This window comes from Melitaea cinxia, chromosome 2 (genome assembly GCF_905220565.1).
Source record: "Melitaea cinxia chromosome 2, ilMelCinx1.1, whole genome shotgun sequence".
In the NCBI taxonomy this organism is placed as follows: Eukaryota; Metazoa; Arthropoda; class Insecta; order Lepidoptera; family Nymphalidae; genus Melitaea; species Melitaea cinxia.
Window position 1 is genome coordinate 9,308,689 of NC_059395.1, and position 72,089 is coordinate 9,380,777.

At 34.2% G+C, this 72,089-nt stretch overlaps 2 protein-coding genes and 1 non-coding gene across 3 annotated transcripts in view; all 3 read right to left on the reverse strand.

The window, feature by feature from the left end:
* Window positions 1-3,786: 3,786 nt before the first annotated feature.
* On the reverse strand, window positions 3,787-57,404 carry LOC123664398 (zinc finger protein 704). Its single transcript, XM_045598946.1, has 8 exons — window positions 56,674-57,404; window positions 42,698-42,864; window positions 33,223-33,350; window positions 31,198-31,355; window positions 7,347-7,444; window positions 6,286-6,438; window positions 6,012-6,099; window positions 3,787-5,772 (listed from the first exon to the last, which is right to left on the reverse strand). The coding sequence occupies exons 1-8, from the start codon at window positions 57,046-57,048 to the stop codon at window positions 5,611-5,613; spliced, it is 1,329 nt and encodes a 442-aa protein (XP_045454902.1). The 5' UTR covers window positions 57,049-57,404; the 3' UTR covers window positions 3,787-5,610.
* Window positions 57,405-64,949: 7,545 nt separating this feature from the next.
* Trnaa-agc lies at window positions 64,950-65,022 on the reverse strand. Its single transcript has one exon. It is a non-coding gene; the product is annotated as a tRNA-Ala (tRNA).
* Window positions 65,023-68,248: 3,226 nt separating this feature from the next.
* LOC123660323 (methylcrotonoyl-CoA carboxylase subunit alpha, mitochondrial) overlaps window positions 68,249-72,089 on the reverse strand; it is a 15,119-nt gene continuing 11,278 nt past the window's right edge. Inside the window, exon 14 of the mRNA XM_045595429.1 lies at window positions 68,249-68,884. Coding sequence (XP_045451385.1) covers window positions 68,726-68,884 — 159 coding nt within the window. The 3' untranslated portion in view covers window positions 68,249-68,725. The remainder of the gene's footprint in view (window positions 68,885-72,089) is intronic.

Here is a 72,089-nt window from a genome sequence, read left to right on the forward strand (position 1 = left end):
TTAACACTTTCTATTTATACAAGGTAAGTAAATTAACTATTCTAAAATGGCGAATTATATTGCTTTACTACTCCTGTCGTTATAAGGTACGTCAGAACACTGATAAGACAAGAAATATCAGCGTAACCGAAGGTATACAGTACACATAATATTTACATCAACAACTGAAACGTTAAACCATTTAAAAAACTTGAGATTATTGTAAAAATGGCAAAAAGTATTACATTTAAATTTGATTCATTGATTGATTGACTCTGCCTGTAATATCCCACTGTTGGATATAGGTATAGGTAGGCCTTTCTCTGTATAGAAGAAGGGTTACATGAAAACAAATATATTGGATTTTGAAAGCAAAAAAAAATATAATTAATCACGAATTGGTAATAATTTCATAGGAAGTATAAAAATTGATAATCGTTGCAAGCTTTAACAATACTATTGATGTATAATTAAATACGCAATACATAAAAAAGTTGTAAAAATAATCTTTTTGTACCTAATACAAAAGGTAATTAACTAAGTACAATTATGTATTGGGTTTACAATTGTAATAAAATAATAATTACCTATAACTTAAATTTACTTAGATGTTTAATGTAGACGGATGCAAAATCAAGCTATAATCATACTGCTCAGCACATCGTAAATAAAATTTAATTACTTAGAAATAAATTAAATACACTCTTTTATGTAATATATATTTATATTAGAGATGCCACGAATAGTAATTTTGCCGAATACCGAATGTTCGGCGACGCTCTTGGCTGAAGCGCCGCATATTCGGCCACACTCAGTACTTTTCGCGGGCGACAACACACAACTCGTCACCGTACGAATTTATCATCGCTGAAGTACCTAATACGTTTGGTAGGCGCGGGCGGTTTTGTTTCATATTTTCATTTGTGATTGTGATTAGGTCACGGTCGTGTCACAATCTGCTTTATTTGTTGATCGTTAGTGCATTGTATGTACAGTATACTAAAATATAACATTTAACGTGATTGATTACCATAAGAAATATCACCGTTTGTTCGAAAAAAGCAAAATGAATCAATTTAATAAGAAGTCACCTATTTGGAACTATTATGAAATTTATAGTGAAGAAGACAATAAACTGGCAGTTTGTTTGTTGTGTTTGTTTCATTTCCACTGGTAGATTTTAAATATTAATTTGTTAGTTCTTTTTTGGTTAAATAAATATCTTTGTGAGTAATATTTTGAGTTTTTTCATAATTTATTTGGTAATCCTTACTGTATTTTATCATAAATAAGGAAGTAAATCATGATTTCACGCCCAAACTGCTGAACCGATTAAAATGAAATTTGGTACACAGATACTCGAGAGCCTTAGAAAGGACATGGGCTATAATTTCCGCGAAGTCGCGGAAAAACAGTTTGTAAGTAATAAAAAAAATTGCTATTCGGTATTCGGCCAAATGGTTAACCATATTCGGCCGAATACCGAATAGCGAAAAAAAGAGGCCGAATAGCCGAATACCGAATAATTGCCGAATATTCGTGGCATCTCTAATATATATATTAACGCGATACCCAGATTAAAGCAAAAACATTACAACATATAGACTTAGATGGGACTAGGCCTTGTATTCCCAACACTGAAAAATACAGTGTAGGAGAATCTGAATGCCACTTTCTATTGTGTGATGTTTTTTTTTTTGTTTTTTTATTTCAAACTATTAATTTTTAATAAGATATTGGCTTATATCATAGTTTTATTCGAAAATGTCATTACTGTATGGTGTGATGAAACATTAAAATTTTGGTAATGAGTGATTATGCGTACTGTGTACTGATGTGGTAAAATATTTTTTTATTATTTTTTATTATGACTTTGGTGTTGTGTATACAATATTGAGCAAAATTTTGGCGAAATAAATTATTATATACGTAAAATATTTACACAGCTTAGAAAATAATAAAATTGTCTTTATAGAAAATAATTAAAAATACTTTTCTTATTCATGTAGAAAAAAAAATTAAACTATTATAAAATAGATATTGTATGTACATAATTCTAATAGCTTCAAAATAAGTTGAGATCTGCATTTTAAATAACCAAGCAGGTACATATGTCGAGCACCACTTGGTGTAAGGATTTTAAGTTGAGTTGATCATCAAATTAAGTTTTGAGAAGTCAAGATCGACTTATCTGCATTTTCATGAACATCCCTTAAGTATCTGTTAGTGTACGGTTTTTATTCTAGTAGCTTTTTTGTCAATTATGCAAATTTTATATAATTTGAATTCGAAACAGTGCAGGTAAGATTCTATTGAGTATGAGACGTGAAAAGCACATTATGTTATTCGGATATTTTATAAATATAGATTACTAAAATTATAATTAGCAAAAATAACATAAGAAACGAACGAAAAATGAAAATAAATAATGATCGAACAATGAAAAGAATAACAATTTGGTTAAACCTTTGATTTCACCATGTTAAAAATGTAGTATCAGTAAATGAATTAACCCATTTATAGGTAGGTAATACAATTTCATTGTACTTAAATTATTAAATACTACATTATGACTTCAACTTAAAATACCATTAATAACTATTTATTTTTACATCTAAAACACAATTACAGCTAAATCCTTACAATATGGCAGTTATCAAAACGCTAGCTGAGTTGTTGCCTTATTCTAGGGTGATCATTTGGTTTCGTGAGCGCGGAGTTTCGTTGCTTCAAATTAAATTTCTGATGTCATTGCTAACAACGAAATTAACATGATTTGTTATCACAACCATTATTGCAATGAAAAAATACAATTTTTTACATGTATTTGGTAATATATGCAGGTACACCTCGTTACTTAAAAGATATGTTAAAACGCAAGGAAAGCCAAAATAGTCAGTATATATAAAATGGATTAATATATATTTGATATAAGTAGTTTGGTAGTTAATAGTTTGGCAAGAAAATAGAGTTGATTTAATATTTTGCTCCAACATAATGAAACAAATTTTAAGATTCGTCACAATGTCTGATTGTTTGTAACGGTGGGCGTAATTGAGTGTTATATTATGACATAAAATTTGTTTAATTAGTACAAAGTTGTTGTTTTTATTGAATCAAAAAAGACGACAGTACGCTGATGTTCGCAAGTTCGAAATCAGATTGTGATAAATATTTCGACTTACAGGTGTTGCCCGATGTTGAAGATATTTATTTCAGTTATATTGCAATCCCGTATCTTCTGAGTTAACCGGTGCTTCTTAGGGATGTTATTAACATCATTTTTCACTTTTTTTTGTATCATCGTACATGATACAAATTAAAAGTTGCAATTATAAGTTTCATTTTTATCATAAAGAATTAGTACATTTTGTTATTATAAGGCGCAACGGCTTAGTTTGTGACTTTTTATTAATTCCTTGCAATCAAACTAAGATCTGAAGTTAAAAAGCAACGAGATACGTATGTTTTCTCCGAATGCTAAAGTTAATTTGTAGATCATCATAAAAAATAAAGATTTAATTTTAGTGGAACTAGTTTTTATCTGTACCAAAAAAAGCACCGAAGTAACCGTTATGATGAAAAAAAAAAGTTGTTTTAATACATGAACTTATAATGTTAGTTGGCACAGAATATTTATACTCTTAGATATTTATAATCTCAGATCTCGCAATGATGTTCGTTTTCACATCATCGAAGTTCGAGTTACTTATAATTCGAAATACCGCGCTATTTAAGTTAACGAGAAAAATATAAGTTGTACAGTAATCATAATCTGTTGAAAGTGATATTTTTACCATACAAAAATTTTAGTTTTACAATCACATTTATTAACAGTAAAAAGCAATAACACTTTATTTATGTACATATCCGAAAATTGCTTAAATTTATTTTAATAGAATATATTAAATATAATTCTCAATATAATTATCTATTTACAAATATAATCATTTAATAATTCTTAACAAATAATATTGCATCTCGCAATCGCCTTTACGTACTTGTCTTGTTTCTTTATTTTATCACAATTTTTGTCTTCTAGATGAAGCTCCGAGTGATTAATAATAAGACATCGACTTCAAAGCCATATTCGTCATTTTTATAAAATTCGCATTCAGGGCGTCATTGCTTATAGTTGGTACCTTAGCTTAGTTACAACATTTATACAACGTTGTATAGATATCACAACTTCTTGTTCAATATCGTTCACACTACTCTTGTTCAAAATTTCATCATTTGCCTAGGTAAAAACAAAGATGATTTTTAAACAATGATGTTACCTCCTCGTCATATCCATTTCATTTCCATCCACACCATAGTTTTGGCGTTTGGCGATGGCCCCATCTAGATTACGAGCTTTCACAAATCGCATCGTCGGCAGCGAGCATCAGCACAGGTGAGCTGCGGTCGTGCAGCTCTCAGGCCACACTGAGTATTGTCTCCTTGTTCAGATAGAGCCAATAATGTATACGATACAGATATGTTTATAAAATTTAATTCTAAATTTGTGTAGTCTTTTAGTCGAATCTGAGATAACTTACGGTACTAAGTCATATTACTTTATGTTTTATTCATTATTATCTATTAATTCAGTCGAAATCTATAATTAGTGATAATTATCACTGAAGTTTACTGCGACTGGAATGCTTTTTAACCGAGTCGACTTAGTATTGGCGCAAGGATGCGCAGTAAGAGCGAAGGCAGCGTGAAAACATTGTTACTCCAGAACTGCAGGGCCAAGGTACTGGACTAAACACATTTTGAAGACGTGGACGGATTCACTGACTTCTTTATGACACATGTTAACGAAGCCTTTACTAAATAATTATTTATCATTTTTCGTTTCTCATTTTGATGATCTGAATATAACACTCATTTAAAGTACATAGTTGTAAAATTGTAGTTACTATTTTTTCCTTCAAAGAAAGTGTCTCTATGAATCTATTTTAAGTTAAATAAGCATTTTTTTTTTGACATAGTAATAACTTCTTCATGGTATTACTTCTGTAAAGAACCTTTTGATAAATTTCAGTTATTATAAAATAATTGTATTAGCTGTTCTTATATTTTTTATATATCAAGACTCGGCAATATTCAATGACTGTTTTTAATCAAAAATAAAAAAGATAAGCGCATACGACTGATGATGATAACAATGGTTTTCACACTGCGACGCTTCGTTTCAGTCTAACCTTAACTCTATTCTTATCAATAATATTCACAGTCTCCGACCGAGAGCGACGCACATTTTTGTATGCGTGTCACTAAAGCAAAGGCAAACCTACCGCTCTACAAAAATACGTGGGCAATGTCCATTTATTTTGCAGTCATACACGAGTCACATTCTTTGAGAAAAAATATGTCTCCCTTAAACATTATAATTATAATATATTTACTCCGTATAAGTTTATATTAAATAAAAACTCATAATATACTTTCTCCGCTTAGCCTATATCATAACGTCCTGCACACGGAATAAACGCGGTCTCAACCGCGAGAAATACTTCATATATTCTCCCTATATTTAGAGTCCGAGGCAGTGAATGTTGATTACTCTGTAGCAAAACGTTCAAAACTGCACAAACATTAGTTTATCATAGCACGCGTAGAGGCGTGCGACCGGCGCATGCGCTAATCGCCAAAGCGTGTACACGCTTTCTTCCATTTGCATTGAGTACACCAGAGGTCACGTTGATCCATACCGTAAACCTTGCGGCACTTTTTGTTATCCGAGCGAGGACGTCTGCCAGGGCTGCCTGGTGAGCTGCTCACTCCGGAAATCTTTAAGTGCTTCTGAAATACAAATTATTCGATTATAATGGAGTTTTGATAAAAAAAACGTTAAATTATTCATATTAATCATTATTTCTGATAAAGGCAGTAGTAGTGAGTAGTAATAGTTAGTAATCCATAATTTGGAAATTTTCTTATCAAATTGTAGAAAAATTTATTAAGATTATCAAGTCGAGTTTGCTAATAAATATGAAGGGAAACTTTTAACAATATTACACAAATTAGAGTGTAACATTTACCGGTGAGTGTGAGCTTGACCAGGAATGCGTCACAGGAATACTTATAGGTCTTGCTGATCCGTTCTGCATTGTTGACAGCAGTCCTTGCCTGTAAAAATGATTTTAGTTATGGTTTTTACTTGTACAATCGATCCGCAATTTGGATGTTTGATCAACACTACATGCATTTGTATTCGAAGAATAGATAGCATTTCGTAACAAAAATTAGTAATTTGGTTTATATTGTAATTATGTTAGGTTAAAATTAGGTTAAGGTTTGATATAGTGGGCGTACCTGTATGATCCAACAAGCTGTCGCTGATAGTCGGGGTCTTCATGCGGCGGTCGGCACATGTCTCTGTGGGACAGCGTGGGCGGCGGTGCTCGAGCAGCTACTTCATTGTAATAGAACTCTTCTTCATGATCGCTCTCACCTTCTTTCTTTGGCCTAAAATAAACAACGATGGTAATATTTGCGTTAGATTATTATTCAATGTCAAATTTAAATTCCTTAAAATAATGGCTTTAATTTCACGTTTACGAAATCTTTACAGAACAAAATTCTTGCATATTTATCCCATAATCTTACATAATCATGTTTATCCCTTACGTTGTCTGATTAATTACTCAGCAAATCGGCCAGCTGGACAGAGATATGAAATACTAACACTGGTTTGTTTATAATTATTCTGCGGTGAAATTCTTATGTTATTTCTACGATATATATGGAATTAAACTACAAATAAGAACAGTAAAACCTGTATTAGATTGTAATAAAATAAACAAGAAAAAGGTAAGTAGGCATATGACTTGAAACACATTGACTCGATTACTTATGTATGTTGTCGATATTAAAACAGTAGCAATAGGGCAACGTTATGTAAGAAGGCGCGCAGTGACCTTGTGCGTAACAAGCTTGCGAGAGCTGGGCATGTAGGCAACCTTGTCGTGAAGCCTCGATGCTTCCGGGTCAGCAAGAGCCGGCCTTTCATATCAGTACATATATATATATACCTTTACTTTTGACATCAAAAGTAATCTTTGAATTTCTTCTTTCTCTTCTTTTTGACTTCTTTAAAATATATAGGTTAGTGAGACTTACTTTTATTTCAATTTTCCAGTGGCTAGCACACATAAAAAGTGCAATAAATTTACAGTCATTCTTTTCACATACTATAATAAAGAAAAATTCCATCAAATAATGTACGTTTAGTGCAAGCGCCGTTGCCAACTGCAAGCGCATGAAAGCGACGTAACTATAGTTACGTGAAGTGTAAAGTTCAAGGTTGTCACTGTGATACTGCATGTATGTGCAAAGAACAAACTAAATAAGTCACTGACAGAATAATTTCATACCCTAAATGGGTTTGTCTGATGTGCGCTTCGATGGAGGAACACGTATTAGTGGTATGACCGCAACCTCTCCATGTGCACTCGAATACGACGCTATTTATCTGAAACAAAAGGTTTATTTGTTAGATAAGTGTCAATTTAAAGTATACGCTTTATTCTAGATAATTTAACTATGATTAATTTACAGCTTATGGAAACTCAAGAATTGTAGGGTGTGTAGAGCCTTCCTATATTAGTTCCTAAAGCTGCTTGAAAGGTTTGAAATCTTAAAAAAGCTTATATAATATAAGGTCTGATTACGAAGTAATTTAATACAGCGAGAGTCAATGTGTTGAATTAAAGTTATAAAATAACGCGCGGAAACGACTCTAGGTCGCGGCCTTGTCGACGTCGCAACGCCTCACTCGGTCACTCCCTACAGTGTGCAGCGCTGGCGTTCGCGTCCACACCCGGCTGTACCGCAGCTAATGCAATATATTATACCATATTAGTAAACATACTATATTAGTTTTTTAATTAATATAAGTCGAGGAAAACAATTCTGTATCGAACATTTAGCTACTAAATGATAACAGCTATTTTTTTTTAATGAATATATTATATTTAGAAAAACACTACTAAAGACTAATTGAGCTGTACTTTTGTGCGTTACGTTGTTACCATAGTTGATGATGTGACATCATCAATGTCATGTTGTCTCATCATCACTATTGTTATTGAACACAAAATCTTACTAACAACTGTACCCTAGTGCTGTATGTTATGTATTTTTTTCCAATAAGGATAGTGCAACAAATGGTCGTAATAAAAAAAAACATAAATATAAGCCTGCTGTAAAACATTGACATTGGATTTCAATGTATGGCATTTATACTGCGACATTATGTGTTATGTCATCTCCAATACCGCCTACGAGAACCATACACTAATGCAAAGCGGAAACAATTACTCAGTGTAGGACTATAGGTACACGGGCCTTGCGATGCGAGGTGAGTAATAAATATAACTTATGATGGAATAGCTAAGAAGCTATTTATTGGTTGTGACACGAGGCGAGAGCGATACTAGTACACTCTGCCAAAGATTCTAGAGGCGACCTTCGATTCAATGCCACTTGCATTTTATCAAGTCAGGCTTGTTGCAATGCAGATATTGCAGATGCTTCTTTATAGAAAGTTTTACGTTTACGTTTACGTTTACGTGTACCAAAATGTACAATTTGTAGACGAAGAATAACTTAAAAGACTGTTGTTATAAGAACGTTAAAAGTTTGTGCTGCTTGTATCATATATAACTGCATTGGCTTTATTGATATTGCAAGAGATATCGTGGAAGTACCTGTCAGCGACGTGGAATTGGGGTGCTGTGCGAAGTGGCGTCGTCGCCCCACGCCGGGTAACTGAGGCTATATCAAGTGTAGTTAGAAATGGGTCAGGTCAGGGGAGGGCGGTCGCGGGGCCTCCATCTAGGTCGCAACACCACGGCCAAGGGTGTTCTATGAAGGTTGCCACTTCTTTGTTTTGATTGCAGTTCTTTTTTTTAATTTTAAAAAGATATTCAATGCAAGCAATTCATTTTTTTCGCGGATATTTAAAACCAAGAACACAATAATCTTATAAATAAACTTGTGTATAAAAATGGAAACATTTTATTGGTATATTTATGGCGGTCGATCTATCGACAATCATAAAAATGTATATTTTATTCTATTTTATCATTGTTCAGGCCTTGCACGAGTAAATGTCAAATAATATGAAGTATACCTTTTCGGAGACTTTCATACGATGAGACCTTCGATCACTTTATTTTGTAAAAAAAGAACTATTTTGCATTTAATATTTCACTGTTTTATGATACACCTTTGAATGTTTCACGAATATAAGCAAAATACAAGTATAGCCTAAAGTTTCGACTGAATGATTCATCTTTCCCTCGCAATAAGAGGGGCGGGAGTGTCGAGTGCCCATCCCTCGCTGCACCAGTGACCCAGTTTAGGCACTCGATATTACAGCTACGAGTAGCAACTATAGATCCCGCAAACCGATTTCACAAAACGATCTTAAACAGAGGCTCGTAATATGAAATAAGGCTTATTACCTTTCGATTTTTTTCGTATTCTGTAATTATTATCTAATGATAGGTACCGTTTTTAGAAATCATCATTTATTATTTATCATTCATCATTTATCATTTATTATTTTAAATAATTGAACCAATAATAATCTCTAGTTCCATTCTAGATCGTTTTAATCTACTTCAGCAATCTGCAGTCATGCACTTATAAATACTTTTATCTCATAATGGCGGTCCCTGAGCGGTGTGCTTGTGTGTCGTCATTACACGTTACACGTGCCGGTTTGCTTCGGTGTGTGCAGTGAAGTGCAGTTGGATATAGTACAGAAGCTATAATATGTTTATTTAGCGACGATATAGTGCATGTGGCAGTTGGCCGAGATGCAAACACAAGGCAAAGCGAGCTGTCATTTATCTTACCGCAATTAGAACGTCTATATAGGTTAACTCCTTTGTTTACTGTTTGTAATCACAATCAGTTTACTCCTTATTTATTACTACGATATACGAAATTTTATTATGCGGTTACTTATTTTGTTATATTTAAACATTTTTGAATATCATATCATTGTTATATTTATTTAGGCCGTCATTTCCAATGCAAAGTTAGTATGCGCTAAGAAGTAGTAGCGACCAGATTCACGTGCCAACGCGGAGGAGGGTGAAACGCCAGAAGGTCGGGGCCACAGGGTGGTTAGCAACAGACCTTACTATGTTGATTTTAAACTTTGTTGTATCTATCATTAAAATTAGGCAAGTAAATATTCAAATATTGTCATATTAATTTAATAAGATGTAGTAGGTACTTACATAGTACATACGTTACACATATCAATCGAAATTTATTTGTATTTACAACCTACATATTTACTTAGTGTTTCACAAAGTCAATCTGTTAATTTATTTATTGTTACTCAACAATTATTTTTTGTTCAAGTTAACAACGGGATCTTACATTGTCAAAATTATTGCGTTCTAGAACGTAGCTAATAAAGTGGTGTTAATCGAAATCATATTTTAGTGTTCTGTAAGAAGGTATACATTCGCGCACAGCGTACGTGCGATCCGGTATTAAATGCCGGTTTGTTATTGTGCCGTCTCTTTCTTCAGCGAAACGAGATGACTTATTGATTTGTTTTCATTGCATCTCTTTTTGACTCACTGATGCACATAAGTTGATTTCATTTCAGTGACCTTCTACTTATTTACTTCAACGCAACTCGGCTAGATAAGTTGTTTTGGTGCCATCCTACTTTAGTAATAATGTGTGAAAGAGACGTCAATGTTTTTCATAACTTGAATACTGCTAACTACCAACTTTTTTTAAATTATGTTTCTTAGGAACTACTTCTTGTCTGATGTTTGCACTTGTTTTTTTTTATAAAACAAATAAGAAATAGTTTGTAAATGGTATCATTAAGTAAATGGTAATATTGTACAAACTTTTTTTCTTTATCTAACCACTTGAATGTTTTACTCGAAGTTATTTAACTATAAAATTGTATATATTAATTAACAAAAGATTACAAGTTGAATAAACACGTTTTATAACAAAAGGTGAAACAACCCGCGTAAAAAATTTGGTCACGTCTCACGTGGCTAGACCGCGTCGCAAGTCAAAACACGCTTTGTCAACGAACTGAGCCTTCATGTTTACAAACAAACCTTTTATTCTTACATTTGCTTACGAAAATGAGAACGAGTTAATGAAGATACGGTACTACATAAATGAATGCAAATCGATTTTGAGATTTCATATATTCATAAATTTATGATATAGATATAAATGTGATAACAATATCAAGCATTTAATGTATTCTTGTCGATTAAAACGTACAGTAATTCGGTAAGTCTATTATAATTTTAATTCTGATTACATAAATTATTATAAAAACAATTGAAATCTAACAAGAATAAGATAACACTATACCAAATACTAAGCAATGAACGTCGAATACTCTTTTAAGTTCACCCCATGATGACAAGGGGGCTACGAGCGCTAGAGGTCACTGAACCGAGTTGTTACTATATAACTATTATAAGTAACCCTTATTTTACCACCGATATCCCTACTCAGACAATTTAAATATATATCAGTATGTAAACTAGTAATTAATGTCATTATTTTAATAAATTTAAAGATCAACAGCGTTCTAAAATAATTTTAAAGCGCCATTACGTTTTTTACTTAGTTTATTCGTAATTTATTCTCCGTAAACATTACATACATATTGCAGTAAGCCATAAACTGTTGTTTCATAGTGTTTCTAGCCGGCTAGTCATACACACAAGACCTACAGGTGGGGCGGAAGCATTGAACCCGGCCAAAACATTCCCCTCGCGCCCTTCGTTTCACCCTACTCGGTTTTTTACCCAATCCGAGCCATCACATACAAAGAACATATAAAAAATATACGGCGGCAAGAAACTATGCGTTCGTTTGCCTCATCAAGTTCTGAGAAATACCTTTTTATGAACTAACTATAGCGTTATATACCTACAGTAAGGTATTTTGTAATTCGTTTTGTTAAAGAAGATAAAATAAATAATTTAAGCAAATAGGTAAAACAAAACTAAATACTGTGTCGAGAGTCAAGCCCACAAAGTGAATTTAGAAAAATGACGACGGAAATGTGTAATTTAGATGCGTCATTTTTAATTTCCACTATTCATAAATATTGCTTTAAAAGATATAATTTATTTGTTTATTTATTACGTATATCGTAAACGCTAATATCAGGATACACCAAACCGTTTTGATATATTACTTTTGTAGTAGTAACTCCGTTTATCGATGAAGATAAGGTTGTAGGGTATAAATAATCATGCAAATCATTTGGAAGGCGCATCAGTTTTAAACGTCAACGAATTTTTGACATGTTGTAATTTATAAACATTTATGTCCTCAAGAATTATACATATTTACAATTTACAGGTAGTTTTAGTACAAAAAAGTCCGCGTGGAATTGTGTCAAGAATGCTCGCAGCATTTCCTCGTTGAATCGCTGTGCCGATTCTCTGGGCAATAATTGCACCAGCCCTCTTGTGTCCAGTGGAGGGAATAAGGCGAGGAATTATCTCATTAAAATTTTTTTAGCACTGCTACTTCAAGGTCCAAGTGATTCGACTACAAACGGCACAAAAATGTAATTTGGAATTAGTGACGAATATTTGTGCCGTTTAGTCGTTTCAGCTTTTTCCGCTGCGGCTCCCGCTTTTAAAGCTGTTTCCCTGACATGATACTGAGCAAGTGTGTCAACGCAGGTTGCGTCTCACAAAAGCGCCCGTCCCCTTTCCCAGGGAACCAACGTCAACACATCAGGTCTCTTGCCATCATCGCTATTAATTCTAGTAGGCTCGATAAGAGCAGGAACGTCGATGGTGGCAAGAGCTCTAATAATAAGTAATATTCAAATCGTGTTAAGGTAAAATGTTAACAAAGTAAATAAAAACGAACGCAAATATGATATTTAAATGTCTTAATGTTATTATACTACGCACAGATTAGGATAGTATTGCGTTGCAATTTAATGACGTTCTTTTGTTCACTGTTGTCAAAATACTAATTTAAAATTTTATAATCAATTTGATAAATAAAAATTGTAGGTATTATTATAAATATTATTTTAACAATATTTTATAACACAACATACTTTGTCAAGAAACATAAAAATACAGTTATGTGATCGAAATTCACTTAGCAAGTTATGAAAAACAAACGAGAAGTTATGAATTATGGTTTAAATATAGGGACAAAAGACAATATATTATGAGTCAGAGATCCTTGCGTCAGTCCGGTATGGTGGTGAGGACTAAGCAGTAATGATGAATCAGCCAGTAGGGCAGCCGCCAATCGTTGTGGAGACGCCTCGCTGGTCACCGACCTCGACTGGTTCTGACTTGTTACAATTTCACTTTTTCCTTTAACGACGCACGCAGAACCGCTTCTAACATCTCTGATGTACCTATCCGCATTTATCTTTTATCATACTTTGGTTGAATCGATCGTAACGCTCTTGATTTGCGCTACCAGTTAGTTAATAAGCTATTCTCGTATTGAGATTTACCAGATCAACAAGCATATAAAACAATACAATTTATAGGATACATTTAAAATTTCGGAAGCCGATGTTACAGATTTGATGTCGCATAAAGTTAGTTTCACTTGTAAAGTTTGTTGAACCCACAGGAACACTCATTATCACGTCTGATGAACTCGCCGCGCCATTGTTCCCGACTGCGCCCGTGATATTCGCCGCCGACCGCTGCATATAGGTAGCTACGCATTCACTAAATATTGTTTATAATTTAACAATCAATCATTACTAACACTATTGGGTCTCCGACTCTATAATAACGCAGAAAGAATGGAAGGAACGTAATCGATTAGAGCAGCAAAAATTACGCATTATCTTTACAGCGTTAGTTAAAATGTAAAGCAATTTCAAAATAACAAAGTAATACGGAACCGTTATTTCTGTCCCAATCAAAGGTATGTTAATGGTATGGAGAAAATCATCGTTCAAATTTTTAAAATGATGTCATTGTAACCGTAATCTCCGAAGCCTCACGGATCGGCCGAAATAAAGCATTCGCAACGGAGAAGTGAGTAGCGAGTGATCCTTCGAGATGTAAAGTGTAAACATTTGAACTGTCAAGAACGGGCAGTGCCCCGGCTTCGGAGTCAATGCCCCGTCGATGCCGGTTAAAAAAACGCATTGGCTCCACCTATCTACCGACATTGCCTCGAGACGTGCATTTATGTTAAGAAAAATAGAGCTGCCAATCTAATTTTACACTCAGATACATTTCATTTTATAGCAAATATCACTGTGATTGTGTGTATGCACTAAACTCTTACATTCAGTTAATTTGCTGTCTTTTACACTTTTTTACACAAATTAGATAAATTAAAATAAAAAATTATGAAGAAATTAAAAAATAAATAAAATTGTGAAGGTTATATGTTTCGAATACATATAATATGTGAAATTTATAATATTACAAAAGGATTATGAGCAATTGAGTCATTAATTATTTAATTACCCTCAATGTCGTGTCGCACGCAAGTTAAACACTTCCTCTGGTCTTATTAATTGTGCAAGTTACTATAAATAATTGGTTAATGTGATCAATGGCCATATAGTCAATGTGACCGAAACTTTAGAATCTTTTTTATCGTCCCCTGGTCAATGCCTCTAGATCGGTGTTTTTGACCGAACCAAGGTCGTTGGGTAGGGTTTGTGAACTTAATGACATTCGCACATAAAGTTACGCGCTTAAATATGTATATATTAGTTCTCTTTTGCTCGAAGTCATACGCACATGTAGCATCATTTACCACGAAAACGATAATGTATCAAGCTACCGATATGCACAGGGTTATTAGAACGAGGGAGTCGTGTGGTGTGTCGGGCGATGACCTGAAGAGTGAGACAGAACGACAACAAAACTGAAGTTCGCGCGCAATATAGCGGCACCATAAACTAGGAAAACGTTAATCAACCTTTTAAGACTTTTTGAACTGTGACAATGTTAATTTGATATATTTTAAAACATTAGTTAATCATCGCGTACCTTCTATAAACGTATTACGCATTTAAATATTTGCCCTTATTTAAATAGTATATCACCGCTCAGTTGCGCCGACACAAAGGACTAGCCTCTAATGCAATACTTGTAACTAGGCCGCTCGTATGGATGTAACCTATATTCGCTGTTGCACAACGTGATCCCACAGTACCTACTTGAATAAACTGTTACATTTGCTCATTTGATCAATAAATAATAGTTTATCGAAATTGTTCGCCATTAGAGTAACTGTTTTTTTTTACGCAAAGTAAAACTTGTTTACGCAAGCTTGACTTGGGGAGGATGCTGGTGAATACGTGACGAGAACGTTACGAAAAGTGTGATCAGGCGAGGCAAACTGAAGTTGAGAGGGATCTATAAGTTAGTGAAGATAGAAAGAGAGAGAAAGAGAGAGTTACGTTTCGTAAGTTTTACTTCAGTCGTGTGGTTTAAAGCACTCCTATTTTTAAATGACTTCAAAAAAAGGGGGAGGTTACTCAATTCGACCATATATATAATTATGATAATTTTTTTACGTATGTTCGGGGATAACTTCGTCGTTTATGAACCGATTTTGATAAAAAAAATTTTGTTGGAAAGAAGATATCTTCGGTGTTCGGTTTCTGATGAAGGGATCCCAGAGAAATCGAGGGAAACTCTCGAAAATCTGCATAACTTTTTACTGGGCGATTTTTAATTTAATCGAAAGCCGATGTTTATCATGTGGTCACATTTAAATTACATCAAGATCCGATTACAACTTTTGGAGTAATCTTTGATAATGCGTATTTACTTGACTATTTTTTCATCTACCTACGTTTTATTACTTGTCGATATAATTGAAGTCGGTTTTTTTCGTTTGCCTGCAAACACAATTATTATTTTAATTTGCAATTGTGTACCTTAATTGCTAAAAATACATAAGCAATACTTTTCTTTAAATTTGCACTGTTAGTGTGATTTACTATGAACTGATTCATGTTAATTGCGATATTGAGTTAAATGTTGAACTACTGAGGCACATCAAGTGTGCGACCTACAAAATTTGTCCTAGTTTGATACAGTATCGTTTGTCTCGTGTCCCTTTTATTGAGTTTAATAATTATTTTACTTTTTGTGTGAATGATAAGTTGCTTAAATAAATAAGACAGATATTTCAAGTCTTCGACGCGGACTTTATATTTACTTCTAAATTAAATTATTTATAAATAATTACATATTTTATAAACTTCACATACTAATTAAGGTCTTCAAGATTATTTCAATTAAACGAGTATTAATTTTATTTTAATTATATTATAAATTTTGCACAAAGATAATAAATTCGTTAAAAATGTTTATTTAAATTTAATACTTACTATATCAATACGTTAAGCCGTCGGTCCCGGTTGTTATCATGTACACCTGATAGCGATCGGAACTCATAGTAGAGAATATATCCGCCAACCCGCATTGGAGCAGCGTGGTGGATTAAGCTCTAATCCTTCTCCTACATGGGGAAAGAGGTCTATGCCCAGTAGTGGGATATTACAGGCTGAAGCTACTTACTATATTGTTTCGTAAGTTTCGTTTGAAAATATTACAATGAATAATTTTGCACAATACTCCTTATGCAAGCAATCGTAGAGGTAATTTTTCTACTAAAGAGGTCGAAAGGAAAGAAAAAAGGAAGAAACAGCAGTCATATTTCCTGTATAATAGAATCGAGATAACAAACTAGAGTTACCGAATTTTCGTCGTACGAAGGTAAATGTGTGTAACGGTATTATATTTATGTTAATTAGTCTAGTGGCGGAATTAAGAACGAGTGAGTTTTAGACCAAACGACTGAAGAAAAACTTCTTTAGCAATAGGCCTGCACAATAGGCCTGCACCGTGTCTTAGATATACGAAACGTAACTGGGTATGAGAGAAAGAGAGAAAGAAAACGTGTACTTGCACCTCTCTCTCGCTCCATTAGCCTCGCTCAATCACACTTTTCGTAACGCTCTCGTCACGCATTCACCGGCTTACTCCCCAAGTCAAGAGTGTGTAATGAAGTTTTACTTTAAAAAATTATTTTATTAAATGTGGGTATATTACGTTTGAACAGAGACAAATGTAGTTGAGAAATTAATAAAAGTCCTTTGGCTGTTAGACTCATGCTTAGAAATAATTTTACCATATTATGTGCTTTCCTAAAACACACAGCGTTGTATGAAGAAGCAGTGTGTGAATTTCCTTCTTTATACGGTAATAAATGTTGCCACTTACCAGAAACAGTGTAGATTTACCCTTATTCAACCACCAGTGTGCGTGCGGTCTTAAAACTTCGCGCGCTGACATTTGTTATCTGTTACCTCATAGCATTTGTGAATTTCATAGAGTTAACATCGAAATATCAATTTTCACATCGGTAATAATCACAAAATTCACAAAACATTCTGAATAATCACACAGCTCACCTGAATCTTACAAAATAGTGCTCGACGTAATATCTAACAGATTAAAAAGTTATATCCAACATGAAAACAACTGAAGAAAAGTATCATGACTCGAACGAATCCGCGGAGGACGACATTACAAACATATCTGCTGCTTCGGAGGAAGAGCAGAGACCGGAGCATTCCGGTACCGATACCCGCCCCAATTCTTCTTCCTCGGAGGATGAAGAAGGTATCACATCTCCCCCACCTCGCAAGCGAAGAAGGTGCACGAAAAAATTAGCACGTGCTCACGATAAGAACGACCCCAGAGTCGACGCATTGATACAACAAGTAAGTTATATATCTGAATATATAGAAAAATTACCACAATATATAGACAAATCAAAGCAAAATTTATTGAATAACAAAACTTGTTTAACAAATAATTCAAGACCCCAATATAATTTCATGGAAAAACCTTTTTCCCTAATTAACAACCTTGATTTGGGTAACATAAATACTAATCATGATGAAAACGCAATTGTACGCCCAGCTAACAAGGAAAGACTAGAGGAATTAACTAAACTACAACAATTTGACTCACCGGCTTGGAAAGGTATTAGATATAAAAAAGTATTGCAATCATTCTTGGCCTCTCCGGGATTTATAGGTTTAAAAATTAATGAGGAGTTATACTATCTAAACAGGAACAAAGACTTCCTAGCTACAACTGAGAATTTTCTAGCGGGTTTATCAAATGCAATACTAGATCAGAGACAGCAACTGAAAGCTGGTTTACAGAATATAGTAGACTGGGCCTCAACTGAACCTAACAACCTCACACCGAATACACTATTCGATAAAATGGTTAGCACTTTCGGAGCAGGAACACCTAGTTACAAAAATTTTGAAAATACCATGCAAGTAATTTGTGGAAAAAGAAGTGAATGCATTGAAATAAGGCGAAACAGAATACTTAAAGAAATTAATAACCAGAGTGTCAGAAATATAATAGAAAATATTCCCCCAAGTTCAGACTACTTATTCAATCGGGAGACTCTAGCACCGGTAATCCAATCCTTAAAAGGTACTATACCTATTTTTAACTCACCAAGAAAAATTAGAGACAAAAAACCTACATTCAATCGACAACAAGGATATAAAAGATATCCCAAATATTCATATAAAACGGCTAAAACAGAGAAGAATAGCAGAGAGATCACTAAAAGGAACCAGCCCTTTCGTAGAAACCAAGCCCAGAACTCAAATTCCTTTAAACAAAAATGACTACAAGCAGAGAAGGTTCATAGGAGGCTGCCTAAAGAATCATATAGACGAATGGAGAAATTTAGGTGCCAATACAACTATACTAAAACTCATAACAAAAAGCCGTATACCCTTCAGATCCAAGCCTCCACTCTGCTACCCATTCAGAAATATAAAACTAAAGTACAATACAAAACCATCTCAAAAGATGACAAAAATGATAGAAGAATTAAAAGACATACAAGTTTTAGTGAAGCCTCAAAAAATAAACACAGGTTATTATTCAAAGATATTCTTAAACAAAAAAACAGATGGTTCCTACCGCCCGATATTCGACCTGAGAGGACTGAATCAGTACGTAATAACGAAGCACTTCCAACTAATCTCCCACATAGATGTCACAAACTTTTTACAAGACCAAGACTGGATGGTAAAGATAGACCTACATCAAGCTTACTTTCACATACCTGTCTCGGAGACACACAGAAGGTTCCTTCGCATAGTATACAAACAAGAGATCCTAGAGCTAACAGCCCTCCCATTTGGCCTATGTTCGGCCCCTCGTATGTTTGCAACTGTCTCAAACTGGGTTGCGGAAACCCTAAGATCCCGAGGTATACGCGTGCTAGTATATCTAGACGATTACCTATTGGCGAATCAAGACCTCTCTTCCCTGGTTTCTCAGGTCACGGAGACACTGAGAATCCTGGAATATTTAGGCTGGCACATAAATTATCAGAAGTCAATTATAGAACCTACCCACTCCCTACAATATTTGGGGCTAGAGTGGAACACACAAGAAAACACCATTCAATTACCTCAAAACAAAACTTTAAGAATAAAGGAGTGTTTAACAGGGGCCTTAGAGAAAAAACACTTATCACTAAGAGTGACACAGCGTCTATTGGGAATGCTCAATTTTGCAAATATAACTGTACCAAAAGGCAGACTACACTGCAGAAAGCTACAAATATTCCTAAGAAAGTTCCACCAACAAAAACCATCACAAAGAAAAGTTCTACCGATCCCTGTACTGCAAGACCTCGATTGGTGGGCAAGAACAGTAAACCAAAACTCGGTGCCAATACACAAGAAAAAAATTACCCACTTCTTAACAACAGACGCAGCGGATGCGGGCTGGGGAGCACATCTAAACAACGACTATATGTCAGGCCAGTGGTCTCCCGAACAAGAAAGGTGGCACTCAAACCTAAAAGAGATGTATGCAGTATACGGGTCAATATGCAGGAAAAACAGAACATTACAAGGAGCTCACATCCTGGTCCAATCGGACAACAGAACGCTAGTGGCTTATCTGAGAAACGAAGGAGGTACACGTTCGATACCACTCCTGAATTTGACAACCAAACTATTAACCTTAGTGGACAAACTCAACATAACTCTATCAGCGTCATATCTCCCAGGACCACTGAATGGAATAGCAGACCGTCTCTCAAGGGGTCGACCAGTGCCAGAATGGCACTTGAGTCCAAAAGCAACACAGGAGATATTCAAACAGTGGGGAACTCCAATAATAGACCTATTTGCTTCAAAAAACACAAGAGTGGTAAACAAATATGTAACTATCGACTCAAGAGATATATTTGCAGAATTCTGGGACGCATTCAGTCGCACATGGGACTACCAACTAGCATGGGTATTCCCCCCTCCGAACCTAATGCCTCGTGTCCTGACTCACTTAAACACTGCCAAAGGAAAATATATAATTATAGCACCGGAGTGGAGTCAGTGCTTCTGGCTACCGGACCTTCGAGCAAGAGCTCTATCAAAACCACTACAGATAAAGGATCTACACAAGACACTAAAAGATTACTCAACGGGCAGGTGCCCAACACAAATGATGAAATTATCTCTAAAAGCTTGGATAGTTGGGGGTGGTCCGATAAAATCACACACTGGAGTCTAAAAGAGAAAGAACTACTACATAACAGCTGGCGTAGATCAACATTAAACACATATAAAGCTCCTATAAAAAGATGGTTAGATTGGTGCAGCGATAACAAAATCAACCCTAAATACCCAGAGGGTAATGACATAGCAAGATTCTTAGCAAATCTTTTTCTAAAAGAAAATCTAGCCTACCGAACAATACTAGTAAATAAATCGGCCATCTTAACATACTGCGGAAACACTAATGAAAATTATTCAAAAAATTTTTTTATCAACCAAATTCTCAAAGCCATAAGCCTAGCTAAACCTCCAAAACACAACCTTCCTATATGGGACACCAAAATACTATTTGAATGGCTTAAAATAGACCCAAAGCTAGATACATTTTTTGAGATCTCAAGAAGAACTGCACTTATTTTATTACTTGCCTCAGGCCGTAGAATACACGACTTGACATTACTAGAGTTTGCTGAAGACAAGTTTGAATCCAATGAGAAAAGTATAACGCTATGGCCGAACTTTGGCTCTAAGACAGATTCAGAAAAGAGCAGACAATCCGGTTGGAAACTGCTTAAACACCCTGACTACAGATTATGTCCAGTAGGACATATAAATCTACTAAGAGAATTTTCACAAAGCAGGCGAAGAGCAACTAATATACGCAGCTTATTTATAACAATAACGGGGACAGTTAAACCAGCATCAAGGAGAGTTATTGCCGGGTGGATAAGAACTATCTTTAAAGAATCAAAAATCAACGCCCCACCAGGTAGTATCAGATCTGCAGTTGCATCCAAAAGCTGGTTAGAAAATAGACCAGTGGAAGAAATCCTCAACAGAGGTAATTGGAGAAGTGCCCAGACATTCAAAAAATTCTACTGTAAAAAGGTAAGAATTAAAAATGGAAATGAAGATTTACTAAATAAAAACTTTTCAATTATTTGATTTGATTACATAAGTAAAAAAAAAAAAAAAAAAAAAAGTTATACATATATATGTATATACATAGATGTATATACTTATATAAATAAAGATCTCATTATAAAATATACTAATTATGCCACGTCAACATTGTTGGAATAAATAAGGTAAACAATTTTAAATTAAAAATTATGCTTAAAAGATCTCATGATAAGAGATACTAATGATGTTATATCTAATTTCTTTTAAATAGCATTGTTGATATAGATAAGGGAAAGCCAATTTCAATGCAAACTTATGTTTAAAAGATCTCATTGTTAAAAGTAATTGTTATTACATTAATGTTAAACCGATACAAGAGTCATTTCAAGTTGTGACAATTATTGATTTGTTTTTAAACTATTTAATTCTTGTTAAATGTTACTTAATTACTTTTATCCTTAAATTTTTATCTTAACTTCTAAGAAAGATTATACTATTAATGTTACTACCTAATACTACTTAGTATTTAATTAATCAACCTCAGATGATCCAAAATTACCTGTTAATCTGAAAAGAGGGACGTTATCATTTATAAATTCTTTATTATTTTAGAATGACTTTTCTTTCATATCATCCTTAGATCTGACTAATCACATAGCATTTGTACCAACCACCAGCAGATAACAAACAGGTCTTCATACAACGCTGTGTGTTTTAGGAAAGCACATAATATAATGTTTTGCATTCCAACAAAACAATTATTATGTGTTGAATAAAACACACAGCGTTGGAGTAAGGGACTTGCTGGTACCAGAACTACCAGAGAATGAAGACGCTATGAGGTAACAGATAACAAATGTCAGCGCGCGAAGTTTTAAGACCGCACGCACACTGGTGGTTGAATAAGGGTAAATCTACACTGTTTCTGGTAAGTGGCAACATTTATTACCGTATAAAGAAGGAAATTCACACACTGCTTCTTCATACAACGCTGTGTGTTTTATTCAACACATAATAATTGTTTTGTTGGAATGCAAAACATTATATTATGTCGTTTAAAATCTTTTAAATGTTACCCATTTAACCTTGCATTGCTTTTAAATATGAACTTTACGTAAGCGACCTAGCCAGTTACGATGGAGGTTGATAGTGCGTACGAAGGTCAAAACATAAGCAAAAATACGAGTAACCAAGGAGCGGTGATCGTACGTGAAGCCGCGAGATCGTTTATAGGTGCGCTCGCGCATGGCGACCAGTTTCGCGCCTGCCATTTACACTCCTAACTGTTTACTGAGCGGGGAATGATCTGCGCGCTTCTAGTACAGCAATGTCTTCCGCGTTGTAAATATAGACCGCGAAGGCCGTGGCTTTGTTGGCTTGTGTTGAAATAAACTAGCACCGCATATCTGTATGAACCTTGAAACTTTGATTTTAGAGAAAAAAAAAACGACATGAATCAGAGAATCAAAGGGAACAACAGTTACATATAACATTATTTATATTAATTTAAAGTTCTTCATCAGGTGATGGTGATATCTATCTTCTTCTATATATTAATACGTGAAGTAAAACGCTTGGACCCCTTTTTACAAAAAGTGTGCGGACGGAGGAGTACGAAATTTCGTACACTTTGGTACCCATAGTTTATATCAGAGAATGCTAATATTTTTTTAAAAGTATGCACAAAAAATACATTAAATCAATAAAAAAAAAAAAAACATTACACACACTACAATGTATTTGACAAACATGCATATACGTGTATACTCTTTTGTCTATACTTTTTAACCGACTTCCAAAAAAGGAGGAGGTTCTCAATTCGACTGTATTTTTTTTTTTTTTTATGTATGTTACATCAAAACTTTTGACCGGGTGGACCGATTTCGACAAATTTTGTTTTAATCGAAAGGTGGTGTGTGCCAATTGGTCCCATTTAAATTTATTTGAGATCTAACAACTAGTTTTCGAGTTATGTCTAATAATGCGTTTTTACTTGACGCTTTTTTCGTCGACCTACGTTGTATTATACCGCATAACTTTCTACTGAATGTACCGATTTTGATAATTCTTTTTTCGTTGGAAAGGGGATATCTCTGGTTTAGTAACATGATAAGGAAACCAGGATCTGATGATGGGATCCCAGAGGAATCGAGGGAAACTCTTGAAAATCCGCAATAACTTTTTACTGGGTGTATCGATTTTGATAATTTTTAATTTAATCGAAAGCTAATGTTTATCATGTGGTCACATATAAATTTTATCGAGATCTGATAACTACTTCTTGAGTAATCTTTGATAACGCGTAGTTACTGGACTATTTTTTCGTCGATCTACGTTGTATTAATCTTCGATGTAATTGTAGTCGGTTTTTTTTTCGTTTGCGAGCAAACATAATTATTGTTATTATAAGTATAGTTTTTGACAACAGAACCGTTATAATGTTCAAACTAATAATTTGTTAATTATGGTCGAATTTCGACCACAGAACGACCACTAGTGTAAACAATAATACAATCGTTGAAATACTGTTTTTTTATTTTAAATATAAAAGAACGAAAATAAAATTAAAATTTGATTGTAAGAATATACAGTGAACATAAACAAACAATTGTTTCGGATTTTTTACCGGAGTATCGTGTTTGAGGAACTTTGTTTCACGTGATATTTACTATATTACATATAATTAATGCCAAGTATTTAGCTCGGAAATTATAATATTAAAATTAATTTAAATTTATAACGTAGAATTTATCAAAAAAAAAAAATAATATAATATACAAATTATATATATATATAATTCCCTAACTGGCTCTACAAAATATAAATATAATTTAGTAACGTTTCAAAAGCCAGATTAAATTTTCTATTTTTTTATTGAAATTTATTATTTCCAGGAAATAGTAGTAAAAGTTAAGGCCTTTGTTGCGGTTGTCACTGTGTTTGCGTGCGGCGTCTCTTCTTACGTGAGTGTTAAACAACTAAATGTCCTTGCTTCCAACAGAAACCGTTTTATCTCGTGTTTATCATGAACTTACTTGTATCGCAGATATAGCACGTTGATACCGTTAATACATAGATATATTATGTAATACGTATAGGTACGTTTTAATACATAGTTTATATACTTCTTGACATAATGAAATGATGAGCTGGATAAATAGAATCGCTCATTAGCATATTATTAAAATTATTAACTTTTTAACGTTTTATACACGTTATGAAAATTTTATTATTAAGTTGAAAAAACTAAAGATTTTGAAGTTACTGTGGTTGGAGCGTGGATTCGTGTTTATATCTAATTATTATCACACGCGGTTCTGATATGGCCCTGAGTAAATGAGGAAGTTATTCGCGTCTCTATCGATAACAATGGGCTTTATTTTATCAACGTATGGCGATAATACGACCTTCAATGAAACCCAGCATTGACGATTTCATCGTCTGATTAATTTCACCTATCAATGTTTTTTAGAGAATATTATACGTAATTTGTGATTTTTCTATTCAACTTGATATACAGTAAAACCGTTAATTCAACTTTTAATCCGAAATTGTAGTACGAAATATCGTATCTTATCGATTTAATAAACTCTTTAAAAGGAATTATTTCTGCACTTAATCTTATAAATTGTTAATATTTACTTTATCTATTGCCAATAGTAATGAAAAATATGTTTGTAAATAATAATAATTATAATAAATAAAACATACATCTAATAGCGCCATACTTAATTTAGTATTAAAAAAAATCTTTAACTTGTAAAGTGGTTTTGAAATAAATAATTGTAAATAATTCTTTTACTGATTTACTTCTGTCAGAATAACATTTTTTCGACTAATATACCTACCTAAAAATATAAATGTATAAAACTTTTAGATAGATTGAAAAAATAATAAATTAAATATCAGATTAATTATATTACCATTATATGATCATATTATGTCAAGTAGTGACATAATGTGAGCCGATTTATTTACGTAGTAATAATCTTAATAGTTATACTAGTAATACTACACATCGTGTTAGTTTTATAATAACACTACCCATCTACTTATCTACATTTACTTCGTTGCGGCTGGCCAATTGAAATCAGCCTATGGGTTACCTTCAATCACAATATACTTTCCACGACTCCATTTAAAATGGTCTGTCTTCGTTGAGTTCTATTTACAATTGTTAGGAAGTCCAGGAACGTCATTTCAAGAAAGTGGAGCCCCAGCAAAAATCGGATCTTCGCACTGTTTACTTCACTAGTTTCCAATTTAGATTGAGCGACGCGTTGTTATGTTGGCTATTCTGGTTCTGTTCTGCGACTTTCTCATCTTTGTTACAATCGCATAGGGAGGGATACGCCGATCAGTGAATCCTCTAGTCAGAAACATTGGCAACAAGCACTATTCAAAGACTTTCGTGTTTGATTTCTTGATTGACGAGAACTGCGATATATCGACTTACCACATTTTATTACGCTTTTATATTTATATTATAAAGCGATAAGTTTGGTAATCGAGGAAATGATAAGATGTCGAAAAATTTAGCAACGTAGGTAGCGTAATTTATTAATTTTGAACCGCCTTGCAAGCTTTTAATATTGTATCCAATTAATATCTTTATATCTCTTAAGTATAAAAACGTTGTGAAATCTATTATACTGTTAATTTTAGCGTAATGCTTTATAATTATAATAATATGCTTTAAGACACGCGCCGGCGATAAACTTGCACTTTCTTCCATGTTAGCAGTAGGTACTTAACTATTTTTCATGGTTAGCCTCGCTGACATTTAGCCGATATGATATTTCCTTACGGACAATTACTTGCTTTTTTACAAGTGCATTACTTTTATAAGCTAAGGTCAACGATTTTGCGGAATTTCCTTAAATGTGGATGTTATTAATATAATATATCTTAGTTGAAATTTTGCTTGTAAGTACTTGCATATATTTTAAGTCAACTATTTTATTTTAAAGTGTTTAATATAGCTATATGTTGTTAAAATTTTTGAAAATATATAGAGATAGCCACTGCATCCATTATGCAACGAGAAGAGGTAAGCGTAGTGCGCGTGCGCTGATGCAACGCGCGCGGCTATTGTTGTGTTGGCAGGCGACGCCGACGTCAGCACCAGGGGCGGAGTTATCGTTGCTCGTGTCATCTACATAACTAGCTTTCCACGTGTCCGCTATAGCCAGTGAGTAGTAACTGAACTATAGTTCGTAGCCTATTAAACTAAAACGATCATTAATTCTTGCGCAGTAGCGGGCTTATAGCGTTGCCGATTGTGAAATAATAATGTTTATAGCTATCATTTATGCAAATGCTCTGACAGTGGGTAATAATAATAGCTTAGATATTTCACCAGCAACTCATTCTTGGAAAGGATAATAAAGAAGCAAGAAAAGGCGGCTCGCGTCACGATCTCGCGCAGAGCTCACTTGCAGTAATTTTGGGGTAGAGCGGTAGAGGCAAATGAAAATTTGGTAATTTATACGCATTACGAGTATATACGTAAAAATTACTAGCTAATTTTTTTTACAACTCAATAAATCTTATACATAAAATTCTCGTGTTAGTTACAATACTCCTCCGAAACGACTGGACCGATTTTTATGAAATTTTTTGTGCATATCGGGTAGGTCTGAGAATCGGCCAACATCTATTTTTCATACCCCTAAGTTATAGGTTCATAGCATGTTGGGGGTTCACAACGTTTTTGGGATCGGCTAGTAATAATATAAAAATACAGGTAGGACATATATAATACCTATATTACACATGTTTGGGTTACACGCAGAAAGCTTACAAGGCCTCGCTTGGTTATAATAGTTATGTTCTTACCCAAGGTCTGCCAGTTGGTGTCATTCGTTCACTCGTTTAAAATATTTTACACACTATTCATATATATCATAAATTTTATACACTTAATATTTTTAATGCGGTATAACGGTCAAATGATAATATAATATATAACTAGTATTTCGTGATATTGAAACAATCATGGCTGTTAATGAAAACATTTAAAGGTGAATGTTAAGTTCTGAACTTGTGACGTAGACACCTAGTTAGTTTTTTTTTTAGGATGATACGAAGGAGCTCGGTGGCCGTGTGGCGTAAGTTGTTCACGGGAACTGGTTCCGTCCACATGTGTCGGACAGCGGGCAGCGGGTCGCCGACCCTGAGGCCGATAATCCGAGTGCTGACATCGGGAAAGATTATACTAATTCTGCACAATAATCGGCGTTAGTCATTCGCAAAATGACGCCTTATTAAATTACAAACCCATATTTAATTAGATGCTAATGCTAATGCATCTCAATTTACATCTTTGTTATAATTTCGCTAATTTGTTTTAAAATTTTACAAAGCTGTTTTTGTCATTTTTGTCTACAAGTTGTGATTGTTTATTGTTTTTTTCGTACCAGTTGTCTGACGCATTTCTAAGTAATAAATCCGTTTGCAATTGGTAATCAAAGTGGTTGCCAAGTGTGCTCATGTGATCATTCCACTGGCGACACCAAGTCTAGGGCAAGCTATTGTTGCATAAATAATAGTCCGCTAGCACTGCTCGCCTATTTGCGTAGGAGTGTGTAGAATATATCTATAGAAATGCATTATTCGATTGTTTATTCCTTTGACATTAGCTCTATTGTTTTACCATCAGTCTGATTATTATTTTTTTGTAAAAAGTATCATATTGTTCCAAGTTCTTTGAGAGTTTTTTAGATTATGTAGAATAGCATCGTTGTATATCAGACTAAATTAGGTCTTGACTCACAATTGCTATAATATAACATATATTTTACAAAAACTACTGTTTTTACAAATTACATCTCGAAAACATTCATAAAATGTTGGCGCTAACTACAAGATGGAACTAGGAACAGTCTTAAAAACGTCGAACAAAAGATATATACACGTCGTAGTCTACATCGTATGAAAGACAAAGTTTGTGTAAGGTTTTATCATAGTCAGCGTTTTAGAGGCTAAGTAAAACATCCGTAATTCCGTACAAGGCACACGAAGTAATTGCTGTGTCTAATGCATTGGTTAGTCGTATTTAGTCATAAAATGCATATCTGTAACGGTAATAATAGGATACTGTAGTAATATACCTAAGTATAATATAGGCGCACTCATAAATGTTCTTTGTTCGACTAAGCCTTAGTGCGTCAGTAATGTGTAAGTATAATTTACGTAATCGTCAAAGAAAGGCAGTCGATAGTACGGACGACCTGCAACTCACTTCCCGCATCTATAAGAAGTATATATACATACTTGTACGTATATATTTGAACAGAAATAGTACAAAGACTGGTAGGCCATAGAAAGAATGAATTATGTTCAAAGGCCTTTTATAGTACAGTGTTTAATAAAAATGTTACACTGTTTGACGTTATACAATATAAAGTTAAGCATGGCATTGTTTTAAAGTTACATAATTTTAAAAGTGAATTATATTTACTCAAACAATATCACAAGTTTGTTTTTTTATTGAACACTTTAACAATTGCGCAATAATTATTAAATAAATATAAAATAACATTTTCTATAAGATAGTATTGTTTTGATTTGTATGAGTGTATTAAGTACATATAGGTATTATTCGCCACTTTATGTTAAGCTGCCTGTTTTGTCTCGTAAAAAATATATTAAATAAAAAAAAATTGTAGTACTTTTAGAATGCAGAGATCAAATGCATTTGTCGTTAATATAGTCGTAAAAATTTATGACAACTTACAATAGCATTACATAACGCGACCGCGGTACTGTGCCTTGACATTGTAGGATACACTGAACTGTGCACGTGTATTGTAAATCATAAAATATTATTGCAACTTGTAACTGATATATATTTAAACGCTTTCGCAGTAATCTGCGCTTGTAAATTATTATTTATGAAGACGTTAACCAACTAGCTGAGCTATTAAACGCAAGTCCATTGTTATTTTGCAATCCTGTTCAAGATATTCAAAAAAATGAAATGTAAAGAAAAAATATGAAAAACCTGAATAGAGATGAAAATCATAGCATTAATATATAATATATTATAGGCTGATACTAGCATATAATACAGAGTTGTTGTAAATTCTAATTAAAAATTTCAATGTAACTATTTGATAATCAACAATTTTATTTCGTTGCAAAGAAGGGAGCAAAACGTTTTTACTGTCTATAATCATGAAATATAATCTATTATATATTTAAAAAAAAAATTAACAGCACGAATGATTGTTCTTTATTATTATTTAACACTTTAAAGCATAATGAGAATTACAATATTGTAACTTAATAAAAAGTGTACGTAATTAAGGCAATCTTTTTACTAATAGGAATCTCTAACAGGCGACCTCCAAAAATAGAGAAAATATTCATAAAATCTATACAAGTAAATAATATTCGCGTCTGTTGGTAAAATAAAATATCCGCTTTTTACTAAATGCATGTGGATGTATACACGGTACATAATAACATTTTTTAGAATTTTTGTCTGTCTGTCTTTCTGTTTGTTCGGGCTAATCTCTGAAACGGCTGGACTGATTTTGGCGTGAATTTCACTGGCAGATAGCTAATGTAATAAGGAGTAACTTAGGCTACTTTTTTATTAAAAATTTATTTATTTTATAACTATGCGAACTGAAAAATAACTTTTTTGTTAAATTCCTTGCGGACAAAGTCGAGGGCACACCTAGTAATCAATAAAGTATGAAAATTAATTATTTAAACTACATATTATATACAATTGTTTGTTAAGTGGTTCTCGTTAAACGTAATAAAAATGTAAAAACCACACCCATGATGTACGTGTGTTTAACGACTGCGTGGTAGAAAATGGATACATAAATTTAAAAATAATTTCATTATAATCGTCTCATTTTATAAAACCAGGATTAGGACCTGGTTGTTATAATATAATGGTTTTTAACGACGTCAAACAGGTGTCTTCTGGTGAAAGTGATGGTGAATAGGTGCCGTGTAACACAAAATATGATTGATTTATAAATTGATTGGTTTGATGGCTTTCTGATCTGCCAGTGAAGCACGGTTTATTCCACCAATGTCACGTAAGTTGGAGTATACACACAAAATATGCTTTGTTAGGCTTAGGTACGTCACACGTAAACTATTATGACACATAAACGTTCTCGCCAGTAGACAAAAGGTCGACCTGCATCTGTAATCTTGAATCACGCGCTGTGCGTCACATAACGATTCCTTTATGTTGAATCCAATAAAAATTCTTGAGAAAAGAAAACTCTTTCATTTATGTGTTAATTTGCTCTATTTACAGCGCGACGCGTCGGATCTGCTTCATATATAACGTAATTTACTTAAGCACACATTTACTTGGTTATGATATGAAAGCGAGCATGATCTGTGTCACGGTCTAATTGAAGCCGGTGCACGGTGGCTGGACACGTTAAACAAGATGTGCGTGTAATTTTGTCTCAAAGGTTTGTCACTGCTCTATACGCACTTTTTAACGGTGCTCTTGCCTCATTTAAGCTCGTACAAATGTGTCATAAATAAAAAAGTAAAATTGTCTGTGCCTTTTATTACAGCTAGATAATCATGTCACACGTTCTTATACACAGCACGTTATAAAGTGATGGAGACACGTTATAAAGTGATCGAGTCCGTATATCTTTTTTCTTTACACAAAGTCACATATAGATATATTAATTAATACATACATTACATCTATACGTAACCACAAAACTACATACCCTCTTTTTGCGCGGATGTATGTCCTCGTAGTCCATGGCGATGCCTTCGTCGCTGAAGGATGAAGAGACAGGTGGAGGTGAAGGGGTGCCGGACCTCCATGATGAACCCGAGCTGCTGCTTGCTCCAGGAGATACTGATGACCTTCCACCCCATGCACCTATCACAAATATTACCATATATTTCACATATAATTTTTAATTTAATTATATATTTAGCTATTTATTGGAACATATAATAAAAGACCTTTTAAAGCATACAATATCGACAATAAGAATACTTTTTCTAAGAAAATAAGAAGTTTATTTTACAAAGCATAATAGTAGCTCATGAAAATAAAAATTAAAACGTTAAATTTAACGGTTACAAGTGCGTAGTTGCACAAATAAAATTATACGGTTATAAATTACGAAACGGAACTATAGCCGGCCACTTTCACTTGTAAGAACAGCTATTTTCTCGTGGCACATATATTGCCTGCCGCTGTTAGACCTGACTTGAAGATGTATCGTAAACTTTTATGAGAACGTAGTTTGCTAGTCTATATTGTATAATTTTAGCTTGTAATTATACACGTGCTCTAGTTTTAATTATAATCGTCATGCATGCGTTTCTTATTTCCCACTATTGTGGTATTGAATATACGGCTCATTACATTATATAAACATTTAATATAGACAACGATTGTTCAATTAAATGGCGTTTTATTTAAAAGTAATTTTAAAAAGTACTTAAAAACTTACTAACTAGTTTTAATTTGAAAATCATGATAACTATAAATTAATTAGTCATTCCTACGAGAAAAAATCGTTCGCGTGGGAAATTATAGCGCTATACGACAACTGAAATAATAAAAGAAGGTCGCGTTAATAAAATACTGGTGAAATATGCTTAACTCGTGTTACTAGATCTCATTTGGTTGGAGCTCATAACATGAGAGTGGAGTTACTCCGAATACCTGTCTAGACATTGTCTAGACTTCTGTCTAGACGTTATCAACATTTCGTAGATTATATACTAAACCTAAACTCTGAAATGGGTAAAACGTGTATTACAGAAAATAAGCTGCATAGTTTTGTTAAAGCTTGTGCTGTGTGGCTACGGCATTAAAAAACATAGCCGCTCTCTTTCCGAGAATTATGAGGTGATTAAGGGATAACACAGTTCCACTACCACCATGGAACTTATAAAGCCGACCGATGGCGGGATAACCATCCAACTGCTGGCTTTGAAATACACAGGCCGAAGACGGGCAGCAGCGTCTTCGGTGCGACAAAGCCAGCCCTGCGGTCACCAACCCGCCTACGCGCCTGCTCAGCGTGGTAACTATGGGCAACACACATGAGCTCGCGCTATTTTTGGCGCGAACTTGTGGAGGCCTATGTCCGGCAATGGACTGCAATAGGCTGAGATATTATAAGTTTTGTTAAAGCGCTTACAAGATCCCGATCTCGAAGCGACGTTTTGACGAGATGTGTTAGATACGAAAGGCGAAACTTAGCACAATACGCTACATTCTAGCCTCGCAGGTGGTATTCATTATGTAATTCTTTACCATCGCTCAACGTAACTACGCAGTCGGCGTAGCGTGATAACCATTACGTAACACTAAAATCATTTGATATAGGAGAATGTATACTAGTTATAATTTTATAATGAGTGAAAAAAAATCACACTTTCAATCTTTTATCAGTAACATACTATATAAGTAAGTAAGTTTTTATATCCTGCACTAACAATGAAACATAAAATTGAATTCGTTTGAAATGGTTGAAGATATCTTAAAACACCGTGTGCGTGAACATAAGAAAAAATAAAAGAGGTACTTAAATTTGTATGCTTTATTTACTGAAATTAAGATTTGACATTCAATTAGAAACTTTTTAAGTCACCTGCTTAAAGAAACGGAACGAATTCCAATCTAAACTATTAATGGAACCATTAGAACCGCAAGCCTCTACAAATATTTGAGTCAGGTGCTTATTCGAAGGGTAAAGCTTGTGTTAGAGTTAGAAGGTTGAACTTACTGGGTCGAGGTGAGTTTGGTGAGCAGCTGAGTGACATTAGGACGAGCGCTGCGTTGCACTCGTTCATCTGATCATCCCTCTCCCCATAGCCTAAATCGCAAGAACTACTGGGACCTCTTTTTCTTGACCTGCAAAGGAAAGACATATTAGTTTTATCTATTACGTACATTTTTAAAAATTATTTTGCACATTGTTTATAAAATACATACGTATATAAAGAGATAAAGGATCTAATCATTAAAATTCGTTCAACTCATCCATTAAGATTTCTTTCGTATATTGAACTGTAATTTTCGACTACTCCACATAACATGTCAACGATCTTATTAGCATATCTGAACGTACTCTTCGAGGAACGGCGGGGACATCCACAAAGACAGACATCCAAACCGGAAAGAAATATTTGTACAAATGCAAACATCCATTCCAAGCGGGAATCGAACCCGAATACCATTGGTGTTTTAGGCGCCTACGCGCATCACTACACCACAGCGATTGTTATAAAACATAGCTTTTTGGGTAAACTTAATGTAAATATAAATGAAACTTGCTACCTTTTTTGAATTGAATGAAACGTCATTTCATTACCGCTCTGTGTCAATAAAATTAGCATATTGATAACTTAATACAGTTTTGCTTAAAGTGTCAATAGAACATTAACCAGACATCGTTCTTTGAACTGGAGCGAAATTTTGCGAATGTCCGATGAACTTCTGTAACTTATGACCTATGTATGTATATATGTATGTATATTATAACTCATGATGATAATGTTTGTTAGTTTATATTCGTGTCTGGGCGAAGTATTACAGATACATTTGCAGGTAAATGTTTTGTAAGGGCTTCGATAGTTACACTGTCACTATTGAAAATAATATAGTATTAAAACTTTGTCGGTCTTATATATTGATACATTTTTTGATAGATTTATTTGAAAAAAGACAATTGAATTACAGACGACTTTCATTTATTTTTAGAGAATCTACGATAGTGGTTTAAGGACATAATACAACTGACTTAAAACCCCCAAGTTTACTACATAGTATATAAGTATTTTTCAAATATGACTGATAATGTATCCAATTTGTTCTTAATTAACCTTCACGATCGTTGATAACGTAAATGTTGTACCTATTTGTCTGATAAAAAAAAGAAAACGATGTTTTGTAATAAATGTTACGATTACGTAAATAATATGAATGTCAGTCTTGATAAGTTGTCTTGTCTATCTATTCATCAATACGTAACAACTTTTACATATTTTAGTTATTAAATGTTAACTTTAAGTTCAATATTGGCGTCATAATGTATAATAATGGACAAGGATTTTAAAGAATTTACTGTAATAGTACAATGAATAAGAGTAATTGTTAAGTTAAAGTGATAATATAGGTATATGATTAAAATACAAAAATTGTAATTGTTTTGCAAAAAATCACGCGTCGTACATATTCGTCTACGACACTTGCGTAGTTTTAAAAACCACATTGTAAATACCTAAAATGACGAATGTTCATCCAATATAAACGTATATAAACTTTATTTAATTATAAAATACGTCAACGAACCGGTAAATATATTTCAAGTAAATATGTATATAATGGAAATAATTTACAATGCAAAGTATAATTACGAGCTACAAATTGTTTATAGGGTCAACCGTCATCAAAAAAGTACTGACTTTTAAAAATAAGATATCTTTTTCTAAAGCTTAAAATAAAATGATTTGAAATAAATACGTTAAATTCTTAAAGAATATTTAAAACTAGGCAATGGCAGCTAACTATTCATTAAACTTAAAAAAAAATAATATATTTGTGTGAATGTTATAGCTTTGTCCCTTAAAATTGCAAAGGTTTAAAGTTCCAAAGACCAGAGATAGATGACCCGCAGGTTATTTATTTGTGTAGACGTCCTAGGAGCGAGCAACAGGCGGGCCACGAATTACGTACGTTGACTCGATTTTAGGATCGCTGACCTATACGTATCCACTTGTTGGCTATATTTTAATATCAAACTAGTTTTTTTAACAATCTTTTGATTTCAAACGAATGACCGAGATCATGAAATTAAATTTAAAATATTACTTATTAGTGTTAAGTGATGTCGCTATATGTCGTAATTTCATAAAACTTACTTTACGTTACTTTATACTTTCGTTACTTTATTGTTTAATATAACTACTAGATTTTAAGAGTATACTCCTATAAAATTCGAATTAAGTCAATAAAGTTATAAAACATTCTTGCGACCTAAGTACGTACTCTAGATACGGGTTACGATCTCAGGGTGTTCACCCTCACGTCTGTACGACTACGAACTCGGCAGGGTCGCTCTATCCTATTCAGAACAGATGATTGCAGGTCACCTTACAATAAATCTATATCGGATTATATACAACGACATTTTGCGATTCGAAATTCATTTACACATGTGCTAGAGTGTGGTTTTTACACGAGTTGTTTAATTACAGTATCTAATACTTCAGTACTTCAATAAAATTATCTTCATATCTTTATTTTTTAAAATGTCTATTTTATACTTTTCATGAAATATTAAGGACAGCCTTTAAATAAACTATTGTAAGATAAATATAAGAATTTGATAATGAGATGACTAAGAGTTGAAGTATGTAACTGCATACGATGTGTCGGTAGCACGTGATAATTTCAGACGATTGTTTGTAAAGCGTCAATGCCTCGGATTTAGCGCACTCTGCTTATTTGGTCGCAATAATCGGATCTCTTCGGCCGGCCGACGCGCGACCGCGTAAAAATAGCAGACACGTAATTTCCTCTAATACGATGACGTAACGTGAAACGTATCACCTCTCGCTCATCGAGTTGGATGTTTTCAAGGCGGTTCATTGGAATTTCGTTCTTATTTAAGTTTGATCTAATCATTGCAAACCATTAACAAGCTTTACGTTAGACACGACGCGGATGCGCGTTGTAATAAATGTTTTATATAAATCACACAAGTTTGGATACTTGTTCTACATTAACGACCGACAAATTCATTGACCAGTTTTTTCGTAGATGCACAGATGCTCTTAGATTTTTCTTTCTAGATTTAGATATTAAGATAACCAACAATAGCCGGTTGGCAGCCGCAGCCGGCCGGCATCTGTTCACACTCGCCTAGTTGCGAGCTCGTAGCATTGTCATAGTACACAGATTATAGTAGCTACGTAACATTGAAAACGACCTTGCCGCCTGTTGCCGCGCCACCAACTCGCTACTGCTACCAACATTTACAATGCTTAATATTTACTATACATATATGTGTTTTTATTTATATAAGCTTATAATGCACACATAGACAAGGTGTGGAGCTATTCAATTCAAATCATTTCCTGCTTCATTAGCGTTAGCCATAGAATTATCTTTACTTTTTAGGATCGATTTGTTGCTTGAGTATCAATATCAATCGTATATTTAAAAAATAAAAGACTTGGTTAATCATTAGTTTTAGCTTTTACAAAGTATCCAAAATTGCATTATGTATTTTTTTTTTTTAAATACAAACACGCTTGTTCTATGCTGTTCCTATGGTAAGCAACTTAATTTTTGTGTTATAAGTAACAGCCGACTGTTATATAGCTAAATATTTTTTTAAATGTACATAGAAATAATACATAAATATATATCTAAATGTCATCGGAATCGAACCCGCAACCCGCTGACCAAATGCAGGGCCTTAACAAACTGCGCTAAAGGGTTAGTCAAAATTAAATTTAAATTTATTACACTAACATTTATAAATTGTTAACACAACAAAAATGGTTCTACACTTTATAGTATAAGGTTACGGATGTTAAGAATTGTATTAGAACAAGCCATGTTTTGTAGGCGTGACAAGGTTTAATATTAATTAACATACTCACTTATTATACAATAATGGAAATTTGCATCAAGTGATCATTGGCTGCAATGTGTTAAATGTCTCATCGCAATCATTAATGCTATTTCAAGACGCAAACGATAAAAAAATGTCATAAGTGCTTTTGGGCAGAAAAAATTCACTTGTTCGGACGTTGGCATGCAAGTTGTGGTTGATGTAGGTCGTGAAGTGATTTTTTTACGGATATAAAAAAGTGTGATTGAGCTAGCGCAATGTCGGTAAGCTAAGGTAGCGGCATTCGGCAGCCCCACTCCGAGGCGAGGTGAGGTCATCGCTGTTCTCGCTTTGGCCAATCACTTTAGATATTGGGCAGGTTTGCTTAACAAAGCACGTTCTTTTTTGTTTTTATTCGATTTAACTGGCTGAAACTTCTATTTTTACAATAAAATCATTAAAATGTATTGAAATCGTTTTTAAGCATGTACCAATGTAATGTAACCAAAAAGTAAAATCAGATCCGACTTCTTTTATGAGTTAAATCATCGTACTATCGTTTATTATTTTAATTTAATCTGATTCGATTTCCTTTACAAAGTAGCATTTTATTACTCACATCCTTCATGCTCATACCTACTCAACATTGATTGTTCGCCTGAAAGAAAACGTCCTACGTAGTGTAATTTTTATAAAGTAACTATATAGAGAATACAAGGATGGTTTATTTTGGATGTTTATATTGCGAGAGTCACTGTTGATGTACTTACTACAAAAATGTTTCTGCGTAAATACAGCAAAATTAAATTTCAATTTACAAATCAGATTATACTTTCTGTACTATAGCATTCGTTTGTTGTATAAACAACATGTGTATAAACATAACCTATTATATTCTTTTTTTTTAATTTTTAAGAATTTAATAAAACTAAAGTCTATAAAATTTACCTTTGAATTCGATATGAGAGTTTGTCTCTATCTTACAATTCGATTTGCAATTTAAATCTTCAAGGCATAAAATTTCGAGGACTACATAATATAATAAAATGGATGTAATAATGTTTAAGACCAAAAAAAAAATCCACCACTAAATCATACAATTTCGAAGAATAATTACATGCCCTCCAGTTTTTGTTCCCACAAGCGGTGGAATAACCTGTAGGTAGGTCGATGGAAAGTCAGCGTGCAGTCAAATTATTTCGAATGACTAATCCTCAGACATATATCCTGTCTAAAAAAGAGCTATACGACCTTCGTAAATTACTGCATGAAATTTAATAAAAATATTATTATTCAAAGAGTTGATGTAGTAGAACCTTTATAAAGAGTCGTTTTGCATAATGTTGAATTTAAAATTTTGTAGCACTTTCTCTAGGAAAACGGATGCCGGCACCTGCCAAATGAGATAACGGACCTCAACACTAACGAAAGCAAACGCGCCGATCGAGAAAGTGCCTCCAGCGCCGACGGTTGCCCCTCCACCGCCTTCCTTCTTACTCGACGTTGCGCAAACGTATGCAAAACAGCCCTCCACATTATTTGTTTCTCAATGTGTACCGGTATCTCTGTAACATTCCTTACTATTTATTACTGCGCATATATTGTCGATACTTATCGATATAAAGGGCGATTCTAGTAATGAAAATAACTTACAACTAATAGGTATAGCTATATTAGATGAACTGTATTAATTACGAATCGTTTTCACTGAATGCAATAATTTTTATTTGTTTTCAATATAGTTATTTATCTTTACTAATTTGCTCAGTTTTAGTTCTTAAATTATTATGTAATAATTGTAATTAAGAAAATAGTAATGAGAGTTTTATACTAGCATATCTTGTAATATTCGTTGTAAACAAAATCTGTACTTAGAGTTAATTTTGAAAATTGAAGATGACCTATAAAAATTTCAATTTTAGAATTCAATCAAAATTTCAATACCACAAAAGAAACGTTAGTCAATTCAATTACTCTCGACTACAATGCCCCGGTTGACTGTTACACATTACTACTAATAGGCTGGTATGCATAGTTTGTCGCTAGTGTTACTCGCCCGTGACATTCAAATATCTTATTAACATACAAGACTGCGTCAATAAAGGGACTATCATATTCGACATTGAAAGTTTATCAAAAATTTTCCGTGATTAACTAATAGTTGCGAAAGTCGTGCGTGCTTATTTGTGAGATTAAGCTGATTTTTTTTAAATTATTCAATTGTACGTAAATAAATATAGGTACTTAGGGCGTGATAACTAGCAACCCGGTGCCTTGCGACATCAAAATGCGGGTTGTGCTGTTGTCCTACTGGCCGACTAAATACTTTAGTACCTGGCTGATTATGTGAGAGATAGAAAGGCTTGAATTCTGAAAAATTATCAAATATCAAAAAGTATACACGAAAATATAAATAGGTATTTACTCCTTCTATCTTTTTCATAAACATGGAAATAAATCCGAATATGGAATAAGAATAAATCTGAGTGCTCCAGTTTCCCTATCTGAGACCTATCGGTAATTTTGATAATATTAAGTTACGGATTTAAATGCATGTGGCACGATTCTAGTGTGCCGGTTTGCTCCATTTTCAAACTAGGTCACTATGTCATGGCGGCCGCGCCAAGTATCAAGCGAACTGGGCGCCATCTTCGAATTTTGTTGATTCATTTTAAATTCAATTCAGTCATCTCTAATTGTGGAATAGAAGGATACTCGTGTTATAATAAGTAGTGATGGTGTTTTTAAAAGTTGAGTTGTGTTAGTTATTGTAAAACGAAACTTCTTAAGCTTTCACTTTGCCATGGCCCAGTCCCGTGATCGCAAATTTGTTCCAATCACGAATGGAATGGCTACCAAACCAACTATCGATAAAATCAACAGAAGAGAAATTGCAAAAGATTAGATATAGAAGGTATTAAAAATTCAGTTTGATAATAATTCGCATCAACAATAGTTCCTCAGAATTCCTAAAATACTGTTAAAAGAAAATATTTTAACTTAAATTTATATTTTTAACATAGTTTAGAGACGCATAACGTTTTTCTAAAAGAAAGGAATAGTAGAAATAAATATAATAGCTGGTGCCGGCAACTTCGTTTGCGTAGCATTAGTAATTCGAGTAGCTTATTATCTTCTCAATATTTATCTTTATACCGAAATTCATTGAAATTGGATATAAAAATCAATATGTTACTACCAAAGGTGAATTAGAAATATATTATCAATTTTTGGAACGAAGTTCCTTACGGCAGGCTTGACATTTGGCTGGGCGACCGACCTGAAAAAAATGTGATACTAAAACCGTAAGAAAAATATATATCGGAAGTGACGTAATATCAGTCACAGGACTGTATAATATGACGTTTGTAAAACTAAAATATTACTAGTAAACTTTTTTTTTAAATTATTTGTGTAATTTTATACTGTCGACAAAAATAAATAAAGACAGGTTTTTTTATTTCACTTAATAGTTTGAATTATTATTATTATTATTTTGTTTGATTTATTTTACTTTACGGTATTTGTTATTTTCTAAAATACTATATTTCCTTAATACTTTTATGTACTTAATTAAATACCATTCAACAAATTAAAAAAAAATCAAGAACTAGTTGCTTCTATACTATCCGAAGGAACTTCGTTCTTACCTGGTGTCCAATGACACCGCATTATTTTATTGTACCTATTTAACTGGTTTGGATATAATGGCTTACTCATAAAAGATAGATATATGCTGTTGTGGACTTTTTTGTAGGAGTAATTAAGATAAACATTTCTCTCCTACATTATAATATATGCAAACTCTACTGTTTTTACAGCGTAGCGAATAGCTCATATATGGCAGATTTTTTCCGACTTACTTGACAATCATCGTTATATTTTGGACAATGCACACACTATGGGCTAGGAATTTATTTTTTACGCCGATCATTATCTATTACATCGACAGAACCTCTTATTTGAATTAACGTAGTTAGGAGTCGTACACCTGTATATATTTCAGTTATCCATACATTCTTTATAATTATTTAAAAAAGTCAGTCTCACGACGAATCACTCGAAAACTTTCGCTTTTTATAATTTTTGCCCGGATATGTTTAAATGTTTTGAAAGGTTTATTACGTAGTTATTTTATAGTATATATGATAAGTAAAATATCATACTATTTTATTTGCCATTCTCCAATAATAAAAAACAATATTATGTATTAATCTACCGCGTTCGAGTAATTTTACTGATTATTCCTTATGCGGTATTTTGGCTACTGTTGTGAAATGTGGACCAAACAGTGGTCCCACCTCTCACTAGCGTCATGATGAAAAGTGAAACTGCGGTGCCGGCGAGCGTCGCGTTGCTGCGGCATTTAATGCTGTTTGTTCCGGTTCCACAGAACTACATCATGAATTGCATTATTTAATATTTCACAATTTGCTGACGCTTCCAAGGCATTTAACTACTTTATTAAAATAGAACTTTCAAAAGAAACACGAATAATTTTAGTGTTACAATAGAAGCGAGCCGCTGGATTATTTAATGGTTCTCAATGTTGCATTGTCTGTCCCTATCTGCGGCTCGTCGGAGGTGTGGGGCGCGGGAGGCAGAATGTAGGCAAGTGTGACAAGGACACGCCCGTACTCCGCGCTAACACTTCCATCCAGTTTCTAATGTGCTCGCTAAGGATTTCGCAACATCGCCCTCGCAGCTCCACCTCACCGATGCACGATTGTAAACGATTACACCTACTGCCTGAGCTGCCACAATACGGGTACATACTGATACGTATGAAATAGCGTAACTTATAGCGAGGTCACCTTTTAGCACACTGACTTACTAATCATAACTTAATCGATTGTTTGCAGTGTTGTTTTGTGTATTCTTGTATTTTTCAAACCTTGCTTATTATTATTACGGAAATAGGAAGCGTGATTTACAACAATGAAAAGAATGTGCAAATTTGATAAGGGTACTACTGCAAGGTTAACTTATTTGCAATTGATACGGCCTTCCTCGTTGAAGACGAGGTGAACTGGTAATTCAAGGCAAAATAATACAGATATTAGTATTTTTAGTATTTTCTAGACCGATGAGGTATTTTGTTTTGAACGGAAATTTTAATAAATTTCATTAAAAATATGCAACTGACTAGTGAAATATTTATAAAACAATTCTAAAACGTCTATTTTATAGCCTGTTTAAGTCAAAATAGTCTTAACTAAATATTTGTATTTCGTAATAATTATGCGGTACACGAGAATTGGAATTGTGTAGAACACTGTAGATTATGGAGTTATTAAAATTTAATCGTTTATTTTTATTACATCACGTATAAAATCGAGTTATAATAATTATATATTAATAACAATTTGATCCAGGAGTTCCTGAGATTAGCGCGTTTAACAAACAAACAAACTCGTTAGCTTTATAATATTAGTATAGATAATGTTCTTTTGTCACGAAATTTTTCATTTTCTTTTGATAAAGTTAGTTAATATCCTGGCAATACTTACAAAATATTCATACATTTTTGCTAAAATTAACGTATTGTAATAAATAGTTCAATAGAAGGAGCAGCAATTGCGTGTTAGCAAAATTGACTTAATTTTTCTTTTAACTTCAATGCAGAAATGTGACTTACCCTTGCATGTGATGTGCAGGCACTTCGATGATGGCAGAGGCTCGGCGTCGGTCACCGGCCATATCCGCTAGTCTAGCAAAATCTGTGTCTACATCAGCGAGTCTCGCTGATTTTCGTGACTCTAGCAATCGTATCTCTTCCAATCTCTTTCTAAGCTCAATAGGCACCTATAACAAAGACAAATTGTTATTATATAACTAAAGCATACAAGTATTAAACAATTACATGACATTAACTTTCGAATCTAATTAACTTAATTTAAAAGAGTGAAAACTAGCCTAGTTTATTTTTAGTAAGACGGAAAAGTTTGTTATGAGTCTTAATAATAAAACTGGTGTAGGCGTCATACATGCATATTATGTAAGACATTGGAACAAAAAGCGGTATGTATACGAGATCAATATGGCCGACCTTCGTGCAGTCCGTGTGTGGGTGACGTCATGACCTAGAGCAGTTTAAGTGAATCGAGATGCATTTCAACGTCATTAGCACTCTATATCTTATGACTTATGAAATATAATATAAAAGTTTATTTATTGAAATTGACAGTATGATTACGCATAACCATGAATTATTATAAAAATGCCTTTATTTTGTCCGAATACCATTAAAGGAAATTTAACTGAGTACAATCTATGATGGCATTACGTTATTGCTTCTATGATAATACCGTAATCTCCGTTATTGTTCAGTACATTATAGTATTTTAACAAAAATACTAGCAACAGTTGACATTGGTTGTGTTTTCGTCTGAGCTTCCTTCACGCACGTCGGCATGATTGATAAAATATATTTCGCATGCTCTTGCCAACTGGTTTAACGTTGCGTTTCTCTTGTACGTCAGTGAAACCAATCGAACGAGTGATTAGGTGGCTATTATTTAATACTTATGTTCATTTTCTAGTTGCATTATTCAAGTGTGAATTATTACTTTGCAAAATTGTATAAAAATTAATATAAATATTAATTAATTATGTAACCTAATGTAGAGTTACATAAATATTGTCTAGAATACAGTTTTCTAAAAATTTTATATATTAATTAAGAATGGCAATATTATTATCTTTACGATGTATTACTATGTGGTTGAATGGAATATTTTCAAAGAGAGATAGAACTACAGTATTAATGATACAGATCTTTAGCCTCAATTTCTACAATGACTCAACGTAACATATACTTAGCTCTGTAAAAAATAGTGTAATCGTCACTTTCGAAGGTAAACTAAAACTTTAAGATTTAGATATCAAAGCTTAAATTGCCAAACCGTAAGAGGCTTACAAGAATAGCATATAGTGATTTGAGTTTCACAGCGAATGTGAACGCTAAAACACTGATCACATCAAAGACTTTCACTTTTTGGTAAATTGGTGTTTGCGGACGTGGCTCAGAGACTTATCCCGCTCATACCGGAACAATGAAAGTTGTTTTAATGAATTGGATTATGTATGCAAGACAGTTTCCAACTTTTTACATATTAATGATTCTCCCCTTTGTTACCTCAAAACAGTTATTTGCTATGAAGATTTGGTGCCTGCAGTTTGAATGAATTGAAACAATAATATTGTATTAACCATTTTAGACATTAGACTCGTATAATTTGATCCTTGAGTAAATATTATTTTTAATGTATTATGAATAAAAGTAGAGCAGATCAATGCCAATCATTTAATAGCGTTGAGCGTGCGCCCGCGCAGCTTCAGTTCCGCTAATCGCGATCGCCTCCCCCTCCCCTCCTCTCCATCGATTCTCTCCCCCACTAGATGCGAACTCGACACGTTATGTAAAAAGTGACAACTGTTGCACAATTGCTCGATCCGATGGCGAAACTTGGCCGCCTATAAATGCCAGTGAAAGTCACCGAGTGACTTTGACATGATAACTGATAATAGGTACTTCGTCATTATTATTGTAATAGACATTTGTTGGTTAAATCAAACCGGTAAATTAACCTTTAATGAATAATAAATCATCAATTGACTTAATTAAATTTATGAATTTACATACTTAAGCAGGGAACGAAATCCGTATCAAAAAATAGAAAGGAAGAGCTAAATCATCATTCTTGTAAATGTGTTAGATTTTTTTAGTTAATAAGGTTGATATAAATCTAAATAAATAAATAATGTTTTAGTAATTCATTTCATCAGCGGTTTTATAGTTGACAATATTTATAACTCTATTCTGATAATTAATTTACCTGTACATAGTTACTCACCTTTACATTGCATAAATCACAAAATTTTATTTATCGCTTCATATGCATGTTTCGTCTCCAGATATTTACGCCTATTAGAAATTAAAGTTGCAAATACAGTATGCTGGACAGTCTTGGAATCTGGATTGCGACAGCTTAACCGGCTCTATTGCATGTCGATGTAGCTGCATTGCCAAATAGATTATGCATTCTTTTGACGAAGCGTTTTTACCTCCATTGCTTTATTTTCACTTAGGATCCTATTTATAACGTCATAAAACTACCATATTGTTACCAATTGTTAATTTTCGTACTTTTGTGTGAAATATTATGTTAAACAAAGCAAGTAGTTTTTGTTTTGTTCCCGGAATATACTTTGGAGTCAATCTCACTTAATTAAAAACAAAGAAAATAAAAAGTCGAAGATAATAGGTATAGAGATACAATAGTGTCGTATTTGAAGCGAAAGTTATCAGTGTGCAATGCAAGCAAGTGGCATTGACTGCAGGATAGCGCGAGTCATTGGCTGAACGCGTGTGACGCGCGCATTGCGCTGTCGTGCCTACTGACGACGTCGTTTTACGTATGCGTTGATTATTATTTATTGGGAACGTTTTGCGCTTTAATATATCTTTGTCTTGATATTTTATTGGTCACTCATATTCATCGAAACTGTAATATTATATTCAATTTCATGTTCTTATTATTTTACATATTATTTACTTTTTCTTAAAATAATATCATTAAAATTAATCAAATAAAAACAAAAGCAGTATATCTAATAGAAATAACCACTATTAGCTGAATAAAAATACATAATTAAAATAAAAACTTTTTCTAAAAGAACTTTCATTTCAATTTAAGCAACATGTCGACATAAGTAACGTGCCGCTATGTACAAGAGAGAAATTTAAATACTTCGACGCGAGTACAGTTCAAATGAATATAGAAACTATCCATTTCATTGCATTCATCAAAAAATAATGACTGTTGGCTATGTGTATATCAGCGAATGCAGTTAAAATTTATTACTTTGTAACTCACAAAACAATGGATCAGTGTTGAGACGACCGATAACATTGCAATGCAGTTTGAGCGTAAGTAGCTCGCCTGATAAAAACAGCGATATGCATTATTATCTATATATATATCAAACAGTAGTCTAGTCGCCAAGCTGTTCTAAGTGTCCACCAAAAGACGACATTATGGTAATCCCACATAAAGTTTCTGTTTTTTGATCGATAAGAATAGGTGATAGATGGGCGACATCGATTCTCTAAATATTCAGAGACTGAAGTCACGTTGACACGCTTGAATAAACAATTCGATCGTAGTAGACGATCGTGCACCGCTAAATGGGTCAGTAGCTTCACCATTGGCATACGAAAACAACCTTACTGATTACTTTATAAAATAATTGACCATGTCTTTATAATTTATTTCGCAATCACTATAGACACGAGAATTATCTTCAATATTAATTCAGTCACAATATGTGTGTAGCTCTACCAAGCCAAAAGGGCGCACGTAGTATGAATAAGTTAACATTTTGAAACGGCGGAGGCGTGTCACTTTCGTATTAGGTACTTCATAAATCATAAGCAATCTCGTTGCAAAGTAATGTATCTATTTAGTTATTACATTATACGTCTGTATTTTATTTTGTACTATGTTTATTTCAATTGTATTATGTATAATTTATTATTTGACTGTAATAAGTTATTGTTAAATCATTATTTTGTTTAGATGAGCGAGGCGGGAAAAGATATTAGTCTTTCACATTTTTTTCCTTTATGTAGAAAAGTCTGCGCTGTGTGGCTACGGAAATAAAGAATATCCCTCTCTTCCCGTAGGTGTCGTAAGAGGCCACTAATGGATAACACAGTTCCACTACCACCTTGGAACTTATAAAGCCGACTGATGGCGGGATAATGATCTAACCATGCCTGCTTTGAAATACGCAGGCAAAAGACGGGCAGCAGCGTCTTCGGTGCGACAAAGCCAGCCCTGCGGTCACAAACTTGTCTGCCCAGCGTGGTGACAATGGGCAACACAAATGAGTTCACGCCATTTTTTTGGCGCGAGCTTGTGGAGGCCTATGTCCAACATTGGACTGCGATAGGCTGAAGTGAGAAAAGTCTGATAGTGCACATTACACTAGAATACAGTATAACAAAATAGTATTTGCTAAATCGAAAATAGCACAATACAGTTTTAAAACACCTGAATAGGTCGTTTTTAATTACTAAGCATAAAGATTCAGGTACTGAAATCGGATGTATACTGTTAGGCCGAGCAATCGATTGGCACGGAGCGGGCGGCCTTGTAGGTTTAGTGAATACAAACGCTGGTTGCAAGGCGGATACAGCGAAGGCACGCAAGCACTACCCTGCCGGACTGCAAGCAACAACCTTGTGCCAAAAATCCGTGACCCACATTACATGTCCAAACGCAAGCAGCGATTTTATTACCATTCTTGAACGTACATTTCGCTTTTTATTGGAGCGAATGCAACACTGTATGAAATAGTGCTGCTTATTCATTTCGATTACATTTTTTTTATTGACAATGTCAAATTGTATTATTTATATACGATTTTTGATATACCATTACGTAATGGCCTAGGTTGTTCCTATTAAATGACCGGGGCGCAGGACGATGTTAGGTGACCTAGTTGGCACGGCGCATGCAATACAGGTCACGATCCTATCATCTCCCAGCGAAACTCTTTACTTTCAAGTGAAGCATATTCTTATTTTGTATAATTAACAGATTACACAAAAAGCTACAAAATGGGAAATGTACTATAAAGTGTTAGATTAAAAAACACTAAAAAATGTTTTTATACAAAAAAAAAAATGTTATTGACGAAATAGGTACGTACTATAAATTCATTTGACCATGTAGGTCAACAGTTGTCGTTGTCAGGAAATCGTTATTGCGTAGCGTTGACAATGATGATGCAAGACTAGCACGCTTTATTTATTACGAGGCCTAGGTTATTGGTCTAAACAATTGAAGGTTTCAATTGATAGACATGACGTCATATCGTAAGTCTGCGTAATTTCAGAATCGACGTCACCGCGCGTCGGAGAGAGCGCGTAGGCGCGGCGCCGCCGTGACGTCACGGGTACGATTCATCGCTCTCTCCGTAGGCGGACGTTTGTATTTAGAGTGCTCTTCGCTAAATATACGTACATTACATACGACCGTAAAACGTAATAATACAAAAATTTGTGCAAGGACACGCAGATCGTTTCGACATAGTACCCAATGTGATGCCATAATCGCATCAATTTACGTGCGACGGTTAGAAAAGTGAGCGTTTCACCTTGAGATGCCTGAGAGTACGATTGCCTCTCTATTCTTAGGCATCAAAATGTGTTATGTGTTCGAGAGGCCGGGTATCGAGCACGCAGGCGTCATGACCCAGCTGACCCAAAAACGGACCGGGCCCAACAAACCCCACTAGTTTGATAACGGATACCGGGAACCCGTTCGACTAAAGATTTAATATACACAGTGCGAATTGCACCGTTACCTCGGCCACCTGTAACATCACTGCCATCTACAGTTATATGTACTAAAAGTAGGACTAACACCTCGCGTGTATGCGTAAATAACAAAATGTATTATATTGTAAAATATTTACTATTTATATGAAACGTTCGAATAGAATTAAAATCTACTTTATATATACTAAAAAATTAATTAATTTTAGTTTAATCCTTCCTTAGTGTGATCTGTTCTAAAGTTAACCAATATCAAAGTTTTTCTACGTAAAAGGAAAACACAAGTGGAGGTCGAATTTCGAATGCGGGTTGTGCGTCGTCGGTTCAATATCAACATATCTGGGTCAGTGGGTCAGCGTGTCGGAGAGGACCGCGCACAGCGCGCCTCATGCCGACAGTAATTATTACTCGATCTACAAAAACACTTACATGAAGTGTAGTGCCGATAGTTATCACCACGTTCACGTCACCTTGCGTCACCGACATGTCAAATGTTTTACACCTACAATGTATTCTGACGAAGTGAATCATGATATTTTCCCTGACCTTTGCCTTCGACAACTATTACTATTAATTCATTGTTTCTTTTTTCTCTTGAAATTTATGGTTTTACTTATAAAAGAAGAATTTTATTTCATTAATTGCAATTATTTCAATTGGTCTAACGTTGCCCGGCAGTCACCTACATAATAACCACTAAGCGCAATAAAAAACGCGCAAAACAGTTATTTTGCAACACGTCAACAAATTTCAACGTCGTGTAATCATATTTAATAACTCTTTACTACCGGCAATTTCAGGAATAAAATCAAATTTTTAAGCAAAATACTTAGCTTTTGGTTGTCAATGAAGTATTGGAAATTAAGACTAATTTATCTAAGAATTCAGATAACAGTAGCAACGCACGAATCATGAAACTATTTCAAGGCGAGCACAATGAGGTCACCCACAAAGGGCCGGCCTTGCCTTCGCAACAGTTGTGGGATGACAACTCCATCATAGACGAAAATATAAGACCACCAAAATAATAAAAACCGTTACTTTAGAATAACTTAGATCATTTTAAAAATATGTTGAGGTAGACGATTAGATAATTTAAGGACAGTATTGGTTACGAGAGAATTGAAAGAAAATTTTATATGTACATCTGTTTAAATATCTAAGCACCGGTCAAAAATACAGAAATGACGCCTTTAAATTAGCAACGGTTGTCTGACATCATTAAATGGTCAATCGTCTCGCTGTTTCGGCACTAAATGTAGGTCGAATACATTAGTCGAGCTATTTTATAGCGAGCAGTAGTCGCTTCTTTGTTGTTTTTTTTCTGTACTTAAAATTATACACTAATCAATTTCTTTACTAAACAATACTTATATAATTGAAACAAAATCAATTTTAATTTTTAAAATATATTACTATTATTACTTTCATTGGCAATAAAATACGTCATGCTAATTATCTTTTCTCCCTTCCATAAATTCGTCACGCAGTATCATAATTTCATCGACCCCCTGTTAATAATAAGTTAACTGAGGTAGGGCACAGCATGATTGTGTCTTTATATAGAAGATTAAAATTGTTTTTTTTTTTTTTGCTGATTCTAATATATTTAATAAGGTTTTGTATCAGTGCATATAAAATGTAACAAATTTACAATCATAATATTTAACACTAAACCTTACAGGTTACTTACACGACTCTTTATACATTTTTAAATATTTATGCCTACACATATTTAAAAATATAGAACATATATCTATCTATCTATCTATATATTATAATACATGAAGCAAAAACTTTGTTTATTGCGCGGACGGAGAAGTATGAATTAATTTCGCACACTTGTAGTTTATATAGACAATGAAGGTGCAGAATGCTAATATTTTTTCTAAATATATAATTGTATATAGATCGCTTCAGCCACGTTGACGCCGCGTTGGCGCAACGATTACAGCCATGGATTGTACCTGTTACGCTGGCGGTTGCGGGTTGGATCCTCGCCCATGACAAACATTTGTATTGGCCATAACGTGTTTGCCGTGCTCTGGGTGTTTGTGCAGTCCTTGTGGGTCTCCCCAGCGAGCCTCGGAGAGCACGTTAAGCCGTCGGTCCCGGTTGTTATCATGTACACCTGCTAGCGATCGTTACTCATAATAGGGAATATATCCGCCATCCCGCATTGGAGCAGCGTGGTGGATTAAGCTCTGATCCTTCTCCTACATAAGGAAAGAGACCTATGCCCAGTAGTAGGATATTACAGGCTGAAGCGATATATATATAAACACTAAAATGTATTTGACACACACAACGCATATATTTACCTATATTACTCTTTTGTTTATTGTCAAAGTCTGACGTCAAATTGAAAATAGATTACAGATTAATATTGTTTGTCTATACTGAATGTCAAACATAACCATGATAAATTCATTAAAACTTATAATTTAAATTAATTATGGCCGAATTTCGACGACTAGGCGACCACTAGTATATTATTATTTTTTTTTATATCACTAGGTCGGCATACAAGCGTACGGCTCACCTGATGGTAAGCGATTACCGTAGCTTATAGACACCTGAATACCAGATGCGTTGCCGACCCAATCCCCAATCCCCCCAGGAGCTCTGGTCACCTTACTCACAAACAGGAACACAATACTGCTTGAAAACAGTATTATTTTGCTGTGATCTTCAGTAAGGTCGAGGTACTACCCCAGTCGGGCTGCTCCATATTTTGAGCAGGAAATTCCTAATATGTACAATTTTATTTTTGTGTTACCCACACATTAGGGATTCTAAACATTTTTGAATATCATATCAGGAAATTCCTGCTGTGCCCTACCTCAGTTATAAAAAAAACGAGTGTGCTTTAGACTACACGACTGAAGTAAAACTTCTTTAGTACAGTAATATACGAAACGTAACTCTCTCTGTTTCTTTCTTCTCTCTCTCTTTCTATTTTCTACCTATATATCTCTCGCCCGATCACACTTTTCGTTACGCTCTCGTCACGCATTTAACAGCTTACTCCCCAAGTCAAGCGTGTGTCAAGAAGTTTTACTTCAAAAAGCGCAAATGTGTGTCGAAAATAAAACGTTACATTTTCTTGTACTAAGCTTGACACTTGACACTGCTTGCATTAGTTAGTATAGTCATCATTCAATCATTACAGCCTATACAGTCCACTGCTGGACATAGGCCTCCACAAGTTGACGCCAAAAATAACGTGAACTCATGTGTTTTGCCCATAGTCACCACGCTGGGCAGGCGGGTTGGTGACCGCAGTACTGGCTTTGTCGCACCGAAGACGCTGCTGCCCGTCTTCGGCCTGTGTATTTCAAAGCCAGCAGTTGGATGGTTATCCCGCCATCGGTCGGCTTCTTAAGTTCCAAGGTGGTTGTGGAACCTTGTTATCCCTTAGTCGCCTCTTACGACACCCACGGGAAGAGAGGGGGTGGCTAAATTCTTTAGTGCCGTAGCCACACAGCAGTTAGTATAGGTTTGCGGTTTATTCCCTTGTTTATGTACTACGGAATGACGTAAATCTTAAACAATTATGATATGTTCCCCTGTATTATATTAATTTGTAAACTTGTTTTGCAAGAAAACCGGAATGCGTATATTTCTTTTTAATGAATAAGAATTACATTTTATGATGGTATTTTTTTGCAACTTTGGTAAATAAAATAAATAATCATTTAATATTTATATGAGCAGTCTTCTTTTATTGAATAGGCTAAATTGAAAACTCATTTAATTCGCGGTTGCTTTGTACGCTCAAGAAATATTTAATGGATTTCGTACTAAGTTGGTATATCCGACTCGTAACCTATGTTGTGGTCCACAGTTTATTATCATATCTTAACAGCCATTTGATGACTTACACCGGTAAATCAGCTAGGTAACAATATTATCTTATCAACCTTGATTTATTTAGCAACAGTGTCACTAGGCGCACACTACTACCGACTACGTAACCGACACTCCGTTATGAAATGTATTGAAAACCGTCACTAGAGCACGTTCAAGTGATTTCTTTCGTTCCACTAACGATAAAGTACACTTTATGAAACGTATTGTACAATCCGGGTGATGATGGGTATTCGTATTTTAGTTTGCGACTAAAATATTTATGTTGTTTTAATATATTTTGCAATAACGGTTCTAATTTGTTTCTTACGTATCGATGTTTGTGTGTGTATAAACGTGGTGCGCATGCGCTGGGTCTCGTCGTTTTCTCTTCCCATGGTTTCTTTGCGATGGTCGATCTCAGCTCGCCAGTTCCTTTCACGCATTTGCTTCGACAAAAAAGTCACGTACGACTGGAAATTATCGAAGGAGAAACTCGTAAATTGCATTGGAACATTCATACATACACATATGATTTAATGGATTATTTTAAGTTCACAATGAAATCTTCACCTCTCATTTAAACAATATCAAAGTTATCACTTATAGCAAATTTAGGAGTTGATTTATATGATGACGAAACGCGGTATGTTTTTCATTCTTTGCTTAATTTTTATATTTTTTTCATCGTAAACGTGTGTCGTAACAGAACTGCAATAAAATAGCCCATGTATGAGAAAAGTTTAATAAGTGAAATGTATATTAGTATATTATACACGCAAATTTTTCACGCAACAGTTACTTCTACAAGCGTGTCTTTATTACTTTGAAAAAACTGTGATGGTAAAATCATGCGTTTAAATGCATTACTGTTCGTTTCTGAAATCCTTTCGCTCGTAACGAAATCATATAGTAGACATTGAAATACGGTTCTGCTCTCTTAGCCTTTGCGGAATTTCTTGCGGTGAAAGCGATATTTTTGTGGCATCGTTGATGACATCTTTTGTATTGATGTTTCAAATACTGTTTTATACATTTCGTCTTAGCTTGTTGAATTTTAATTAAATGAAACAGTTGTTTCATGAATTGCAAACTCAAATTAAGAATTATAATTGCTAAAACAAAAAACCATCCGACATTTCATAATTAACTTTAATTACTGATGATTTAAAAGCACAGTAATATTAAAATATTGCACATTAATATGTGTAAAAGTGAATGAGTCCGAAACAATGCAGGTGTGAATGGCACTTTCACACTCAATGGGACTTGCGGCATGCCGTGTCCGAACGACGATCTTTTACGACATCAATCTATTGACAGGTACCTACCGCAAAAGCACAGAAATATTTTAAAAGCGAAACGAATGAATATAATATGGTTTTTACTTCTTGTCATCATAGTCATCATATAAGAAGCTAATTATGTTACGTGTTGGTTCTTTATAGGTAGTGGTCATTAGCGATAGCGGTGGCGTTCCACTTAGCACGAAACAAGTCGACGATGAGGTTAGCCGGTGCTGAGTCGACACCGCCACCGACTAACGGTTCGTCGGCGCCGCGCGCACGTGAAAATAATTCTTGACGCGATTTTGTAATGAATACCGTTATGTGGTTCCGGGCCTGCCGGTGACCTTATTTCTTGGCCGCGCACTCTTTATTTTTATATCTTATTGCTTGCTACATAATGATCCTCCGTGCCGCGTTTGGAAGCGTTTAAAGTGTGTACTAATATATACACAAGAAGGAATCTTTACAATAAACGATTGTTATATTTCAAAGATAGGTATAGATGTTAAGGTTAGTTTCAACAGAATGACAACTTATATGAACTGAGTATTGCGCATCATTCGCATACGCAGCTCGGATATTTTATGGAACGTAGATAAAATAGACGTATAGCAGATAGTGTGAGTCAGAAACTTTTTCGTTTTATTCGATTGAACGTAACGTGTAGTGGATTTGCCAAGTGCAAAAGTGTAAACGTATGACGAGCGCAATTACCGGTCACTGTACTGGGGGAATACCGAGTAATCCTGATAATTATTATCCTCTACGCGAAATGACGGTCAATGTAATTTCCAAAACATAGAGCTCCTAAGAAATATGACTACTACAATATAATCATCGTTTCAAATTTATTGTTTTATGTAATTAATTGATATGTCGTAGTTAATTACAGAACAATCACAAACATCTCCGCTCGTACGCATGTTTATCAGTCATTTATTTAACTGAGCGCTCTATTAAACTACGCAATTTTTTTTAATCCAAAATATCATAATCTTATTTATTGTACTTTTACGTTGTAGGTATTTTACAAATTTTTAATGCGATTAATTTAATGAGGTCATCGTTACTGTTTAATTTTACTATCATTGTAAATGGTTTCTAACGAATATATTACACATAACTACATAATAATTTAGCCTTGTTATCGAAAATGTTATTCAGTGCGCGAGCGAGAGATCATGGCAGCGCGTCACGCTGATATCACGTACGACGTCACCATGTTTACGCGCAAGGCCGGTACACGCGCTTCCTCATTGCACGACCAATCAAATCGACAATATTTATTTCTATTTCACAGCGTCAAAAAGTTACGATAACGTAGCAATCTGTTATGATGTTTACACAAAGTTTTCGACTGAGTAAACAACTTTACAATTTTGAGAAACAATACATGGTGATTATTTAAGCAGTGTTTATAATTAAATAAAAGACAAACGAGTCAGATGAGTTAATCGATCACATTCGGTGTTAACTAGTCGTTTTTGTCTACATTGAAATGCCACCGCTGGTGAATTGTACAATTTATCTGGTCTTAATATATGTAAGAAATAAAAATAATATTGTGGTCAATGTTATTAGCGCAGGCGATAAGATTGTGGTAGTGTGTATTGTGCGGTGCGGGCAGTTGTGGCTGGTAACCTTTTATCGTGCAAAATTATAGAACTATTTTTGAAGCTAATATTAATGAAACATAGCTACCACACGTAGACACTGAGAAATTTAAACAGTTATCGAGTTACGGTTGTGAGATCACGTGGGAGAAATTGAAATTACAATTTTAGTGCGTATTTCTAACGGTACAACATTCGGCCGAATTTATCTCACGTGTGTTCTTGTTTACTCATATCTATTGATCAGTAATAAAACTTGAAGAGAGTAAAAACAAATATATACGATTCTTTGGATAGAAATCAAAATTCAAACAGTAGCTAATCAACTTTCGATTATGATCAATCGTAGTGTGATTAAACATGTTTAGATTATTTATATACTTTGATTAAGAAATTCAATTAACACATGTGTAATGAAAAGTTAATAACTATATATTAGTTAATAAGAATATAACTATATAATACATACGGTTTTATTGAGAACAAAATATTGTTGTAAAAACAAAAGAGCAAAGATATATTCCTGTTAATATATCACATCTAGACAATAGTCTTCTACTTATATTCAAGAAAGGTTAAAGCCTTATTCTCCAGTTTAATCGAAAGATCAAACGGCCGGTACGTTTTTTATCACCACTACACCTAAACGGTCGGTAAGTTAAACTATAACATCATCACTGCTCCACGCGATTCCTGCCCCATTCGTAGATAAATGTCTCACTAAGACTGATTGTGAATTTGTGACGCACGAGTCAAACAAACTACGCTCTTTAGGTGTAAACAAGTATTATGTGATGTTTAATTGTATCGAAGTACGTGTTTGTTAACTTGACTCTATAGTAGCATTAAATGAGCATAGTAATATTTTAAATGATTATATAATTGTAAAAGATTGCGTAAACGTAACGGCGATTGTGTGATCAGCCGGTAACTTTTTTTTTTAGAATACTAGTTCAAATAAACGAAAAGACGCGTTTTATTGCGTCGGCAAAAATAAAATTAGCTATCGTCCGCGCAATAACTGGTCATTGGCGAATGGAATAACCTCGCTGGCCGGTGATAAGTGGCATCTTTGGTGCGGTACATGCGATAGCGGTGATGCGTAGTTAGTGCAGCGAAGCCGTGCTCGGGTTGCCTGTGCTGGTGCACGTCACTTGCCCCACGTGCAGCGGGGTCAATAGCTCGCTGCACGCGTCCGCGCACTCCCCGTCCTTCCGTCGTCTCACAAAACCTTTGTCTACATCAATGTTGTCGCAATGTCATCCTTTGATGCCAATGACTGAATGTTTCATGACATTAATGAATTTTTTCGTGGAAATTTTAAATTCCGTACAATTAAAGTCACCGAATTTCTAGACAGCACTACATATTTGCGTTGATGTCTTTTGCTTTTTGTTATAAGATTGAAATTAAAAGTTGTTTTATGACCAGCAAACTCTGACTCAAAAATAAATTTAATGTTCGTTTACTGATTACATAAAATAAGAGAATTATAAAATAATTCATAATATCTTACTTCAGCGGCCGGCGAATGAATTTGAACTCGAAGCTCGTCGGTGTCGTGGTCGTGTTCCAGTACGTCGGCGCGGACCTCGCGGCCGTTGTACGTGAGGAAGACACGCTGACCGGGTTTCAGGCAAACCCCAGTCAACCCACGAAAGCCGGGCCCAATGAGCTCAGCGTCACGGTACTCGCGGGTCATTTTGCCACCGTCAAACCGCACCGTGTAACGGGTGTTTGGAGTCAAATTGATACAGTTGTTGTTTTCCGGAAATGGTGCTGGCGTTTTTACGGCTTGTATCATGCCCGAATAATAGAGTCCATCATCACCGAGAGCTGCAACGCGAGTCCCTATGATAGAGCGCTTAGCTAAGCGTTTGCCGGTTGACATGATGCTAAGAGTTCGCACGACCTACTTTAAAAATTCACAACAGATGTCTGAGGTAATATCTCGTAGTTCAAACTCTTTTTTTTCACAAGTTCACTCAAAATTTTCAAATCGCTCGGCGCACTCGTTTCGCGGGATAGCCGTCACAAAATCTCGGAGAATCACGAGAATTTCGATGCAATACCGTACGCTGAATAAAGTTCGGCTCCTCAATAAGCCGAGGGTGATCGCGGTTCCCGCGCGGAAACATAATACGAGGGCAAGGTCCTCGAGGATCGGGACAAAGGAAAACCCTTTCGCGGTAGTAAACTTTGCGGGCAAGCTCGCTGCGGACGACCTCAATAGACACGGTTTAAACAAGAACTGGCGTGCGTGCGGCGCGACACCGGCCGGCCGGCGAGCGGGAGCGGCGACCGCCCGTCTCGCTTCTTTGTTTTGATACTCAGCTGTTTACGTAAGTGAGAAAGAATTAGAAAAAGTCTGTGCGAACGAGCGAAATGGTTGTTCTCGGAGCTCCTCGAGCTGGTCGAGTTCGGGAGGGCTCGCTATTTTCAGCGGGCGGCGGCCGCCCACGGGCGACATTGAGGCGCGCCGGCTCGTTTCGCACGTGGAGTGGAGGAGTGCTAACGGGATTGCACAACGCAACCCGCGGCTCACCGTCGTCAACATTGCGCCGCGGCCGTGCCGGTACTTGTTTGCCGGCTAATACGTGACACAGTTTCTATTCGGATTTGGGGTCGATTCAAATGTCAAGCAGATGCACCCCACTTATGCAACACTATTAACGTAGCCTCGTTACATCTTGAACGTACGAATTGAATAATTGGAACCCATCAGATCTCCTGTTTACTCTCATTAGGACAAGTCCTAGTAGTTGTTGTCCTAGTTAGTAACTTGCTGAATTATTTTATCTTACAAAATTATTGTTAGGTACATAGGTATTTGACTGTCTTGTGTTTTATATCTTAATATTTCAAAAAAAAAAAAATCTAACAGAAGAATAAGTTAAATCTCATTAACAATATTGTCTTTTACGTTTATAGTTCATGTCATCATGAATGCAAATGCAATGACAAAGTAATGAAAGTGTTTGCTGTTATCGAAAGCGAAAGAGATATTAACAGTAACTTGCTAAACAAAACCGTTACCTTGACGTTAGAAATACGTACTACTGTATGAGTTTTGACTTGTTTCGAATTACTTTGCTAGTGTTTATTTTGTTCATAGTTTTGTAGGTATAATTAAATTGTATTTACTGTTTATTCAAGTTCATCTTGTATTCTTTTAATATCAAGCGGTAACTCTTTTTCTTAATGTTCATATAGATATCGAACGAGAAAACACCAAATAGGGTCACTCGTAATGTCTGTTCTTCTTTTCATACAAACTTATTTCTCAGTCATTACTTTAAAATTTTCGCCTCAATTTACAAAATTTAAATATCGTTAGTATCTACGAAACCAATTTTTTATTTCAATATTAAGGAATAATTAGGAACGTGTTTGATATAGGTTTATAAATTAAGTGATGGTTAAATTATTAAATACATAATATATTATTATATTACAAAGATAATTATTATAAAATGTTCCATTTTATTAAAATTTGTCGAAACAATTCAGACTGAAATTGGTTTTACCCGACTGCAAAGGAAGGGTTATGGTTTTCGCGCGTATCTTGTATGTACAGCGGTGGAATTACACTAGCGGCAGTCGGGGCAAGTGCCCAGGGCGACAAATATTTTAGGACGGCAAAATTTGAAAGTGAAAATTTTTCTCCTTTTGTCTTATCAAGATTGCTCAATATAATCCATTATTTGTGTATTATAATTTTTACACTTTAAGAAAAAATTTATAATCAAAATGATTTAATCAATTTATTACCTTGGAGATTTTATTTATATTTTTGGAATATATAATATATAATTAAGTTTCTGCAATACATTAGTTCCAGTATTGGGGCGGATTTGTTATATTTTAACTTAAAATTCGGCCCTATGTATGTAATATTCTTTATTTATATTTTTTTATAAAGACTTTAGGCTAAAAATCATCATGGAATGATTCACAGGATCGGCAAAGAAAACAAAAACGACTCTGACGTATGTCGAAATTCAGCGACAATTGAAACAACAGGCAATATTTTTTGTAAAATTGTAATATAAATCAACTTCAGTTAAGTGAATTTTAAATTGTTTCGTTATACTTTCTAAAAATTTGTAATAAATATCTGTGCAAATGTTATATAGCTGAAAATTTTAAAGCCTGTTTGTTTTTTTTAAACGAATTATTGTGTAAATGTTCGATTAGAAAATAATTTTTACAGTGTTGGGCTATAGATGTTCTTGTAGTAAATGCTAGGTTTCATAAAACGGAACAGTGAAAAGCTGACATTTATTTAAACATCTTGTTTTAACTATCAGTCAGTTCAGCCTATTGCAGTCCATTGCTGGACAAAGGCCTCCCCAAGTTCGCGCCAGACATCCCGGTTTTCCCCGGTTAATTATAAAAAAACTAAATGCATATATTACTCCAGTGTAATTAATATTTTCTTAGAACAAACTTTTTCTAACATTGCATTAATAGGAACAAATAATCTTCGACCGTTATATTATAAATTTCAATATTACAACACCGTTCAAATGTATTTTATTCAAGTATTTCAGTTGTTTCGACATGTGACTACAATTACTTTCATAACGTTTAAGGTCATTTCTTGAATCTTACTCCACAACGCATAAATATTTTAAAGAAATATCACGTATTTAAAATAATCACGTTCTCCTTTATCAATAACAATATTACTAGCACGTTTTATTTTTGCCTACGTCGTATTTTTACATAATGTATATTTTTAAATTTAAATAAATCTATAGACATTTTCTATAGACAATTTTGAAAGATATCTGCAAAGTAGGAGCTGTAGTCGTATAAGATTAGACCCTTTGGACTTGGACTTCAAATAGAGATTTTTCCATGACTAGATTTCTAGAGGAGCTTCTGTACAACAGAAGTGCGGCGTGTTTGCCTGAGGTTACGAAACCTTAAATGGAAAATACGGAGCTAACTACAAATAATAAACTGAAGTCAATTAGTCAATAATAATTTTGAATAAGTATTCATTTTGAATAAGTATTCATCAATAATAATTTTGAATAAGTTTTCAGCAGCTTCATATTTTAATTACCCGCCTTCAAAAAAAGGAGGAGGTTACTCAATTCGACCGTATATATATATCTATGTTCGGGGTAAAAGTATCCCTAGTTTGGTACCGTGATAAGGAAATCAGGATCTGATGATGGGATCCCAGAGAAATCGAGGGAAACTCTCGAAAATCCGCATAGCTTTTTAGTGGGTGTACCGATTTTAATGATTTTTAATTTAATCGAAAGCTGATGTTTATCATGTGGTCACATTTAAATTTCATCGAGATCTGATTACAACTTTTGGAGTAATCTTTGATAATACGTATTTACTTGACTATATTTTCGTCTACCTACGTTGTATTACTTGTCGATATAATTGAAGTCGGTTTTTATTCGTTTGCCTGCAAACGCAATTATTTATTAACCGACTTCCAAAAAAGGAGAAGGTTCTCAATTCAACTGTATTTTGTTTTTCTTTTTTATGTATGTGACATCAGAACTTTTGACCGGGTGGACCGATTTCGACAAAGTTTTTTTTAATCGAAAGGTGGTGTGTGTCATTTGGTCCCATTTAAATTTATTTGAGATCTAACAACTACTTTTAGAGTTATATCTAACTAGCGACCCGCCCCGGCTTCGCACGGTTGCAAAAACTATCAATGTTCCTCTATTATATTACGCATGTATTTTACATATAAACCTTCCTTTTCAATCACTCTATCTATTAAAAAAAACCGCATCAAAATCCGTTGCGTAGTTTTAAAGATTTAACCATACATAGGGACAGAGAAAGCGACTTTGTTTTATACTATGTAGTGATAATGCGCTTTTACTCGACGCTTTTTTCGTCGACCTACGTTGTATTATACCACATAACTTTTTACTGGATGTACCGATTTTGATAATTCTTTTTTTGTTGTTGGAAAGGAGATATCCCTAGTTTGGTACCAGGATTTGATGATAGGATCCCAGAGAAATCGAGGGAAACTCTCGAAAATCCGCATAACTTTTTACTGGCTGTACCAATTTTGATAATTTTTAATTTAATCGAAAGCTGATGTTTATCATGTGGTCACATTTAAATTTTATCGAGATCTGATAACTACTTTTGAAGTTATCTTTGATAATGCGTATTTACTTGACTATTTTTTCATCTACCTACGTTGTATTACTTGTCGATATAATTGAAGTCGGTTTTTTTTCGTTTGCCTGCAAACTCAATTATTTTAAATACGAATTGAAACCAATTAATTTTAATACCTTTGATAAGGATTAAAGGGTCACAAAAACTAATTCTTCAATTATTTTAAACTAGCGATCAGTCCTATATTTCAACAAACTCACAAAAAAACGTTAATTTTTTTTCAAAAAAACATTCCACGGCAATCACGTTGTCTACTAAATTAACTAATTTGTAAAAACCGCATGAAAATCGACATACAGACGCAGCGCGGGATTTTGTTTTAGAATACGTTAACATAAAACATAAAGTGAATAAACGTAACACTAACTGAACGGGTAATTTGAAGAATTGAAGTGTTCGTAAAACTATAAACATCTCTGACCTCGATCTTTTTAATATCTCCGCTAATTACAATTTGATTTATAACCTGGGTAATAAGACATAAACTAAGTGAATGCAATGGTACATAATAAGTGCTTTAAACTTACAATCAAATTTAATTAAAGGCACTTAAAGATGAAAAGTAATATAATAAAAAATATTTTTCACAAAAACACCTTTGTTGTAGACATAATAAATGAAGGTTTTTTATTGCTATTTTGAGAAATAATGAAGGATTACCTTTTGCTTTAATACAATTTGTATTTGAATTTAGACTGGAGGACCAATGAAACCTCAGTTAGATTGGTATATTGTGTCGATCAGCTGTTGTAAGAATGTAAAAAGAGAACAGCAAGTTTTAGATGAAGCCGCGGCAGGTAAAAGTTACATAAAAAACAATGAACCCAAAACATTTAAGTACCAAATAGTATCGAGAATTTAGTTTCATATTTCTAAAGGATTTCTAATAGTAATAAAAACCGACGACTCAATAAATACTTCATATATATTTACAATTCTTATAATACTATTTTACTTCAAAAGTAAAGCAGTGTCAAATACATATTTTAATAATGCAGAATTTATCCTTTTGAATAATTTGATTTAACATGCCTGTAGATTACTGATAGAAAGTTAGTGCAATGGCGGTCCTAATAGATAGTCCAGATTTTATTTCCAAATAGGCTACGTGGCTAAACAAATATTTTGTAGACCATACATCTGTTTTTTTTTAGTATAGACTTGTGTTTATATGTATTATGTTGTGAATGTTTCCGAACCCTAGACGTAGGATCTCATCATACTGGAGAGACAGTTCGTGGCGTTTATGTTTAATTAGCGACCCGCCCCGGCTTCGCACGGTTGCAAAAACTATCAGTGTTCCTCTACTATATTAAACATGTATTACACATATAAACCTTCCTTTGTAACCACTCTATGTACTAAAGAAAACCACATCAAAATCCGTTGCGTAGTTTTAAAGAACTAAGCATTAGGACAGCGCGAAGCGACTTTGTTTTATACTATGTAATGATAACTAACAAACAAATTAATAGTTATGAGATCCAGTTGCTAAATCACCGTTTATTTGATCGCAATATCATATAAGTATATTAATACGCTAAGGTTTAGATGTTTGCATCCCTTTTTAGAAAAAAACCTCACAACTACTCCACATAAATACATATATATCATTTTATAGATAACTGCTTGCTCTACCGGCATCCACAACCAAAAAAATATTTAATTATTAAAATGATATATACTCGAATAACGGCTTTAATTTCGAAACAACGTCAACATGATTGACGGTCGGTTAATTTTTACTTATTTAGTGCGAATTATTCGCATGGGTATAGCTGGTGTTTATTAATCTAATACCTTTAAACGAGCTTTTAACCAATTCTTTTTTAAACATATATACTAGCGATTTCTGTCCGTCCATATAATTTTTACACGATAAGTAACGCTCCAACGATTTTCTTGTTTAGTATGCAGGGAGTTTCGGGGGCGATAAATCGATCTAGCTAGGATTCAATTTTAGAAAATGTCTTTTAATCCCTGTTGTAGGCAATGAAAAACTGCTAGAGTTTCATTAGAATACGGTACAAGGTTATAATAAAACGAAAAGACCCCGGTTCGAATTCAATACAGTCCATATCTCCAGTCCGATCCTCCCCTTTTTTCAAAGTGCTACTTTTGTGAGAAAAACAACTGTTGGCAGCCCTTTATCAACGCATCTAATTCGTTTCTAAGTATGTATATATTTTAAATAAAACATAAAAAATATGATTTTTTTTTTAAATTATGATGTCGGTAAGATCGAAAAATATTATTCATATTTCATCAGTATTTAATTCGTATTTAAATATGATTTCCAAAAAACCCGATTTACTTACTAAATAAAAGTAGCTAAGCTCGGCCATCCAGGTAGGTACTGTTAATTATAAACAGAACAACATGTTGATGATGGTTTGCCTTGCCAACGACTGCAAACGATTGCCGCAAGTAATTTTAATTAATATTTACTGCACTCACTATGAACTACTTAATATTAAGATCTTTAAAAATAAAGAACTTAAAAAGCTTTGACAGCCATACTACCTTGATTACCATTTCCTATTTATTAAACTATTGAAGTTTTATCTTAATAATGTATATGTAGGTACTTATACACATAAATATTATATTAGATGCTAGTAATTTTTTCCTCTCTAAATGATAACGAACAGTAATTAAGTTTGGTTAAACAAATCTTCGTGTAAATAAATACTAGGTATACAAATCTACACGCATTTTTTTGTTATCGCAGGCTAACCCATTTATGGGTGATATCCAGGATGCCCGGGTAGGCATTCCTAGACCGTATGTCGGCTTCAGCACTTGGGGGTGCACTACCGACAAAAACCCCTGCGGAAGCCTTCAGCCGCTTTAATTGGAGGGTCCCGGATCTGCAGGCAACAGGATCCCTCCAGCGACAGGCTGGCCTCGGCGAAAAGGCCAGACTTCTCCTCCATGGGGACTGTCCGGCTCACCTCTGAACAATCCCGACGACGTCGTGTCTAGCAGGACCGGGTTCCCATCCCGGTCCGACACGGGCACAGGGGCGTTACTGGAAGCGCGTTAAGTAGCGTCTCCTACGCACCCCCGTTCGTCGCCTGCGGACGGAGGCCTCGTCGGCGGCCCCCTCTCTCATCCGCTCGTCGTTCTCCTTCTGTGACATTACTGTCTCGCAGAAGGAGACCATCGCCTTCCAGGACTCGTCGTCACCGAGCATCGCGGTGATGACGCTCGGCAGTGACAAGTCCCCTCCGAGAACTGTCGTCTGTGTCAGAGGGTGTGCATAGCTCTTAATGCTAATAATAGAAATATAATTAAAAGAACTAACTACTTTAAGAAGAGAGGGATACAAAATATGGCTACCAACGATAGGAGAGATTCTAAAACCATATGACGCCAGTGTCAACGGCGCGGCGATTATTTTGAAGAAATAAAGTAGATATCTATTGATATTTTAAATAAAAAAAGGAAGAAATTAAATAAATATAAAGTAAAAACTGTATGGCTTCGATTATTTTTGTCCTATTTAATAGAAATTAATTTGAAAAAGGAGTATTATCAAAAGTCCATTTCGTAAAAGGAATATTACATTATTTTTAAGCATATGTTAAAAATAAAGAAAAAGTAATATGTATTTGGAGGCGCCGGGTATCGATCCCGGTACCTCTCGCATGCTAAGCGAGCGCTCTACCATCTGAGCTACGCCCCCGTTATATTCATAATTGAATTTAGCGTACATATTATTACAGCCTTGTTAGTTACGGAAATTATTCACGAACAACTTTCACGTGCCTTATGCCAACCTGTCAAGGTTCTGTTACTTATCTTATCCTGATGTTTATCAGTCCTCAATATTAGATATTTTGTGGTAGCGGAGGAACGCACATGACCTATATCATGGTATTTAGGGGAACACCGGGCAAGACGGGGTGGTGGGCAAGACGGGGTATCAGGCTTTTCAGGTGATTTAAATTGATCGATCTCATTCGCTCTACCATCTCGCTACTGGCCGCCACGACAGCTCTTAGTCACACGAGTACTAACACAGCGGCTATTCATTTGTTTTAGTTATCGTCGAAAAGTAGATTTCGTTTGTTCGTATTAAAATTTCTTATATTTACGTTTCGTAGTGCAAGAAACTTGTATTTGGTGAATTTTAAGCGGCACCTCGGTTAATCCTATCTACAGTACATTGCAGTAAGAGGTAATAACTTGTTTTGTTATGAAACATTATTCAATTTTTTTTTGTTTGAATATTAATTTTGAAACGAATCAACGGGCAAGATGGGGTATCTGATACCCCACCCTGATGCCTGACACGGTTTTGATTATTTATATTTTTTTATATATTGTTTTAGGATGGTTTATGTTTTAAAAAAGTCATATATGTTTATAAAAGAAACTCAGGAAGAGGAAAACGGTCAAGGGAAGCACTGAATAAGGCGATAGAAGTTGTTTTGAAGCGAGAAATGGGATATATGTTAGCTGCAAAATTTTTCTTAGTCCCACAAACTACATTGGAATGAAAGGTAAAAAAGGCTAAAAAAGAATGTAAAGGTACCTTTGGGTACCAGTATTTTCGCAAAAAGAAGAAGAGGATGAGCTTGATGGATTATTTACTAGACATAGAAATCGGTTTTTTTTTTAAACTGTAGATACTGTGGCAGCACCTCTTACAACAACAGCAACGAGTACTGCAGTTGTTGTTACAGATCCTGCTACTTCAACAGTTGTGACAACTAGTGCAACTAAAATTAACACTTAATTAAATTTGAGTCCTTCCCCTAGATTTTCTTATTGGCCTAATTTAGTGCATTAGCCAGCCCAAAGCAACTATTGCCTCTGCGAAAAAACGCGGTAAAACTATTATCATAACGTCTTCATCCTATAAACAGAAGTTGTTAAGAGTTAAGTTAAAAGAATTTATTTTAAAAAATGTGACAGAAAAGTTTAAAAAGCAAAACAAGGAAATCAGACAGAGAAAAAAGGAGCGAAAACAGAAAAAGGAAGAGAAACAAAACTAAAGCCACAAAGAAATATAATCCAAAGAAACGTATTAGACAGTCTTCTTCTGAAAAGAGTGATGTTGAAACCGAAAACACTCCATGCCTACATTCTACAGGGTTATATTTCGACTCCAAGAAAGGTTGGATTGCTTATTCTTCTTGTGGTAAATGGTTACATTATGGCTGCGCAGGAGTGGATGATAATGATGCCGAAGCAACATTCATTTGCGAGTTCTGCACTCCTGAATAGTCGAGAGAATGGCTATACCCCATCTTGCCCATTAGGCCCACCCCATCTTACCCGACCTATCGGGCATGATGGGGTGATATGTCATATTTTACATTTTGTTATATTATTAACAATTCTATGGTGCTGTGTTCCTGATTTAAATTTAATATGTAAGATTGATAACTACAAGCCTGATTAAGAATAAATATGATTATGAAACCATGATCCCCTACGATTTCTGGAGCTTTAAACCTTAACTACCCCATCTTGCCCGGTGTTCCCCTACTTAGGGCATTTGCGGTTCTATTCATAATTATGAAATACAGAAGTAAAATTTTATGTTTTTTTTTAATAATGAAAATTTAAGATTATAATTATATACATATATATAATATAATTATAACATTACCGTGCTTTTATATTATTTACTTCTTGAATTAGATATTTATATTTAATAAGTATCTACATAGTTGCATGCTATATAACATTATTTATGTTAATTCGTTTGTAATATGTAATTATGAATGCCTCAAGTAACTAATGAATACAATTTAAAATAGTCTTAGTAAAAAAAAAAAAAACAGAACGGATTTCGTTTTAGTGCTAAGTAGGTATAGGTATATAGGTATCTAATAAATTAGACTTTTAATTAGTCTTTTTCATTGGTATTATTACATATTATTTTATTTTACGATCAATTTATAATTAATCCATAACATCTTTCATATTCTACAATCAAAACTCACATTGGAAATCAGGCGCCAATAGTTAAACTATGTATGAATTATAAGAAAATAGCAAAAAAATTACCAGGCATTGACACATTTGTTGATCCTTTTAATATGTTCTAAGAAACACTATTGTTCATTTCCACAAATAACATATTTTTTAAAATTAATATTCTCTTTTGTAACAATTTTTTTTTCTTTTAATAATAATTAACGGTTTTGTTTTGTGTTATGTAAGCTGATTTTTTTTATTGAATGTTATGCATTTTAGTTATTGATATTATATGTATTAATGACCTTACTTGTCTACTGTGTTTATATCAATGTAAAAATATGTATATTGTTAGTATGCTTATTTAAGCATAAATAATTATAAATTAAAAATTATAATATTTAAATTAATAAATAAATAAACAAATTCAACTTGTATTTCACCTGAGTTATACAGGTCTTTTTTCTCAAAAAGTAGTTTATAACTTGTTTATAATAGTTCTCGGAAGTCCCTTATTCCCTTCACAATTCCTTAAACTTTCTGGTATTGTAATTACACTTTATAACAAAATCACGTCATCCAATGAAAAGGTATTGTCTCGCGGAATTGTTTGTTGTCGCATTCTCATATTTTTTAATGATGTTCACACCAAATAATTGTGTTTGCTCGCAAACGAAAAAAAAAACCGACTTCAATTACAGTCGAATTGAGAACCTCCTCCTTTTTTGGAAGTCGGTTAAAAAATTACCTCGATTCTCGTCCCTTCATATTTATCCGAACTGGACGACTTGGGATAATAGGTTAAAAACTCGGAGGCATTAATGTGTTTAATGGTTTAGTATTAGAAATCAAATTTCGTATGATAACTTATAAAAAGTTGACGACATAGTAAAAATAAAATACCTTTATTTCTTTTATATCTTATGTTTCTTATAAAATATAATTTTTTGGGAAGGATTTGAATTAATTTTTTTTTTGTAAAAAAAGTATAATTTATTTGGTCAAAAATACAAAGTACAACAATACAATGTCCAGTTATAATACAGTGTGTTGTGTATTATAAAATTAGAAAAAATATGAATATCAAAACGTATAGAAGTTTAGAAACTACTAACTAAACAACCAACATACAAAAACAAAAAACTACTAAAATCACTTAAACTTTTTATATAAGCACTAAGCAAAAAAAAAAGGAAAAAAATATATCATTGAAGATATATAATTATATTACTGTATAAAGTATATATTAATTATATCATATCTTAATAATCGTTTAAGGAACACTTCAACGCAATTAGATATTTCATAGACAAAAAATATAAATTTATATATAATATTTATTTATAAATTTGTGTATGTCATATTTTGAAAACTAATACTCTTATTAACAAATAAATTATGATATCCAGTCCACGTTGCGTTTTTACTAAATCATATGTAGATATACTTAAATAAACCTAATTCTCGCCTTGAAGTAAAACGACTTGAGCGCCCTTGCCGACGGAGTCTCCTAGATTGAAAGAGGCTATTTCGGCTACAACGCCATCTCTCGGTGACCGCACGACATACTCCATCTTCATAGCAATCACTACGAACAGCGGCTGCCCTTTCACCACCTTAGGGGATATAAGATTTTATGATGATTAACACTTATTTAAAACACTTAAAGGTTATACTGGAACGTTCTGTATTAATTTAAAATCATTAGTTACATATTTATGTCAGAAAGCCTAATACTACATAAAATAGATCCTAATACTATTAAATTATACTGGCGCTACGGCAATAGATTTTTATGTATATTTATATAATTGGGAGTTTCAAAAAATCATATCATTTTAATTTTATTATGTAGACAAGGGGTTATTCAAGTATTACGTAAACACCGAAGGGGCTAGTCTTTGTTTTGTTTATTTTTGATGAAATGGGAGCTGAAGGGGTCTATATGGCGATTATGTAACCAATACTTATTTATTATTTCTGAATAGATTGAAAATATATGAACCAATGTTTACGTAAGCATAGGGGGCTGGGGTAGGGTTTTGCTGACTTTCGCTGACAAGGTTCAGGAGGGGGCTTAAAATTACTAAAATTCTGCTTACGTAATATTTGAATGACCCCTAAACCACCAACCAGTGTGGTTTTAATATTGGTAACTACTGAGAGCTTTATGGCCAGCTGTGTACTGTTTGCTCGCAAACGAAAAAAAACGGATTTCAATTACGTAGACAAGTAATACAACGTAAGTTGACGAAAAAAATTAACAAACGCACTAGTCGTCACTACGATTTTCGAGGGTTTCCCTCGATTTCTCTGGGATTCCATGATCAGATCCTGGTTTCCTTATCATGGTACCACACTGGGGATATCTCCTTTTCAACAAAAAAGAATTATTAAAATCTGTTCATAAACGAAGTTATCCCCGAACATACATAAATATATATACGATCGAATTGAGTAACCCCCTCGTTTTATGAAGTCGGTGAAAAGTACCACAATCTAATGGAAAATAGGCGTGCATAGATATTGCAGACACATTTGGTATAGAGAGCCGAAATTCAACATTCCTTTTTCTTCCTCCACCCCTAGATCCTCTGTAATACATATTTTTAAACAATAATATATTTGTAACTCTTTTCGTCGCCAAAAACAAGCCAAAAATGGTAAACGATGATCATTTTTTACAATGACTTGTGAACTGGCAAAATTCACAACATCCAGCAAAAAAGGTTGTCCTTTTAAAACTTCACATTGCCAGAGCAATAAATTAATGTAATTAATTACAATTGCTCTACCATGCGTATTAATGTAAGATTCAAGACCTCAACAAATCTCTAAACAAGCTATCTTACGAAAAAACAAATTAAATGGATCAATAGTGAAAAAATGTGTTCAAAAAATCTACAATTTTTACTTCAAAATGACATAACATATTTAAATCAGTGCGAATACAGTACCTGCTGTGTGGTTACGGCAGTAAGAGTATAGCCACCCCCTCTCTTCCCGTGGGTGTCGTAAGAGGCGACTAAGGGATAACACAGTTCCACTAGCACCTTGGAACTTAAAAAGCCGACCGATGGCGTGATAGCCATCCAACTGCTAGTTTTGAAATACACAGACCGAAGACGGGCCGCAGCGTCTTCGGTGCGACAAAGTTAGCCCTGCGGTCACTCCAGCCCAGCGTGGTGACTATGAGTGACAACACATGAGTTTACGAAATTTTTGGCACGAATTTGAGGAGGCCCATGTCCAGCAGTGGACTGTATTAGGCTGAAGTGTGAATACAATACCATTTTACTAACCTAAATACTTACTACAATAGGTAATGTTATTGATGAAAAAAAAATAGCTTATAGAATTCATTATTTATATAATTCAATAATAGAATTCAATAGCAGAAATAAATCTGAATAGAAAATAATACCTATTTTTTATAAAAAAACGTGGTTTGAATAGCGCTATTTGACAATAATTTTGTTTGATTTAGTATTTAATTCTAATAATGTATTCAGCAATTTAATTACGTCAAAAAGTATTATGTTTAACTGCATTAGATATCTATCGTTTCAGGTTTAAGCGTCATTTGGCATTTCGTCTAGGAACCGAGCCAAATAACTGATTTCAAATGTTCTGTTGTGACCTTGACTGCATTTATAAGAACTTTGATAAAAAAAGTAATTAAATTTTTAAATTACATATTAATATGTACTTAGTCTTTATAAAACTGGAGTTGCCGAAACGTATGAACGCGCGTAACTTCCAAATCACGGCACCAAATTCGATATTTCGTTTTTTTAGCTTTTGTTCACGACAGAAGAGTTTGTATTAAAAAAAATATATATGGCGGTACGAGGTTCGTCGGGTCAGCAAAATTATCATTTCAAAAAAAAACTTGTTACTACAATTAAATTGTTTCTCTAATTTTTTATGATCGAAACATATAAGAAAGGTTACTTTAAAGAAAGAAAAGCTGTGAAATTAACTGTCTTTGTTTCTTTGGACTCAGAAGCAAAACAGTCTGGACGTTTATGGGTTTTGTTATATGTATTTAAAAATGTCAAAGTGTATGTTAATGCCACATTTTATATAATTATTAACGTCATTAATTTGAAAGAAAGAAAACTTGTTTATTGGGCTGTATATATTATAGAACTAATACAATATTATTAACAAAATAACAAACCATTAATATTTTTAACAACGGTTACAGCCATGGATTGTACCTGTTGCGTTGGCGGTTGCGGGTTCGATCCCCGGATATGACAAACATTAGTATTGGCCATACGGGTGTTTGCCGTGATCTGGGTGTTTGTGAAGTCCTTGTGGGTCTCCCCACCGCACCTCGGAGAGCACGTTAAGCCGTCAGTCCCGGTTGTTATCATGTACACCTGATAGCGATCGTTACTCACAGTAGGGAATATATTCGCCAACTCGCATTAGAGCAGCGTAGTGAATTAAGCTCTGATACTTCTCCTACATGGGGAAAGAGGCCTATACCCAGTAGTGGGATATTACAGGCTGAAGCGTAATATTTTCACTTCGTTATATGTTTTTTCATATCTGTCAGAGCATATATATTAAACGACTAGGTCAGCAAGCAAACATACGAAACATACCCACCTGATGTGAAGCTGTTGCCGATACACGCCTGCAACACCAGAAGTATCGCAACCGCGTTGTCGACCCTACCCTCGACTCTCCCCAGGAGCCATGGTCACGTTACTCACCACAAGAACACAAAGCCCCAAACGAGATCTTCCAGATTATGAGCAGAATAGGACTTCCCTACTTCATTAAAATGCATTAATCATTTACGCATGT

Coding starts and splice junctions, on each gene's coding strand:
- LOC123664398 (XM_045598946.1), bottom strand. CDS start 57,048: ATGTCAACCGGCAAACGCTTAGCTAAGCGCTCTATCATAGGGACTCGC. Junction 42,865..56,673: donor TTCATTCGCCGGCCGCTGAA/GTAAGATATTAT, acceptor TCTTTGTTATAG/GTGCCTATTGAGCTTAGAAA. Junction 33,351..42,697: donor CCTGCACATCACATGCAAGG/GTAAGTCACATT, acceptor TTTCCTTTGCAG/GTCAAGAAAAAGAGGTCCCA.